Consider the following 72,089-nt stretch of genomic DNA (forward strand, 5'->3'; position numbering starts at 1 on the left):
TTTCCCTTAAGGTCAGGAACACCACAAGGCTGTCCACTATCACCACTGCTATTCAATAGTACTAGAAGTCCTATCCTCAGCAATAAGACAACAAAAAGAAATTAAAGGCATCTGAATCAGCAAAGAAGTCAAACTCTCACTCTTTGCAGATGATATGATACTTTATGTGGAAAACCCAAAAGACTCTACTCCGAAACTACTACAACTCATACAGGAATTCAGGAACGTGTCAGGATAGAAAATCCATCTGCAGAAATCAGTTGCATTTCAATACACTACAGCAAGACAGAAGAAAGAGAAATTAAGGAGTCAATCCCAAAACCATTAGATATGTACGAAGAAACCTAACCAAAAAGGCAAAGAATCTGTACTCAGAAAACTATAAAGTACTCATGAAAGAAATTGAAGAAGACACAAAGAAATGGAAAAATGTTCCATGCTCATGGATTGGAAGAACAAATATTGTGAAAATGTCTATGCTACCTAAAGCAATCTACACGTTTAAAGCAATCCCTATCAAAATACCATCAATTTTTTTCAAGGAAATGGAACAAATAATCCTAAAATTTATATGGAACCAGAAAAGACCTCGAATTGCCAGAGGAATGTTGAAAAAGAAAGCCAAAGTTGGTGGCATCACAATTCCGGGCTTCAAGCTCTATTACAAAGCTGTAATTATCAAGATGGTATGGTACTGGCACAAAAACAGACACATAGATCAATGGAACAGAATAGAGAGCCCAAAAATAGACCCGAAACTCTATGGTAAACTGATCTTTGACAAAGCAGGAAAGAATGTCCAATGGAAAAAAAGACAGTCTCTTCAACAAACGGTGTTGGGAAAATTGGACAGCCACATGCAGAAGAATGAAACTGGACCATTTCCTTACACCACACACAAACATAGACTCAAAATGGATGAAAGACCTCAATGTGAGACAGGAATCCATCAAAATCCTTGTGGAGAACAGAGGCAGTAACCTCTTTGACCTCAACTGCAGCAACTTTTCCCTAGAAACATTGCAAAGGCAAGGGAAGCAAGGGCAAAAATTAACTATTGGGTCTTCATCAAGATCAAAATCTTCTGCACAGCAAAGGAAACAGTCAACAAAACCAGAAGACAATCAACAGAATGGGAGAAGATATTTGTAAATGACATATCAGATAAAGGGTTAGTATCCAAAATCTAGAAAGAACTTATCAAACTCAACACCCAAAGAACAAATAGTCCAATCAGGAAATGGGCAAAAGACATGAACAGATATTTCCTCAAAGAAGACATCCAGATGGCCAACAGACACATGAAAAAGTATTCAACATCACTCGCCATCAGGGAAATACAAATCAAAACCACAATGAGATACCACCTCACACCAGTCAGAATGGCTAAAGTTAACAAGTCAGGAAATGACAGATGTTGGTGAGGATCAGAGAAAGGGGGACCCTCCTACACTGTGGGAATGCAAGCTGGCACAGCCACTCTGGAAAACAGTAGGGAGGTTCCTCAAAAGGTTGAAAAATGAGCTACCCTACAACCCAGCAATTGCACTAATGGTTATTTACCCTAAAGATACAAATGTAGTGATCCGAATGGGGCACCTGCACCCAAATGTTTATAGCAGCAATATCCACAATAGCCAGATTGTGGAAAGAACCTAGATGTCCATCAACAGATGAATGGATAAAGAAGATGTGGTATATATATAATGGAATACTATGCAGCCATCAAAATAAATGAAATCTTAACACTTGCAACGACATGGATGGAACTAGGGGTATCATGCTTAGCAAAATAAGTCAATCAGAGAAAGACAATTATCATATGATTTCTCTGATATGAGGAATTTGAGAGGTAGGGTGAGGAGTTTTTTGGGGGGCAGGGAAGGAAAAAGGAAACAAGATGGGATCAGGAGGGAGACAAACCATAAGAGACTCTTAATCTCACAAAACAAACTGAGGGTTGCTGGGAGGTGGGGAGGGTAGGGAGTGGGTGGTTGAGTTATGGACATTGGGGAGGGTATGTGCTATGGTGAGTGCTGTGAAATGTGTAAGCCTGATGATTCACATACCTGGACCCTTGGGGCAAATAACACATTATATGTTAATAAAAATAATTTTTTATATGGACTCTGAAAAACAACCTGAGGGTTTTGAAGTGTCAGGGGTGGGAGGTTGGGGCAACCTGAGGGTTTTGAAGGGTCAGGGGTGGGAGGTTGGGGAACAGGTGGTGGGTAATAGGGAGGGCACGTTTTGTATGGAGCACTGGGTGTTGTGCAAAAAGAATGAATACTGTTACGCTGAAAAAATAAATAAAATGGGGAAAAAAAAAAAGTTAAAAGCTTGGGGCGCCTGGGTGGCTCAGTGGATTAAGCCACTGCCTTCAGCTCAGGTCATGATCTCAGGGTCCTGGGATCGAGCCCTGCATCGGGCTCTCTGCTCCACGGGGAGCCTGCTCCCTCCTCTCTCTCTGCCTGCCTTTCTGCCTACTTGTGATCTCTCTCTCTGTCAAATAAATAAATAAAATCTTTTAAAAAAAAAAAGTTAAAAGCTTTTCCTCTAGAATCAAGAACTAGACAAAAATGCCCACTCTTGCCACTTCTGTCTTAGCTACAGAAATTAGAACAATAAATAAAACTCATCCAAATCAGAAAAGAAAAAGTAAAATTGTCTCTCTTTGCATATTATATATAAAAAACCCTAAAGTCTCTGCAGAAAAACTGTTAGAAAAGTCGCAAGATATAAAATAAATATGCAAAAATCAGTTGCATTTCTATACACTAACAACAAAATATCAGAAAGAGAAATGAACAGCTCCATTTATAACTGTATCAAAAGTAGTAAAATACTTAGGAATAAATTTAACCAAGGAAGTAAAAGATTTATACTCTGAAAACTATAATATGTTAATGAATGAAATTGAAGAAGACACAAATAAAGAGAAAGATACTCTATGCTCATGGATTCAAAGAATTAATATTAAAATGTCTGCACTATCCAGATTCAATGCAATGCCTATCAAAATTCTGATGGCATTACTCACAAAAATAGAAAAATGATCCTAAAATTTCCATAGAACCAAAAGACCCTGAATAGCCAAAGAAATCTTGAAAAATAAGAACAAAGCTGGAGGTATCATACTCCCTGTTTTCAAATTATATAATAAAACTACAACAATAAAAACAGTACAGTACTGGCATAAAAACAGACACACAGATAAATGAAGAGAAGAGGGGGTCCCCAAAAAACCCACATATATATGGTCAATTTATTTATAACAAAGGAAACATGAATATACAATGGCAAAAGATAGTCCATTAATGATGCTGAGAAAACTGGATAGACACAAGTAAAAGAATGAAACTGGACCATTATCTCACACCATACACACAAATCGGTTCAAACTGGATTAAAGACATTAAAACTCCTAGAAGAAATCAGTGGATACATTCCTTGACATTGACTTTTTGGATCTGACACCCAAAGCAAGGGTAAAAAAAAGCAAGACTAAAGTGGAACTACATCAAACTAAAAAGCTTTTGTATAACAAAGGAAACCACCAACAAAATGAAAACGCAGCTTAATGGGAGAAAATATTTGCTAATCATATATCTGATATGGAGTTAATGACCAAAATACATAAAGAAAAACAACTCAACAACAGAAAAGTCTGATGGAAAAAATGGGCAGAGGATCTGCAATAGCCATTTTTCCAAAGGAGACATACCTATGGCCAACAGCTCAACATCACTAATCATCAGGGAGATGCAAATCAAAACCACAATAAGATATTACTTCCCATTTGTTAGAATGGCTATAACTAAATGACAAGATATAACAAGTGTTGGTAAGGAAGTGGAGAAAAGGGAACCATTATGTACTGTTGGTGGGAATGAAAATTGGTACAACTACTAGGAGAAACAATATAGAAATGTCTCAAAAATTAGAAATAGAACTTCTTTATGATCCCACAATACTTATATACATCTTAGTATATAGTCAAAGGAAATGAAAACAGGATATCAAAGAGATATTCTGCACTTCCACATTCACTGCAGTATTATCCACGATAGCCAATATATGGAAACAACATAAGTGTTCATCAACAGATGAATGGATAACAATATGGTATCTATATAAACTATTATTCAGAATAAACTATTATTCTTTATTATTCAGAAAGAAGGAAATCCTGCTTTTGGGATAACATAAATGGACCTTAGGAAACAAGTCAGAGAAAGACAAACACTGTATGATAGCACTTGTATGTGGAATCTAAGAAAGCTGAACCCTTAAGACAAAGTCTAGAATAGTGGTTACCAGGATCTGAGGAGTGAGGACAATGGGGAGATGCTGGTCAAAGCATACAAATTTCCAGTTATGAGATGAATAAGTTGTGGGGATATAATGCACAGCACGATGACTATAATTAACAATACGGTATTATATACTTGGAAGTTGCTAAGAGAGTAAACTTAAATGTTCTCACTGCAAAAAAAGAAACAGGACTTATGTGATATGATGAAGGTGTTCACTAACAGGTACGGTGGTAATCATTTTTCAATATATTTTAAGTATATTAAATCAACATGTTTTATACCTTAAACTTACACAATGTTATATATCAATAATATCTCAATAAATTTGGGGAAATGGGGGAGAAATACTTGATTAAAATCACTGGCTTTGAAGAAAAAGACAAAAAATTCTTTGGGGCATAGACATAAAGCAAAGTTAATTAAATGGGAAAGAAATTCAAATTGTCAGTACACTTTTCAACAGAATAAAATGGCATAACTGATATGAGGTACTCAAGAAAAGAAAGCATGTCTCAATGATTTTTATATTTGAAAGCCAACAAAACTGTCTTACAAAATTAAATACCACAGTAAACTGTTATCAATATGCAAGAACTCATATTGTTCACATGAACCTTTCCTACCAAATCTAGGGAATTAACTTCAGATAGCATAAAGACTAGAGAAACATTGACATAAGAACTAGTGGTGAATATTAAATACTTATTTAGTTGTAGAATTAAGATTAGATGAAGGTTATGAGAGAATATAGTATACAATGGTTACACAAGTTTAGAGTGTTGATACAGTGCAGCTATACTATATATCTTTTAAGTGAGGAAATGAGGAAAGCATACACAAAAATAATGTAATTGTTTCCAACAATCATATAAGTGGTGGTTGTATTCACATTGTTTTTCTGAGACTACCCTGTATATAATGCAGAATAAAACACAAATAATTATATGATATTATAACATGCCAATATTCTTGAGAACTGGGATTATTCTTGATGAGGAAAATAGATTAAGAAATTATGTCATAATTTCTAAAGCATTAATGAATTTAGGCATTGAGTTTTAAAGTTAGCTAGCAATATGCGTAAGACTGAGTAATATATTAAATATACTATGAGAATATAATCCACAAACCAAGACTGTAAGAAACTATATAGGTCAAATGACTCAATTTTCTCAACAAATAAAATATAAGGGAAAGATAAAAAGAGACAGAGGAGAACTCACAGATTAAGAGAGACTTAAAAGAAAGAACTAAACAATGATGTTTAGGGATGTATACATAGCTGAAAAAACTTAATGAAAGCAAAGAATTCATTACTGTAAAATTTGTAATTATTACTTTTAGGTGGGTACAAAGGAGTTTGTGATTAAGATAAGGCATATATCAGGCATTTGGGGTAGCTGGCAAAATACTGTATCTTGACCTAGGTGGGGGTTACAAGGACATGCAACTTTTTGTAATTCATTAATGTATGTATTGGTTTTATACAGTTTCCAGTCTTTAACACATTAGGCATAAAAAAGACTAAAAATAAACAAAAAATAATTTTTTGGACAGAGATCACAAGAAGGCAGAGAGGCAGGCAGAGAGAGAGAGACTGGAGGAAGCAGGCTCCCTGCTGAGCAGAGAGCCCCATGCGGGGCTTGATCCTGGACCCTGGGATCATGACCTGAGCCAAAGGCAGAGGCTTTAACCCACTGAGTCACCCAGGCGCCCCAACAAAAAAAAAAAAATTAAATGTAAATCATAGTATGTTGCATTCCTTCCTGTAACCCTCCAATGACATTCCATCATATTCACAACGAAACAAAGATTCTTTCCTTCTAATCTTAACTCCTGCCATTCTCAGCCTTTAAAAAGCATTCTAGTCAGGGCACCTGAGTGGCTCAGTCTGTTAAGCTCTTAAGTGTCTGCCTTCAGCTTAGGTCATGACCCCAGGGTCCTGGGATGGAAAACCACAATGGGCTCCCTGCTCAGCGGGGAGTCTGCTTCTCCCTCTCTTTCTGCCCCTCCCCATTCTCCTGTTCTCCTTTGCTTTCTCTTTCAAATAAATAAAATCTTAAAAAAAAAAAAAGCATTCAAATCACTTTGGGGTTTTTTTCTGTTTCTTGACTATGCCAATTTTATTTTACATTAACTCTTCTATCTTGGGACTGCATCATTTCCTTTGTTTAGAGCAATTTCCCCCTGCATTTTTGCATGAAGGCCCCTCTGCTCTGTAGAATCCATTCTCTATTAAATTGAATCATCCTGCTTTTGCTCTTTTTAGTACTTACCATCTGAAATTACCTTGCTTACTTTTTCTCACTGTGTCTTCCATTAGAACAAAAGCTCTTTGAAAGGACTTGTCTGACCTGGTCACTGCTGCAACCCCTGCTCCTAGAATAGTACCTGGCACATAGAAGACACTCAGTGAATTAAATCACTCAAAGAATGAATAATATGGAAAAGAACCAAGGACAAAACCATGGGAAAGGTTTAGGAGACAGGTAAAGGAAGAGAAAGCAGTGAAGAAATCTTCTGAATCAAAGAAAAGAGGTATCCCAGGAACTAGATAGTAAAGTGTCCTGGTCAGTTTGGTTCTTGAATCCTTACATCATTTACTGGTTGTAGTTTAGAACTTGCTACTTGGATCTGATGCTTGATATTCTTCACCTGGTACTGACTGACTTCTGGTGTCCCGCTGCTCCAACTACCTCTTGAACTGAGAAGCTTCCAGCTGCTCCTGGAAAAGCTCATCTAACCCATCACCCTGAGACTCACCCTTGGGACAGCCCTTGGCAGTTTGAATTCCTGCCAGATTCACCTCAGGAATGTGGACTAAATAGAACCAAATTAATTTTATGGTAAATGGCACAGCAACAATTTCTCAAACATCTCCATAATCATTATCACTGAAAGAAATCACCAAGGGTAAAGATCAAAGATAAGAGTTAGAAAAAGAATTGCACACACAGAGAGAAGAACTCAAAGAAAAAACTGGAAGTGACAATTTAACAAAGAAATATTTGCTGAAGAATTAAAAATGCTAAGTATCAAACACAAACTGAAATGGGGAATAGGTAAGATCTGAAGCATCATGTCCACAAACTGTCATAGTTGTCAAATTTCAAACTTAACCAAAAACATGTGCTTCAATAGGAAAGAACCAAGATTCTAAGAAAGAAATCATGGAAAATAATGGCAAAGGATCTGTACAAAATCAAAAACAGAAATGATGAGGAAACATAATATTGTAGAGACATACAACAGAATAATCCATTAGTACATTAATTTGCTCTCTCAGCTAGAAGTATTTTTCCCTCCTCTATTCTAGTGAAATAACCATAAAAACTTTGGAATTTGCTTCTAGGAAACAATCTCAACTCTGACTTCTCTAAAAATCTAAGTCTTCCCTAAGAGGGAGACGTGAGACTAATGCTTTGAGTGAGACAGTGTTAGGCAAACCAGAGGACTGGAGGAGACTTTCTAAAACAAAGGGAAGGGATAAGAATTGAAAGTAGGATTAAACATGGAAGAGAGTTAGCCCCATATGGCGAAAGGACTGCACATGAATTCCAACAAGATGCTTACAGAAGAAAATAAACAAGCACCACAAATAATAATAATAATAATAATAACAATAATAAAGTCCTTTTCAAGAAAATCTGCGGTCACTGTGAGAAGCACTCGATTCATCTCAAAGAAACAATTGACTTAAACCAGAGGACCACCTTCAGAAAAACTATATCAAGTAGCAGAGAAATTCCAGTGACACTGCCAACAACCTTGGATTAACTAATTCCTCCCCATTGTGGTGATAAGACTAACATTCTTGTGTCAACTAAGAGAATGGGGAAGGAGATTCCAGAGGTGAGTGCCATGCCATAGGTGGAGGTTTAAAGCAGATCTGAGTCTTAGTGAAATTAAGGAATGTGACATTCTTGCATGTCAATATTTTGGACTAAAATTCATAACAATCACAGACTTTTAGATAAAAGAAGCTAGAGTTCCTTATGAATACAGCACAAGAGACTGCAGAGTTTTGGGGCACCAACGAGAGTTGGGCATCCAGCTCTCGATTTTGTCTTGGGTCTTCATCTTGGGGTTGTGAGATTGAGCCCCTCAGCAGTTTCCATACTCAGTGTGGAGTCTGCTTAAGATTCTCTCTCTCCCTCTTCTTCTGCCCCCCCCCACATGCTTTCTCTATCTCTCTCTCTCTAAAATAAGTAAATAAAATCTTTTAAAAAGAAGAGAGATGGCAGAATTTTGAAAGAACTAAGAATAAAAGGCAAAAGACAAATGTCCCAGTACAATGAAAAAGAAAGAATAGCAAATAGAAATAAATCATCTGCATTATCATATGCATTAGGGTTCTCCAGAGAAGCAAAACCAATAGGAAATATAGGGTATAAATATATCTAAGTATCTAAATACAGATAATCTATATAAATTTATATATGTATAGAACAATGGAATATTACTCAGCCATCAGAAAGGATAAATACCTATCATTTACATCAACGTGGATGGAACTGGCAGGTATTATGCTCAGTGACATAAGCCAATCAAAAAAAAATAATTATGTGGAATCATATCATGTGGAATATGAGAAATAAGACAGAGGATCACAGAAGGGAGGGAAAATTGAATGGGAAGAAATCAGAGAAGGAGACAAACCATGAGAGACTCGACACTGGGAAACAAACTGAGGGTTGCAGAAGACAGGGTGGATGGGGAGATGGGATAACTGGGTGATGGGCGTTAAGAAGGACACGTGATGTGATGAGCACTGGGTGTTATGCACAACTGACAAATCAATGAACACTACATCTGAAATTAATGATGTGGTATACTTTGGCTAATTAAATTTAAATTAAAAAATAAAAATAAATTTACTTATATATACACAGAGAGAGAGAGAGCACTCTACAGCCAGTAGGCTGAAGACCCAGAAGAGTTTCAGTTCTAGCCCAAAGCAGTTCTGCTGGCAGAATTCATTCTTGTTCTGGAGAGGTCAGTTTTTGTTCAATTAAAGCCTTCAACTGATTGGATGAGACTTACCCATATTTTGGAGGGTAATCTACTTTATTCAAACTCCACTGATTTAAATGTTAATCTCATCCAAAAAATACTTTTACAGAAACATTCAAAAGAATGTCTTACAGGGGCGCCTGGGTGGCTCCGTGGATTAAGCCGCTGCCTTCGGCTCAGGTCATGATCTCAGGGTCCTGGGATCGAGCCCCGCATCACGCTCTCTGCTCCGCGGGGAGCCTGCTTCCTCCTCTCTCTCTGCCTGTGTATCTGCCTACTTGTGATCTCTCTCTCTGTTAAATAAATAAAAAATCTTAAAAAAAAAAAAAAAGAATTACTCTAAGAATGTCTTACAAAATATCTGGGCACCATTGCCCAGTCAAGTTAACACATAAAACTAACCACATATCATATGTCTCCTGAATGCCAGGGCAATTTCCATTTACCTATGTAAGATACCTGAAGCTGTAAATACTTGGGAATCCACTTTAGAGATCACTTGATATGTAAAACAGAGGAATAGATGTTAGATTATTGCAAATATTTTGAAACAATAGGTACATCTATACTTAAGGTTCTAGTGCAAAAATTTAAAGGATGAGAAATAAAAAACTGTCAAATAGTATAAAAGTCTGAAAACTGATTTTTTCCAATTTCTTTTTTATCATTTTATTTTATTTCTTTTCAGTGTTCCAGAATTCATTGTTTATGCACCACACCCAGTGCTCCATGCAATATGTGCCCTCCTTAATACTATCACCAGGCTCACCCAACCCCTCACCTTCCTCCCATCCAAAACCCTCAGTTTGTTTCTCAGAGTCCACAGTCTCTCATCGTTTGTCTCCCCCTCCAGTTTCCCCCAACTCACTTCTCCTCACCATCTCCCAGTGTCCTCCATTGAAAACGATGTATCTTATAAACAGTTTGTGAGAAGTCATTCTATTTTTCCTAAAACTGGGGGAAAGGGGCAATAAAGTAGTCAAGAGACCATAGACTGGAACAATAGATAGAATTCTCTCCCACCTCACTCTTTTTCTTCTTTTTTTTTAAATTTTAATTTATTTATTTTTTCAGCGTAACAGTATTCATTGTTTTTGCACAACACCCAGTGCTCCATGCAAAACGTGCCCTCCCTATTACCCACCACCTGTTCCCCCAACTTCCCACCCCTGACCCTTCAAAACCCTCAGGTTGTTTTTCAGAGTCCATAGTCTCTTATGGTTCGCCTCCCCCTCCAATTTTTTTTTTTATAAACATTTAATGTATTTTTATCCCCAGGGGTACAGGTCTGTGAATCGCCAGGTTTATACATTTCACAGCACTCACGATAGCACATACCCTCCCCAATGTCCATAACCCCCTCCCCCTCTCCCAACCCCACGTCCCCCCAGCAACCCCCAGTTTGTTTTGTGAGATTAAGAGTCATTTATGGTTTTTCTCCCTCCCAATCCCATCTTGTTTCATTTATTCTTCTCCTATCCCCCTAACCCCCCATGTTGCTTCTCCATGTTTGAGGTAGGCTCCATGCCCAGCGTGGAGCTCAAACTCACAAACTCACAACCCTGAGAGCAAGACCTGAACTGAGACCAAGGCCTGGATGCTCAATGGACTGAGCCACTCAGGCACTCTTCTCAGCTCTCCCTTTTTTTTTTTTTTTTTTTTAAAGATTTATTTATTCGACAGATAGATATCATAAGTAGGCAGAGAGGCAGGCAGAGAGAGAGAGAGAGAGAGGAGGAAGCAGGCTCCCAGCCAAGCAGAGAGTCCGATGCGGGGCTCGATCCCGAGACCCTGGGATCATGACCTGAGCTTCTCAGCTCTCTTTTACCCGAAACTAATTTGACCCTCTCTTCTCCTTCTCAACATCTAGGATCTAAGAGTCAGAGGGAACGAAACTAACCCATTGTACTTCACCAACATGGCCCCCAGCTGATATTTGACAAGGGCCTAGAAACATTCTCCGCTAGGTATAATGAGCCAAAGTAGCCTCAGCTAAATCCCTAACAACTTCAGGCCTGGAAACATGGCAAAAATTTGACACATTAAAAAAATACAGTGTGGGGCACCTGGGTGGCTCAGTGGGTTGAGCCTCTGCCTTCGGCTCAGGTCATGATCTCAGGGTCCTGGGATCGAGCCCCACATCACGCTCTCTGCTCAGCGGGGAGCCTGCTTCCCCTCTCTCTCTGTCTGCCTCTCTGCCTACTTGTGATCTGTCTGTCAAATAAATAAAATCTTAAAAAAAAAAAATACAGTGTGACCTTCACTGGCATTATCCTCCATCTGTGTTCTACTGAATAAAAATTGGTAGACTGGCCCTTAGTGTGTTAAATACTGTAAGAAATATCTTCATCAGTTTTGCCTCCACATGGCTTCCTTGAACTGCCAAAAAGTTACACCTTATACTATTGTTCTTTAATTTTTCTTTACTTTTTCAAAGATTTTATTTATTTATTTATTTGAGAGAGAGAGAAAGAGAACATGAGTGGAGGGGAGGGCAGAGGGAGAGGGAGAGAGAGAAGCTAACTCCCCACTAACCAGGAAGCCTGATGCAGGGCTCATCCCAGGACCCTGAGGTCATGACCTAACCTGTAGGTAGGCACTTAACAAACTGAGCCACCCAGGCATCCATATTGTTCTTTAGTTTTTCAACACAGATTTTAGATTTGCTCAAGTAGATCTCCTAATTCTCAGAATGATATGTATGTGTTGAAGATCTTTACCTTCAGAGCATGCAGTATATATACATAAGGTCTCTTCATAATGTTTATCATGGTTAGTGAATCTTTGAATTTAATCAACCTCTTTCCAAACAAGTTGATTTCCAATGTGTCTTTCTTAAGAGATTATCTTTCATTTTCTTTTTCTTTTTTTTGACAGGAAGTTGGATTTATTGGTGGGCATGAGTATGACGGGAAGGGGTAGTGCCAAGGTTCTCATGAGTGCAGAGCCCTCCATTTGTCCAAGGGACCATGGTTAGGGATGTATTTGACCCCACAGCCATCTGGGATAAGCCGCTTTTCAGTCACCATGTCTTCGAATTCATCTGCATTGAACTTAGTAAAGCCCCACTTCTTGGAGATGTGGATCTTCTGGCGGCCAGGGAACTTGAACTTGGCCCTGCGCAGGGCCTCAATCACATGCTCCTTGTTCTGCAGCTTGGTACGGATGGACATGATGACTTGGCCAATGTGCACTCTGGCTACTGTGCCCTGGGGCTTTCCAAAGGCACCCCGCATACCTGTCTGCAGCCTAAATTGGAGATAGACATGAGGTCAGACCCCAGCGTCCACCAAAAGGGCTGTCTCCAAGGTCCCTTAGGGCAACCCATACAATCAACAGGCTGCATACACTACCGAGGAGGCTACTGTTCGCAGCCATGGCACACTGGGCCCCCACAGACGAAGAGCACAGTCGGCTTAATTGGCTGCATCATTTTCTATTCTTACACATAAGTATCTCCCAGAAATAAATTCTAAGTTTCTTTTCATTTCAGTATCCTCATTGTATAATCATTTTACAAAGTTCACGAGCTCTAATTACTTACATAATATGAGGTAGAAAAATTATTTCTATGATACCCCAATAAATAATTTTTCTGAGAGAAAAACTTCTGATCTATGGCCTTGGGCTGCAATGGTACATGCATTTCAGGTTCCACCATATACCTGAAACAGACTGTTGAGAACATCATAGTTCTAGTGTGAGGAGAGCAAACTAAACATGTACACTGAGGAGGCCTTACACTGTAGCCAATTCCCAACTCCACTTTAATTCCCATCACCACCCCCCAAGAAACTGCTCAACCATTCATGATATTTGATACTTAATACCTGAAGTACTTACAAAATATAGTCAATCATTATACTGGTTGCAGGATAAAAGATAACTGGCAAAACTTAGTAGTATGCTGGAAAATTACTTTAACAACATACAACAGCCATGATTTCATCCTTTCGAAATATCTAAGAAATCTGCACTGTTTGCCATCTAGCTGTCATTTAGAGAATTACTAAATTCTCTAAAACCAGAGTTTAAAGTATGTAACACATGATTGTGTATTATAAAGCAAAAGGGAGAAAGTGTTGATATGACACCTGCCTACAAACCTTACTTTGAAAATTTTGGATTCTAGGATTTATGTCCCTGAAGTTATCATAAAATGAGAGCTAACGGCAATTATATAAAATTTACTGACAAGGTATGGGATTCAGTTATTATAAAAGCTCCCAATCCATTTCTAGGCAAGCATTTGCCCACAGCCATTCTAAATAGTGCTTAAGAATTATCTAAACATCTTATTTAATACTGACTATAATTTATTTGTAAGGAGCCACAGTAGAATGGGCAATCGTAATATGCTTCTCACAGATGCACTGAAAGCCAGCTCTCATTTAGACAACATTACATAATCTTGGAGAATGGGGTAAAAAAAAAAAATAGATACTAGCCACCAGGTAAATCTGGTGCACAGAAACCAAAATATTAATTCACTTTCACAAGGTTGACAAGACTAGAATATCCTTTATTTACATACATAAGTAGCATGTGTACTTTTAAGTGTACTTAACTGTAGCTCATCAAAGTAGTATTTTATAGGTAAATTTTATTTCAGGTCCCAACAAAAAACATATAGATAACTTGAGAAAAGCTCAATAAATAAACTTTACATAGTAGGCAAGATGTAGGAAAACCAAAAAGAATAGTATCCTGGGCATCTTAGTTTTATTACCCTTCGGTTTGAAGGGCAAGGGAAGAGAGGGGGTGAAGTGGGCCAGTTTTAAAGAAGTTATCCCTTTATGGGGGCCAACATATTCCCTCCATATTCCTTCTGACATCCTGCTGGGATTCCCTACTGGCCCAAACCAATGGGAAACCAGAGGACAAGGGATTCGTTGATGCCATCCATTTAGGTTAGCTTCCCAGAACGAAAAGCAGAGGGAAAGGGTTAACGAATGGATCTAGAGTGGGAAATGTAAGTTAGCATCGCAGATTTTTTTTAAAGATTTATTTATTCATTTGAGAGAAAGAGAGAGAGAGAGAAAATGAGCAGGAGGGGCAGAGGAAGAGAGACTCTCAAGGAGACTCCATACTCAGTGTGGAGCCTGATGCAGGACTCAATCCCAGGAACCTGAGATCATGACCTGAGCCAAAATCAAGAGTTCAATGCTTAACCAACTGTGGTGCCCCCATAGCTGATTTTTTTTTAATGAGGTAAAGTGAGGCCAGTGTATCCCTTTTGTCTATGGAGGAGCTTCAGGGGGTTTAAGAATTAGTAGAAGTAGGGGGCACCTGAGTGGCACAGCTGTTAAGCAACCAACTCTTGATTTCAGCTCAGCTTATATGATCTCAGGGTTATGAGATTGAGCCCTGTGTCAGGCTTCATTCTGGGCATGGAGCCTGCTTGTGATTCTCTTTATCCCTCTCCCTCTGGCCCTTCCCTTTCCCCCACATTCATTCTCTCTCTCTCTCTCTCTCTCTCTCTCTCTCTTTTAAAAAAAAGAAAAAGAATTAGGAGAAGCAGATTGTCACAGATTACAGTAATGACTGACCCTGGCAAATCACACCTCTGAGTACCCTCACCCTTGTTAACCACCCCCTCATATTGACCCTGGCCGTGGCCATAAGACTTGATATGAACAATGGAACATCAGCATACATGATACAAGCAAAAGTTTAGTAAATGACCTCTTGGAATACGTGAGTAAATTGTTACATCCAGTTTCTATGTGAGTCATATTTCTTGGTGACACTGATACGTGCAAATCATGCAGTGGTTGACATCCTGGGGTTGCAGCTTCTGGAGCACAATCAGCCTCAATTGTGAGCATCAGTCCCCCACAGCTAGCACATCTCACCCAACAGATGATGCACAGATGATCTATAATACCCTTCCTGTGCTGCAGATGAAGGATCCCCATCTCTTCCTGCCAGGAACAGATACAGAAGTGGGGTGCCATTGTTAGGCAGAACAAAGTATGTAACAAATCAGGAATAGGGAAAGATACTCCCAAACAACTTTTTATGTCCAGCACAAGGTAAGAGGCCTCATCTCCATATACAGAAATGTCCCAGGTCCAAGGCACACTGTTATGCAGCCACACAAGGGTCAACAGACTACCTTTCCCTATGGTTCATCCCCCTAACCATTGTTCAGCTGCTTAAACAGCAGATACAGTGCATAAAATCTGGTAGGATCACTGTCTGCCCCCAATTTGGAGATAGAGCTGGATCTAATGGGACTCTTGAACAATCTATATCGATTCAGTTTGCCTGCAGACCCTACCTGTCATTTTTTTTAATTTCTTTTCAGTGTAACAGAATTCATTGTTTATGCACCACACCCAGTGCTCCATGCAATACGTGCCCTCCATAAATCCCACCACCTGGCTCCCCCAACCTCCCACCCCCCACCCCTTCAAAACCCTCAGGTTGTTTTTCAGAGTCCATAGTCTCTCATGGTTCATCTCCCCTTCCAGTTTCCCTCAACTCCCTTCTCCTCTCCATCTCCCCATATTCTCCATGTTATTTGTTGTGCTCCACAAATAAGTGAAACCATATGATAATTGACTCTCTCTGCTTATTTCACTCAGCATAATCTCTTCCAGTCCCGTCCATGTTGCGTTTGGTTGGGTATTCAACCTTTCTGATGGAGGCATACTACTCCATAGTGTATATGGACCACATCTTCCTTACCTATTCGTCCATTGAAGTGCATCTTGGTTCTTTCCACAGTTTGGCAACCATCGCCATTGCTGCTATAACCATTGGGGTAAAGATGGCCCTTCTTTTCACTACATCTGTATCTTTGGGGTAAATGCCCAGTAGTGCAATTGCAGGGTCATAGGGAAGCTCTATTTTTAATTTCTTAAGGAATCTCCACACTGTTCTCCAAAGTGGCTGCACCAACTTGCATTCCCACCAACGGTGTAAGAGGGTTCCCCTTTCTCCACATCCTCTCCAACACATGTTGTTTCCTGTCTTGCTGATTTTGGCCATTCTAACTCCTGTCATTTTGAGACAGCACTTCATCAAGGTCTCTAGAACAAGACCCAGGATGATGATCAAGCCTACCCTTGAGGATGGTCCCTAATTAGGAACCCCGAGTGCCTGAATTAAGCCAGCTAAGGAGTTTTAAAAGAGAAAAATGAGTCACGGGGGGTGGAGACTGCAGGTGTATAGTCAGTAATTAGCCCACCTGGGCATGGATGTTCTTTAGTTTTTACCTGAATTATTGATATATACACAAGAGTTGTTGGCAATAATAAAATGCCTCACTATTCCGCCAACAGATAATCAAGGCTGTTCAGTTATCCATCACTACCTTAGCTAGTGAGTTCAGTGAATCTTGCTGGTTTTGGATAGCTTGGTGGTCTGAGTCATTCTGTAGCCACCAAGCCATCACAATGGGAATATGGGATTAGGGTCTTAACCTCTAATTTAGAGGGCTTCTCTCTATCACATAGCATGTTACCAACAAAGACCATTCTGCTCTGTGGATCAACCCTGTGCTCTCCTTTTTCCCCCCTTTATAATCTCTTGAATTCCCCTTTTGGCCCTGTGGGCATGGACTCACCTTGTTTGTTTTCAATCTGTTTAGCCCAAGTTGTGGGAAACCATTGAAATCAGTTTATTGTTTTCTATCCCAAGCAAGACTTTTCAGTAGAACTTTTCCATTGCTTCCCCCACAGTCAGAGACAAACAGTAGTGATAGCAGGGTCTTCCACTGGGAAGAGCCCTATTGCATGAAGGCCTCCAATGCATCATCCATGTCCCCAGAGGCAGGGTCATATAATCAGGAATCTATGGCTTTTACCTGAAATGCAAGGTTTATGAATGATTTTCCAGGGAGTCTTAGTGTTAGGGAAGTCCTCATAGTCAAGATCTCATTCTCCTTGCAATCTACATCAAGAGTGACACAGACTTGGGGCGCCTGGGTGGCTCAGTGGATTAAGCCGCTGCCTTCGGCTCGGGTCATGATCTCAGGGTCCTGGGATCGAGCCCCGCATCGGGCTCGCTGCTCAGCAGAGAGCCTGCTTCCTCCTCTCTCTCTGCCTGCCTCTCTGCCTGCTTGTGCTCTCTCTCTCTGTCAAATAAATAAATAAAATCTTTAAAAAAAAAAAAGTGACACAGACTTAATCTCTCTGTCCTGTTTGTTGCACTCTTCAGTGTAGCCAAAAAAATGCATTGCAGCAAGGAATCAGTGGTTAGCTTCAACTGCACTACTCAGCCTGAGACATGTGGGTCTACAAGGCCTTCTTATCAAACAGGGGCACCAACCAAGCTGCACGAGACTCTCCTGGCCTCTGCCCATATCTTTCAATTTTTGTATTTTACTCTCTGAAAAGGACCTCATTTCAACAGTTTCATTTTCAGCAATGTCATTGCTGGTTTGCCTTTAATGAAAACAAATCTTACATGGAGGTTTCAAGTGACTTGGATCAAGCAAAGCTTTCAAAAGGCCTTTGATTCCCCTTGAGTGTCGTCTGCAGCTTCTGGCATGTGGGAATTAGAGGACAGTGAGGGTGTGTGAAGGTGACCAGAAGCCAGGTTAATTTCCCAGTTTTTAGAGCCCACCTCTTGCTTTTCTGCCCTTAGCCATCATACTAGTTTATCGTTGTTGACGGGAAATTGTGTACATCTCATCTACATTCCCATTCGGCCGGAGAGAGCCCAGTACTCAGCCAGCCGATCATTACCCCCTTGGATGCCGACATCACCCTGGGATGGCTGGACTGATGAACGCTGTTCATCTGCATCATGTACTAACATTTCTGGTGACCTTGCTCACTGCCCTAAACTGTTGAGCAACTAATACCTGTTGTCAACCACCAGGAAAAGCAATAGCAAGATGTCAGCCTACTGCAGAGCTTGCATTGCCAAGAAAGACATGACTCACATGGACACTGGATGGAACAACACTTTATTCACAGAGAAGAAATCAAGCAAGATCAGCTTCAACAGTGACTGCCAGTCCATCATGGCCAGTGCATCTTGCCCCGAAGATGACACAAGTAGGTGATCTGTACTCAATCAATCTTTTTATGCAGCAGGTGAAAAATGCCCTTCCCTTCCCAACAAGAACAGATAAAGCAATGGGGTTGGCCAGGTGCCAAATGATGCACACGCTTTAAGCAGAAAAAAGAGGTACATACCAAATCCTGAGTAGGGAAAGATAATCCCAGACAAGTCCATATGCCCAGCGCAGGGTGTTAGGACTCTTTATCTCCATGAAAGAAAAATGTTCCAGGCCCGAAGTACACTCATACAGTTCTGGAAGGGTCAGTGGGCTGTGCATGACTACCTTTCCCAACACCTGCCTAAATTTTTAACAAATGAAACAAATGAAGTGTTCTTGGTCCAGTCAAAGACCCCCATCTATATTCTAGAAAGGATTTCCTCTTCTTAAGGATTTTGCTCCTACAACTTTGGTTTTTTTTTTTTTTGGCCTTAAAAAGGAGTCCCGTGACCTATGACCCTCTCTAGCTACTGACCCACTTCTGACTTCTCATCCATTTTCTCCTCAGTCCTCTTTAACTGAGCTTCCATCATCACTCTTTTGCTGAGACCATGTTCTTCGTGTTGCCAAACCCAATGGTCATTTCTGTTATCGTACTCGACCTTTCAGGAGCATTCCAAATGATGTATCGCTCTCCCTCTTCATTTCATTTCTGAGATATCACATTCTCCAGTTTTACACCTAAGAGGTTTCCTTTGCTGGCAATTCTTCTCTACTAGAACTCTAAACTAAGCAGTGCACCAAGGTTCTGCTCTGTCCTGGGCTTTCTCCTCTTTATTTATACTCTTTCCCTGATGATCTCAGTGTCATGCTTTAAATATCTTATTCATGCCAGTGACACTCAAGCCCTGACCTCTCCTCTGAACTTCAGACTCATGTATCAAACTGCTCTTGATGTTTCCACATATGTGAGGCTTTCCCCTAATGTAAGCTCTTTATTTCATGAACTTAACATTTTACTATTTCATAGAGTATTCACAAGATTTTCTTCAATTCACATTTGTCTATTCTGCCATCAAACCTAGAGCTTACTGACTAGTTCAGTTCAGAAACTGGAAAAGAGAACATTATTCTCAGATTCTTTCATTCAAATTTTTGAAGTTTGATTTTTTTTTTGTTTGTTTTGGAATAATTATGCTTACCCTACTTAACGTGGCATACATAGTTCTACCATGATTTTAGCAAAAGTTGTAATAGTGAACTTTATTCTCATGCGTTATCTGCCCAGATCTTTATGTATATTGAAATGTTTTCAAAGGTTGTAATGTTTTCAAAAGTTGTCTACTGTAGGGTATCTGTACACACTGTGGTACCGGCACTAGGCTACTGCATTTGGCACTTTTTTCTCCGCACATTTGTCTGTGCACAAAACTTCAGTCATCCTCTCTATATTTATTTGTCCTTCTCTAGCTCTTTTTTTTTTTTAAAGATTTTATTTATTTGACAGACTGAGATCACAAGCAGGCAGAGAGGCAGGCAGTGGGGGCGGGGAAGCAGGCTCCCTGCTGAGCTGAGAGCCCGATGCAATGTGGGGCAATCCCAGGACCCTGGGATCATGATCATGACCTGAGCTGAAGGCAGAGGCTTTAACCCACCGAGCCACCCAGGCACCCCAGCTCTGACTTTTCTTTGGGCTTCATTTCTTCTTTTTTTAATTTTTTTTTTTTAAGATTTTATTTATTTGAGAGAGAGCGAGCAAGTAAGAAAGAGCCTGGGTGGCTCAGTGGGTTGGGCCGCTGCCTGCGGCTCGGGTCATGATCTCAGGGTCCTGGGATGGAGTCCCGCATCGGGCTCTCTGCTCCGTGGGGAGCCTGCTTTCCCCTCTCTCTCTGCCTGCCTCTCTGTCTACTTGTGGTCTCTCTCTCTGTCAAATAAATAAATAAAATCTTTAAAAAAAAAAAGAAAGAGCATGAGAAGGAGAAGCAGACTCCCTGCGGAGATGGGAGCCTGATAGGGGACTCAGTCCCCAGACACTGGGATCATGACCTGAGCTGAAGGCAGTCACTTCTAGAAACTGATCTTGCAGATCTTCTCACAAGCTCACTATATCTGAAATTCACTTCAGCACTATTTGAAAGTAAAAAATTGGAAACTGAGGAAATAAATTACAATACATCCAACTGAATATTACACAGCTGGAAACAAGAATAAGTTCGTCTAGGGGCACCTGGATGGCTCAGTGGGTTAAAGTCCCTGCCTTCAGCTAGGGTCATGATCCCAGGGTCCTGGGATCCGGGGCCCTGCATCTGGCTCTTGCATCTGGCTCTCTGCTCAGCAGGGAGCCTGCTTCCTCCTCTCTCTCTGCCTGCTTCTCTGCCTACTTGTGATCTCTGGCTATCAAATAAGTAAACAAAATCTTAAAAAAAAAAAAGGAAAAAGTTCGTCTATATGTACTGATACAGAGAGTAATCTAGATTTATTGGGGGGGGGCCCAAGGCAAGTTGCAGAAAAGCATACAGATCTTATCTGCAGATACGAAATATGAAAAATATGTACCTATATTTGTATATGCATAGAAATTTTAAAAATATTAACAGTGGTTACTGTTAACAGTGGGGAGAGTCCCAGTGATATGGAAAGGAACTTTTTGCTTTTTATACCCTTTTGTACTGTTTTAGTTTCTTCACTATGAGCAACATGTAAATATACATTTACATTACAAAATACTGTTAAAAAAGTCTACATAATGTCTAGCTCGGCAAGTAATCACTTCATCACTTGGGTACCTGTTACAGAAATTTGCTTTTCACTATTACCTTTTAATCTGCAGTCTGGTCTTTAATTTTCTAAGTTTTCTAAATTTTCTAAATTTATTTCTAAATTAATTTTCTAAAAGGCCATCATATATATTCTTTCATTCATTTAACAAATCGTTACCGACAACCTACTTTATGCCAGGCCGAACACTGTTCTAAAGCGGAACAATAAAGAATGGACACAAAACGGTATGTTCCTTACACAATAAACAAACCCACACGTAAATAATAAATAGTCATGAGTGCCATGAAGACCTGAATTTTCAGATTCTAGAATGTTCAAATGTCATGTGTGCTTGCATGTGCATATACACGTATTCGCTCACACATGCTAATTAATACAATCATTGCTACTTAATTTTTTTGAGTCATTTGTATATAGTATTCGGGGTAGTTCTCAAATTTTACTTTCTCCTGCACTCATTTTAGCGAACTTAGCACAAAGAAATTAAAAACTGCAAAATTTTTCAGTTGTACGACTTTAAGCAAATTAGCTGCTTTACGGCCTCAGTTTTCTCCTCTGCCAAATGGGGTATTTACCTCTTGGGGGCACAAGGAAACGCGGGGGTGGGATAGGCTCCGGCAGGGCAGGGACGCCCGCACTGGGGCGCATCTGGGCCGCGAGCAGCGCCGCCGGCCGGCGCTCTGGGGAGGCGCGGTATTTTCGCCATGGACTGCAGGAGAAATGCTACGTTTTCAGGCGCTTTTTTCACCCGAGCACTTCCGCACGCCAATTTCTCTCTCCGGGCGTGCGGGGGCCACTGCCCGCCAGCTCTTGCGGCGCCCGCTGGGCGTCAACTCCCTCCCGGCGCCGGCCAGCTAACCAGTCTGATTTCTCGAGAGAGCCGTACGCTGAGGCCGCCCTGCGCTGCAAAATCCCCCGCCCCGAGCCGTCCAATCTGTTCTGGGCAGACTTGGCCTGGAGCGGGCGGTAGTCTCGCCTCCCAACTGCAGCAGTTAGTTTGAATTCTGGCGCCACTCCCGCGCCACGTAGAGACAGACTTGACAGCGACCGCACGCCGCGCGCAGCGGGCGCGCACCGGGGACTGGGCGAGCGTGCGGCGGGCGGGCGACACGCGCACCACGCCCCGGAACCAGCCCCCTAAAGAAAAGAGGCGCGGCGCGCGCTCCCTCTCTCCTCCATCAGGAAACGGCCACGCCCCGTCCTCTCCCACGTCCAATAGACACGAGGGGGCGTGGCGACCTCTGCCTGACTCAGGAGAGGCTATAAAGGGAACTGCTGGAGACGCCGCTCGGTCTTTTACGTCTGGAGTTGGGAAGTGCGGTCTTGGTTGTGAGTAAGTGGGCCTCGCGGGCAAGTACTTGGCGGGCGGTGTTGGCGCGGGCTGACGTTAGCTGCAGCTCTCTGTAGACCGTTGAGCTTGGGGTGCTCTGGGTTCGAAAGTTGCACGTGGGAAACATGCAGCCAGACCGCCACGTGTCCTGCGTGATGGTGGTGGCGGCGGCAGGCTTCGAGCCTAGGCGTACGGAGGCTGGTGCTGATAGCCACGAGCGCTGCGCGCGGCCTAGTTAAGCAAGGGCCGACACCCGGCTGATGGAAGCTGAGCGGCGACGGCGGAAGAACAATCAAATTCCCAGGATTGGGGACAGAGACTTAGTTTTACATTGGGAATAAGAGGTCTTTACTAATTAGACGATTGTTTTTCTTTCTCATCGCAGATCGAAAGATCATTTGAAAATGGGCAGCCCCCGACCTTGTCTGAGATTGAGCTGTACTGTGCCCAGATGGCGCTGTGTGCAAACCAGATTAGTAAAAGAGGCAGGGTTTTGGCATTCTGTGAAAATGCTTCATCTTCAAAATAATTGGTCCGCTGCGGGAATGGTGGGCTCTCAGTGGTGTAAAAGAGCTGTTACCCGGAGATGTTGAGGTAAGTACGATTGAGAGCTTAGTTTTTAAACTGAAGAAGTAAACCTGTTGATAACACAGGAAAAAGTGTATCCTTGAAATTTTCTTAATAGGTGCAGGGGAAATTCCAAAACACGTGAGAGAGTATTTGCTAGGAAATGACTTGGTTGGAACCTGACAGTCTTGACCCAGGTATGTGTTGGGCTAGTACTTGAATTCAGTATGTTTAGTCCATAATGTAGATGAAGTGAAGAAATATTTTTGTCCTCGAACAGCATCCTGGAGATTGATGAACAATAATGGAGCTATAAATGTCGCTGAGGAGCAACCTTGCTTTAAAGTAAGTTGTGTGCTTTACAAAATCTACTACACTATTTCTAGTACAGTACTTCCCATTTAACATTTCCTATGGATTATGGTCTAATCAATGATGAAACCTATCCCGAAGCTGACTACCTGAAGAAAAGCATGTACGGATTCGGCTTCTGAGATAAGACCAATAAGTTTTGTTGTCTGGGTTTTATAAATGAGAAGGTTCTGTTAGATCATAAACCTTGTAGGGAGAAAACTGCTACCTCACAATGAAGTACAATGGATTTTATTGTGGGTTTTTTTTTTCTTTGCCAACAGTGAGGTGTCGCTGTCTGCCCATGGAAAGAGGCCACTTTGCAGTAACCTTCCAAAGGCATAACTCATTTCTGTGAGTAGAGATTTTTTATTTAATAGTTTGTCAGTATTTTGTCCTTGGTCTTAATCTGTGATGATCTTATCCCGAACCTGAATATCTGTTGAGAAAACTTACACGGATCTGGCTTCTGAGATAGACCGTTATGAGGACAAAGATATTTTTAAAAAGAATTCTTTTGGTCTTCTGATGTTAGTAGTCTTGTAAATCTCAAATATTTTTCCTTTTCTAGGGCAAATACCACCAGATTTACTTGTATGAAAAACATAAGGAAAAGCTCTTCATTTTACTGGCATGGGAAGAGAACCTGCAAGTCAAGACAATATATTCATTTTTATTTTTGTAAACAGATTAATCAAATCGACTATCCGTAAGAATTAAGCCTTTTACTTTTGTCACACTGCCCTAGCCACAAGCTGTTAATCAGATTACTTTGTAGATCTAGTTCTATTTTAAATACAGGAATGTGTAGTAAAACTAATTTTTATGGTGAAGTCTTTTTTTTTCCTCCAGTTAACCAGACTTGTAATCAGATTATTCTGAATGCTTTGCCTTTGGTCACCTGTTTGAATTTAAAATGTGTGAATGTAATTAAAGCTGAGTGAAAATTAGAGTATTGTGGGAAAATTGTTGGGGTGTTTTTGGAGAGATGACTTGGTTTGGCAGTATCACTGAATAAGTACAAAACATGTTGGCTTTTTTGTATGGTACTCAATATTACTGGGCTAATGGTGATCAAAATGGAGTGACTGCCTTTTAGGGAGAGAAAAATACAGGTATCAAAAAAAAAATCAGTGATTACTGGCCCTAATGCAATCGTATTTTGAAAGGATGCTCAAGAAGGGAAATGTAGAATGCTGAAAATGAAGAGAGCACGGCATAACAAGGGTAATGGGGGAAGATAAGGGAATTTAAAGTAGTCAAACATTGCACAGAATGTAGACTGTAATATCTGATCTAACCAAGATGGAACCCATGCATGATCATTTTCCGTAAATAGCTGCATAAGTAAGTTGCTCCTAAGCCCATACTTCTGTGCCAGTCAAAATAATAGGATTTTTGTCAGCTTATCATAATGAGCTGTATTTTTCCCTAAAATATTTCCTGGCTTTTAGAGAAAATTCAGTTTTGGCCCTATGTAGCTCAGAAGACACTCATGAGACTGACAAGCATGTTGGGTTATTGTTCAGGCACAGAGTGAATTTACTCAAGTATTAAAATGGTGTACAAAATACACATTGGAAATAGTTTATTGCAGCCAGACTAGAATATAAGGTATTAATGCCACCACATAGAGATTAAGTATTCTGAGTCCCTGCACACTATTAAACTACAGGTTCAATGAATTACAAGTTGTCTGCGGGAAATAAAAACCAGTCTTTGGATAGGAAGTGTAAGGTGTCTGAACTGAGACTAGGGTGTGGTCCCTTTAATGAGGCCTTAAGACTTGAAATCCAGCAATGGGAAAAGCCATTTGGCATAATGGATTACACATGGCATCTTGATGTTACCAGAAGGAATTGGGAAAGCTGTTGCTTTAAGACTATCACTTATTGAAGATCAGTGGTATAATGTATATGATATGGAGTGATTTGGCAAAATAGTTACTACTGAAGTTGTAATTCCTCAATGCTATTCCTAAATTAAAGAGGCTTTGGGTTAGTGACTTTGTTAGTTGCATTTATTTAAAAAACAAATGTGCCTGCATTATATAAACCAGTGTTTCTTTACATTTGGTTTTAATCACCCAAGATCTTAAGTATCTAGATACCTTAGCTACCTAGTTGGCACTTGTTTGCATGCTAAATGTTAGGTGTACATAATATCATTAATTTTTCAGTAAATAATAGAAGTGAGGTCTGCACAAAATTTTCAGGGAACTGTCTGCCCTTTTGTCAAAGCTGGCACACGGGACTTGAAAACAAGTTGTGAAATTTGCCTTGGGAGCACTCTGACCTCTTTTCCTGCAGTTCTGTTATTGCTCCCTTCTCTCAGTTGATCTGGTAATGTCACATTTCTTCAGTTGACAGACTCTGAGTCAAGTTAATGTGTGTATGTATTTATTGTACTGTACTGGGCTCTAATAAGGAGGTCAGAAGTAAAACATTTCCTGTGTCCTCTGTTGGTAGTGGTACAAAATGACAAAAGGCAAGCTATAATAAAAGTACTGTGAGAGAATACCTTAATATCTGAGGCAATTGAACAGTGGGTTTGAATCAAAACCAACCCAGAGATGTGAGGATTAAAAATCTTTAGGTATATAAACTCTTTTTTTTTTTTTTTAAGATTTTATTATTTATTTGACAGAGATCACAAGTAGGCAGAGAGGCAGCAGAGAGAGAGGAGGAAGCAGGCTCCCTGTCAAGCAGAGAGCCCGATGTGGGGCTCGATCCCAGGACCCTGAGATCATGACCCGAGCCAAAGACAGAGGCCTAACCCACTGAACGACCCAGGCGCCCCTAGGTATATAAACTCTTGATGTAAAGATTGCATGCCCCAGGACCTGAGAGTGCTGAATTGGGAATTTGGGTAGCAGTGGGTGGTCAGATATGGGACAAATAGGTGCAAGATGAGGCTGAAGTGTTTTGGGGCAACTGTAAAGCTATGATCATTTGAATTACCTAAAACTTGACTTTTTTTTTCAGTGGGAAGACATATAGCAGAAAATCACATAATTTAGTCAATTTGATTCTGCAGAGTCCACACTTGAACAAATCAGGACCAAAAAGGTACAATTTAGTGATGTTAAGCTTAGAACTTTAACATATAATTAACATCAGCTTCCATTAAAATGGAAAACTTCTAGATTCAGATGTTTTTCATTCACACAATGGAGGTTTTGACTGTTAAGAGTCTACTAGCCTTATCCTTTGTGAATGCTAACACACCAGGTATACCTTTATATTAACAAATAGGTAACTACTAGTTACAAATAGTGACCTTAAGTTACCTGGATAAGGGACTTAATCTTTCTGAGCATATGTGTGACTTAATAGAGAACTTAATGAAGACTTAAAGACTTAAGGAATAAAGGAATATAGCTATAATAGACTGGGATCTGCATGGTAAGTACTGATTTCAGGTTTTGAAAGAGCAGTCTACATGTGTGTGGCGTTAGCCAGTAGGAATTCTTTTCTATGCTTTCCATCATGCTTCCAGGATATCTTCAAATATGGTAGGCTCAGACCTACTATTTGGTGCTTTCTAAAACTAGTTCTGTTGCCAGAAATAGAATATCCAGTGCACCTGGCTGCCCAGTCAAGTATCCTCTGAAGTGATTATGCACCTTATAAATCCTTACTGTTTGCTCAACCCATAGGAAATCTTGTGCTTGGGCTCAGATTTTTAACACCACTTGCCCAGTTAGAATCTTTAGTTGAATTCCAGCCTGCTAGGATAGTCTGCCTATCTTTTGCTAGTGCCTCTTTCCCATGTTTCCTCCCAAAAGCTTGATTCAGGATACTCCAAGCATGGTGTTTAGTATTCATAATTGCCTAACTGAATATTGCCACTGCCTCTAGTCTCATTCCACCTCACTCATTCTATGTATTTGGATATGTACAGAGATCAGATCAAAGCACAGGTTTGCCCTGCAGTTCTGGAAGCTTTGTGGACCATCTTAGGGTGGAAGAGAGGGTGTCTTTACAAAATGAAAACCAGACTTCTCTGTTTCATTCTCATAAATCCTGGTCTCTTCCCTTTACCACTAGCACTTCACTAAAGTCCTGGCATGCCATGTGGCTGAGTTATAACAGGAAATAAGGATTTAATCTCACACAATCCCAAATTGAGTGTAGTATAATCTAACCTATTTGGGAACTTTATTTTAGTTATGCTTACTCAGTTGGTTCTAGTTCTTTTCAAGAGTGTTAATAATAGAAAAAGCATTTAAGAATACTCAATTTATCATTTGATTAAAATAAGATTTAAAATACAGTGCATTACTTCAGTGAGGTCAGTTAACTTTAGACCTACCTACCATTGCCTCCTAACATTGATAGAACAAATTGTACAGTTTTAAATATACAGTTTGGCAAGTTTTTCCATTGATACACACTCATGAAATAGTTATAATCAAAATAATGACCATCTATTTCTCTCAAAAGTATTATCTTGCAGAGGCTTGATTTTGAACATGTAAGATTTGAGATGGAATCTAATATCCAAATGAAATTCTGAGTTAGAGAAGTTTGGAGTTCAAGAAGAGTTCGAGCTGGAGAAATAAAATTGGAGTCATCAGCATGTGGATGGTATATTTAAAGCAGTAAGATTAGATGAGATCACCAAGGAGTGACTATAAAGAGAAAAGAAGTGGTCCAAGAGTTGAGTCCTGGAACATTCCAAGAGTAGGGAATTCCAGGATTAGTTAAAATCCTGGAGGTTATTTTGTGCCAAGGGACAAAAATTGGGAAGTAGGAATCTGGTAAGTGCAACTGCCATATCAGGAACAGAAACAAGATGAAAAGTAAAGGAGTTCTGAATGGAAAGCAAGGATGAAAGCTAGCAAATAATTGCTTGGGCTATAGGACTGGAGAGAGCCTTGATTTAATGCAGAGCCTTAGCATGGAAATTGAATGAGTTAGTATCTGAGAACAGCTTGGTCAAGTTCCAGGAAAGAATGAGATAAGGAATCTAGGAAGTATGCTAGGGTGTTCATCAGACAGTTTCTTTTAGAGAGGTGGAGTTAGCTACAGACAGGTTTGTTTTATTGTGCAAAAGGGCCTGCTGAGGCTGAAAACTACCAATTTTAATAGTTAATCAGCATAATTCTTATTCTGTGGGGCTTATCTGCCTGGGAGAAGAAAGCAGAGCAGTTAATCCAAAGTTAGGAGTAAACTGGCCAGAAGGAGCAAAATAATGACAAGCCAAGGGCATTGAGGAATGTGGATAAAACTTAAAATTATTAACCTTGTGATCCAGGCTGATTAGTGGGGAAAAAGTGAGGGTCCCAAGTAAGACAAAGATCAGACATACCATGGAAAGCTGCTGATGAAAACTAGGTAAAATAAGGTCCTCTCCACTGAAACTACAAAATGACCCATAGCATGTTGTATTCTGATTATTGGTTTATTGCTTTCTGGCCCTAGAATGTGAAGTCTTTACAAGAATCTGTACCCTTTAATCTCTTAAATTCTAAGACAATGTAATGGCTCCTATAAAAAATAATCTAGAATCCAGTTTGTATATTTAGGGCAATTATGATGTGATTTAACTTCTCCAAGAGGGATAAAAGAAAATGAGAAAAGTTAGAAGATGTTAAGGACAAATATATGTATCCCCCAAAATTCTTATGTTGAAGCCCTAATCTCCTAGGGTGGCTATATTTGGAGATAGAGCCTCAAAAGACTAAATAAGCTCATAAGGGGAAGGCTCTGATCCAGGAGGAAGACTGTCCTTATTAAAAAACAAAAATAAAAAAAACACCAGAGAGCTCATTCTCTCCCTCTCCCCAGCATACCCACAAAGAAGAGGTCACATGAGCACATAATGGGATAGTGACCACGCACAAGCCAAGATAAGAAGCCTCAGAATGTTGGTCTTCAGCCTCCAGAACTGAGAAAACTTCAGTTCTATTGTTTAAGCCACCCAGTCTGTGATATTTTGTTATGGTAGCTCTAACAGACGAAGAAGCAAAGGATAAATAGCCACTGCTATAATTTTGGGAGTTTATATTTAGCTAAAGAATTATGAGTAATAGCTATGAAAAAAGCCCATGCAATGTAATCTCTCTGGTTTTATATATTTTCCCTTTAGGTTTCTATTTACTAAATTGGAACTAAATCTAAAATATGCTTTTTTATTGAATATTAACAAACAAAGCTGCTTCTCCATTTATTTCATCAAGTTCAGTTTTTTGAGAAATAGATAATTTTTCAATAAAAATTATCACTAAAGAGGGATGCCTGACTGGCTCGGTTGGTAGAGCTTGCAACTCTTAATCTTGGGGTCATGAGTTCAAGCTCCACATTGGGCATAGAGCTCCCTTAAAAAATAAATACTACCAGAGAAACCAAAGATTGAAATGAAACACTTTCAGAGAGAAAATGAATGTTGTCTGAAGTCATATGCTTCACAGGAAAAACTTTTTTTGACATAAGTGAGATTACTTCTTTCATAATCACTTCATGTAACAAAAAATGGTTTAGACTTACTAAATATTTCACAGTCTAAAATTTTGTTTTTTCAAAATATGGTTAAAATGTCTCTGCTATGTAGAACAACCTATACATTCAGTGCAATCCCTATCAAAATATCAACTTTTTTCACAGAGCTGGAACAAATAATCCTAAAATTTGTATGGAACTGAAAAGACCCCAAAAAGCCAAAGAAATGTTGAAAAAGAAAACCAAAGCTGGTGAGATCACAAGTCTGGACTTCAAGCTCTATTACAAAGCTATGATCATCAAAACAGTATGGTACTAGCACAAAAAAACAGACACATATCACTGGAACAGAATAGAGTACCCAGAAATGGACCGTCAACTCTATGGTCAACTAATCTTTGACAAAACAAAAGAATATCTAACAGATAAAAAGACAGTCTCTTCAAAAAATGGTGCTGGGAAAATTGGACAGCCAACATGTGGGAGAATGAAACTGGACAATTTCCTTATACCATACACAAAAAATAGACTCAAAATGGATGAAAGACCTAAATGTGAGACAGGAATCCATCAAAATCCTAGAGGACAACACAGGCAGCAATCTCTTGTAATTCTGGCCACAGCAACTTCTTGCTAGACACATTTTCAAAGGCAAGGGAAACAAAGGCAAACATGAACTATTGGGACTTAAATAAGAAAAAAGCTCTTTGCACAGCAAAGGAAACAGTCAACAAAACCGAAAGACAACCGAAAGAATAGGAGAAGATAATTTGCAAATGTCTAACCAGATAAAGGCTAGTATCCAAAATCTACAAAGAAGTTATCAAAACACCCAAAGAACAAATAGTCCAATCAAGAAATGGGCAAAAGACATGAACAGATATTTCTCTAATGAAGACATCCATACAGCCAACAGACACAAGAAAAAATGTTCCACATCTCTTGACATCAGGGAAATACAAATCAAAACCACAATGAGATACCACCTCACACCAGTCAGAATGGCTAAAATTAACAAGTCAGGAAATGACAGACGCTGGCGAGGATGTGGAGAAAGGGGAACCCTCCTACACTGTTGGTAGGAATACAAGCTGGTGCAGCCACTCTGGAAAACAGCATAAAGTTTCCTCGGAAAATTAAAAATGGAACTACTCTATGACCCAGTAATTGCACTATTGGGTGTTTACCCCAATACAAAGGTAGTGATGAAAGGGGCACCTGCACCCCAGTGTTTATAGCAGCAATGTCCACAATAGCCAAATTATGGAAAGAGCCCAGATATACATCAATAGATGAATGGATAAAGAAGATACTGTTTGTATGTGTGTATGGAACATACATATATATGGAATACTACTCAGCCATCAAAAAAAATGAAATCTTACCATTTGCAGTAACATTGGTGGAACTAGATGGTATTACGGTAAATGAAATAAGTCAATCAGAGAAGGAGAATTACATGGCCTCAGTGATGTGTGGTATTTAAGAAAACGGACTCCTGGGTGGCTCAGTGGATTAAAGCCTCTGCCTTAAGCTCAGGTCGTGATCCCAGGGTCCTAGGATTGAGCCCCATATCAGGCTTTTTGCTCAGCGGGAAGCCTGCTTCCTCCTCTCTCCCTGCCTGCTTCTCTACCTACTTGTGATCTCTGACTGTCAAAGTCTTAAAAAAAAAGAAAACAGGATTTTCGGGGAAGAAGAAAAAATAAAATAAGATGAATTCAGAGAGGGAGACTAACCATGGGAGAGTCTTAATCATAGAAAACAAACAGGGTTGCTGGAAGGAAAATGGGTGCGGGTATGGGGTAACTGGGTGATGGGCATTAAGGAAGGTACGTGATGTAATGAGCACTGTGTATTATAAGACTGATGAATCACTGACCTCTACCTCTGAAACTAATGATACCTAAATGTTAATTAATTGAATTGAAATTTAAGCTTGAAAATTTAAAAAATAATCCCCCCAAAAATAAAATTTCCTTTTTCTCTATGAACGTTAGGATTGCAGTAAGTTTTAAAAGTTATTTTTTGTAACCGACAGGTCATACCTATCATAATTTTGTTCCCTATTTAATGAAAAACAGTATAAAATAATGACACTTTCACTTTTAATTTTTCATTGTACTTTGACATATATCATCTCAGTTTCTCTTACAGAAACCCTGGAAGGTAGATAAAGGAGGCATTATTTGGTATTCATATATTTTATATGTGATAAACTAAGATTAAAATATTTAAAATATAGGCTGTTTAAGGTCTAGATCACTAGAAGGAATGATTTCATCATCTGTATTTTGCACATAAAAATACTGTTGTTTTTTTTTATTTTGGGTGGGACATTTAAGAAAAACACTGACAGACTAGGAGGCATCCAAAGAAGGAAGACCAAGGCTCTGTAAACAATTCATTCTGGAAAACATTTTAAGGACTTGGAAATATTTAACCTGAAGGAATTAATTTCAAGGAAAAATATGGCTAATTTTAGATATTTGAAGGTATATCAGGTGAAATAACAGTATATTAATAATAATCCCATGTGGTAGTACTGCTATTAAGCCATTTTACAGATGAGGTAGTTGAACCTTAGAAAAGTAACCTAGTGAAAGTCACAAAGGTAGTGGAGGAATTGGCATTTAAAATCTGGTAATCTAAGTCCAAAGATGCTGTTCTTACCCTGCTAAATACCTCCCCCAAAAGGGTAGTTAACTTAAGTGTTTCTCTAGAAAGCACAAAGGAGATTAATGAAATAAATAAAAAGAGGCAAACTGAACCTAAAAATGAAGTTCCTTATATGAGAATATACAGCCTCCAAATCATAGTCTCCTGTCCATGTGAGTTGGAGAAAGGGAGCTGGCCCTAATCAGCTTTAAAGACTCTTTCAAGTCTAAGTCCAGATTCTTAACTTGCCCAGGGTAACCCAACTAGTTAATGACCAAAATGACAACCAACATCCTCTATCCCTTTCTCAGCCCAGTGTTCAGCCCACTAAGTACAGTGCCCCAGTTTTTCCCCCCAGTGGTAATGTAAATTCCCTCAAAATTCACTAATCTGTGAAAATGGGTAAAATCACATTAAATCGTACCTGCTCACTGCCCTTCTGTTAACACAGGAACTCTAGCCCCTACAAAATTCCTTCAGAGAGTCCCCATTAGAGTATCTCACATATATTCACAAATAGGCCTCCTGATGCCCTTTCTGATATTCTGCCTATTACTATGACCCTTCCATTGGGTACCCCCACATATCCAGTGCCTCCCACAAAGCATCAAAGTCTCCTTTCTTGCTGATATTCATAGTCCAGAGGGGTATTGTGTTCTCATATCCTCCTCTTGGTACTATGCCTCATAAAATAGAAATCTGTGCAGTTCCTATTGTCGGCCTTTTGTCATAGACATTTTTCCATGAAGGGCACCTGGCTAGCTCAGTCTGTAGAGCATGCAACTCTTGATCTCCTTGGGGCCAATAATTAAAGCCCCATGTTCGGAGTAGAGTCTACTTAATAAAATACAAAATAAAAATGTATCATACATGCTTTCCCATAGCACTGAGACCTGGTACCTATAGTCAGACTTGGGTTTAGTACTTTCTTATCCTTCTCCTCCGCCCCATGTCTGATCTCTTCCTAGCAGACTCCTACCCTGCAATTCAACCTAAGATCCAGGAAGGCTCACCCTCATTAGTCCAGACAAATCTGAATCTCAGATTAGGCTTAACCTTGCTATCTCAATAGTAGCCTGAAATCCACTTTTTTTAAGGTTGTTTTTTTTTTCCTTAAAGTAAACTCTCTACACAATGTGGGGCTCAGATTTACAGTCCTGAGATCAAGAGTCACACACTCCACCAACTGAGCCAGCCAGATGCCCCAAGTAACTTTAATCAACTACTTTTATACAAAAAATGTTGCTAATAGTTAATAATTTAACTACATTAGAAGAACATGGGTATTAAGCATACTAAACTTCTCTGGGGTAACAGTGAGGTGTATTCTTTGGGGCACATCTCAATTCTCATCTTCTATTTATATTACTGTTGGAGACTCTCAGCTTATATTGCATTTCTTTTTTCAAAAATGAATGCACAGGGGAGCCTGGGTGGCTCAGTAGGTCAAGCATCTAACTCAATTTCAGCTCAGGTCATGATCTCAGGGTTGTGAGATCAAGCCTGTGTCAGGCTAGCATGGAGCCTGCTTAAGAGTCTCTCTCTCCTTCTTACTCTCCGCCCCTCTCCCACCTTGCTTTCTCTTTCTCTCTCTCTCTCTCTCTCTCTCTCTCTCTCAAAAAAAAAAAAAAAAAAAAAAGAATACACAAACATTGCTCAAAGCCAGAAATGGTCAGGCTACTTTTGAAATTCATGCACTTGTCTCTACATTCTACATACCTGGATATAGCTCAGTTTCTTGATGGATGTTGTTTGCTTTAAATTGTATCTGTTCCTCTGAGATTGAACTTGATAGGTTAGGCATGTGATGACTCAGAAATATGCTAAAATGTATCCATTTGTTCATTGAGTAAGTAAGTAGTAAATAGCTAATATGTGCAGGTACTGTCTGTCCTAAGTACTAAAGATATAGCAGTAAACCAAACAACCAAAATCCCTGCCCTTGTGGAGCTTATATTTTAGGAGAAGGGGAGGAATACTAAATAAATACATACATTATGAAGTATATAGGAAAATGAGAAACGGTATGAGAAAAATAGAACACAAGACATTGGGAGTGGGTTTGGGAGGCAAATAGTGTTGTGATTTTAAATATAGTTGACAGAATAGACTTCCATGAGATTAAGCAAAGACATACAGAAGATGAGGGATTGAGCTATACACATATCTGGGAAAAGCACATTCCCATGGCAGCAGCCCAAAGACTGAAACATGCGTAGTAAAGAATAGAAGAAACAGGCCACGCAAATCATGTAGGGCCTTATGGGTCATTAAAAGGATTTTATTCTGAGTAAAATGGGAAGCATTGCAACAAACAAACAACAACAACAACAAAAAAAACCACACACACACAGAAACTAGAAGTGTGATTCATATGCATCAAAACTTGTGAACCCTGCCCCCTAGGGCCCCTTTTGTGGTCTCTGCCATTTACCATTGAAAGAAAACAGGGCTTATTGAATAAATGACTGATTACAGATCTGAGGCAAGAAATGTACAAGATGAACCTTGTGTACCTTGTTAGAGCAGAGAGCAAGAAAGCTACCAAAGACAGCTAGGATTGTGTTAAAAGAACTCAGTAGCTAACCTGGAGCATCTCCTACCACACTAAGATGTAAATTTAGACAATTACCAAGGATAAGAACTACAATAGTTTGACATACATAAAATTTGTTCAAATCTGAATTCATAATGATACCTAAACAAAACAAAACTGATCTTGATGCTCTTTGAGGATGTTGGTGAACCAACTCACCAATTTCAGAACTGGAAAATAAAGGGACTTTTTAACACCAATTGTAGTAACGGATAACCAAATAAAAGGTAAGTTTCTCTTTATTACTGTATCCTATTTAATAACTGAAAAAGATTAACGTAATTAGAAGACCACCATTTTGCAAACATCTAACAAATTACTGTATTTAAGCAATGATCATTAATGGCCGCTAACATTAAGAAAAAGAGGAGCAACCTTAGTATAAGTAGTTGATTGGAAATTCTGGGGGCATGTCAATAATATACAGATACTTTATGATCCACTCTCCACAGGAAGTATGCTTTAAATAATTTTTCCATTAAATGTGATATATTTATCCTAAGATATTAGCACTCTCCATTCTTTGCAATAATGTCACACATCTGCAAGATGTCTGATCAGTCTCCCCAGAAAGAGTTCCTTGAATGAGTCTAAAGTTGTTGTTTTTTTTTAAGATATTACTTTTTTATTTGACAGACAGGAAGAGGGGGAACATAAGTGGGGGTAGTGGGAGAAGGAAAAGCCGGTTTCCTGCTGAGCAGGAAGCCCAATGCGGGCTCCATCCCAGGATCCTGGGATCATGACCTGAGCCGACGGCAGATGCTTAACGACTGAGCCAACCAGGTCCCCCTCCTGGAATAAATCTAACAAAACTCTAGAAAACTGATTATTAACATGAATAGCATAGCATGAGATTTATCACTTCAGTTTCAGCTGCATCTTGGAGAGGTGTGTTTGTTACAGACACTTTAAACTCTCTGTCATCTCGTGATATCACTCCTGCCCATATTCTTGTTTTCCACCTTAATAAAGAGCCATATCTTACACACATCTCAGAAGGTAAAATATGCTCAATACCATATTAATGTTTATTCTAGATTTATGGTTCATAGGTGATTCATATTATAGTGCCCCAAATTTCTTCGAACATTCTTCTTAATATAGAATACATACAACCTCTTAGATCCAATGATACCCAAGTATAAGAAACTGTCTCCTATGCAATTTCCTGTTTGCCATTTACTGGGAATTTAAATTATTTATCAATTTTTCACAAACATAAAGAATGATCTGCAGAACATAATCTTCCAAAGTTAGTAAAATATACATTTTCAACTTTAGGCATGTAAATATATCTAATTTCCTAAAGGCTATATTTTCATTTTTCTTATTTAACTATTAAAACTTATAAAAAGAAAAAAATTATAAAAAGATATCTTATAAAAGTGTAAAAAGGAGGAAGATATTAAAAGTAAAATTAAAATATCTCATGATTCCACAAGTTAAAGATAACCACTATAAAAAATGTTTTATTTCTGTACGCAGATATAAATTTTAGTAAACATTTGAATTCTACTGTCCATGGTTGGTTATCCCGATTTTTTTTACTTAATATTCTTTTTATTTTAAAGATTTTATTTATTTATTTGACAGAAAGATCACAAGTAGGCATAGAGGCAGGCAGAGAGAGAGGAGGAAGCAGGCTCTCTGCTTAGCAGAGAGCCAGATGCCAGGCTCGATCCCAGGATCCTGAGATCATGACCTGAGCCTAAGGCAGAGCTTAACGCACTGAGCCACCCAGGGGCCCCTTTGCTTAATATTCTATAATGACAATCTTCAGTGCCTGTAGAAATTCTTCTACTTGTTCTCATCGACAACATCCAGAACATTACATTTTTTTTAAGATTTTTATTGATTTAAAATCCAATGCTCTTCAAAACTTTGAAGGAAGCAAGATTTTAAGAGAGAAGAGCAGGAGGTTCTCAACCTAACTTCCAAAGACAAGAACCACCTTGATACTCTTAGGTATCCGTTTTATCCCAAGAACAACAGCTATATGGGGTGTCTGGGTGGCTTAGTCTTTGGGTGTCTACCTTCAGCTCAGGTCATGATTCCAGGGTCCTGGGAGGAGGCTTCCTCAGCGGGGAGCCTGCTTATCCCTCTCCCTCTGCCCCTCCCCCCTGCTTGGGCACACTCTCTCTCCCAGATATATAGAAATCTAAAAAAAAAAAAAAAAAAAAAAAGATTTTATTTATTTATTTGAAAGAGAGTGAGCGAGAGAGACAACACAAGCCAGGGGAAATGCAGAGGGAGAAACAGAGTCCCACTGAGCAGTGAGCATGATGGGGGCCTCTATCCCAGGAACCTGGGATCATGACCTGAGCTACAGGCAGACGCTTAACCAACTGAACCATCCAGGCTTTCCAGAACATTTCATTTTTACAGATATTCAATAACTAACGAATTCCCTAAGTAACACTGAAAGTTTTTATTGCTTTGAATTTTGTCATGATGACCAATTTTATAGCAATAGATATTCCAAACGATAATGCTACAATGGGTATCCTTGGGTGGTGGGTTTATATTACCATCCATGAATTTTTTAAAAGAATTTGTTTATTTATTTGACAGAGAGAGGGAGCACAAGGAGAAGGAGCAGCAAATGGAGAGGGAGAAGTAGCCTCCCCGCTGAGTAGGGAGCCTGATGTGGGGCTCGATCTTGGGGTTCCAGGATCATGACCTGAGCTGAAGGAAGACACTTAACCAACTGAGCCACCCAGGTATCATCTCCACCTGTGAATTAAAATGCCTCTGGAGGGCGCCTGGGTGGCTCAGTGGGTTAAGCCGCTGCCTTCGGCTCAGGTCATGATCTCAGGGTCCTGGGATCGAGTCCCGCATCGGGCTCTCTGCTCAGCAGGGCGCCTGCTTCCCTTCCTCTCTCTCTGCCTACTTGTGATCTCTCTCTGTCAAACAAATAAATAAAATCTTTAAAATAAAATAAAATAAAAATAAAAAAATAAAATAAAATGTCTCTGGTAATGTATCTTCTCACATCCATTTGCCTTTCTAGTCCATACTGCACCCCACTGGTACCCTCTATCCCAGTCTTTTCCCCTGCCCAGTCTACAGGAGTAAGAAACTACCTAACACGCTTAACCATGTATATCCTTCCAGTTCCTTGCCCTAAGTAAAATCTACTCCTTCCTTGAGGGCACCACCTCCTTTTGCATCCTCTTTTTTTTAAGGAATCTCCACACCCAACATGGGGCTCGAATTCAGGACCCCAAAATTAAAGGCCAAATGCTTTACCACCTGAGCCAGCTAGTTGCCTCTCTTTGCAGGCTTCTTAAGCTTTTTCCCTCAGGTGAGAAAGTTGAGGTCAGTATCTTCCTTGCATCCTACTGCCACTTCTTGACAATTATTCTTTCATCTTTATGTACACCCTTGACTAGGGGAAAAAAAAAGATTTTACTGATTTTGGCAGTGCCAGGGGTGGTGGGGGAGAGGGAGAAAGAGTCCTAAGCAAACTCTGCACTGAGCAAGGAGCCCAAGGCGAGGCTGGATCCCAGGACCCTGAGATCATGACCTGAGCCCAAACCAATTCAGTCACTCAACCAACTGTGCCACCCAGGCGCCCCTCCTTCCCTGATTTTTTTCATGTTCATTCCACCTGATCTGCCACCCTTTGAACTGCCTTAACGCAGTTCTTTTCCAACTGTCTAATTACTGCCTTTTACTCATTTTGATGAGTTCAGGACCAGGTTTGCTGTGCTATTCTTCATCATCCATTTCCAATGTCCACACATCAATGTCCAAACAATTTGGCTTCTCAGTTCTTTGACTTCTTCCATTTTCTGACCTCCACACCCAGCATTCATACCTGGGATCCTCTGGCCTTCAAGGAGCCATGATGATTCAAGGGATCTATGAACGTGGGCAGGGAAAAATCTGTATCTTTATTTTCATTTAGCATTTACTGAAATGTAGCATTTCCTTCGATCATAAACGGTAGACAATAAACCACTGAATTACTAGCAGTAGCTATGGCTTTTTCACCATAGAAAACACAGCTATTTTTATATACATTGCATTACTGTTACTTTCACATACAGATACTTAAGAATTTTAGGTATGCTTATTTCTACCTAGAATTTATGGTTCTTTTTAAGCCTGCCACTAGAGCTTGTTGTTTAATGCAAAGAAGCACATTATCTTAGTCCATTCAGGCTGCTATAACAAAATACCACATACTAGATAGCTTATTAACAACAAAAATTTATTTCTCACAGATACAGAGGCTGGAAGTCCAAGATCAGGATGCCACCATGGTTGGGTGACTCTCTTCTGGGTCACAGCTTCTCAATGTATCCTCACATGGTAAGAGTGAGGGAGCTCTTTGGGGTCTCTTTTAGAAGAGCACTCATTCCATTCATGGGGGCTCCACCTTTATGACCTAATCATCTCACCAAATCTCAACCTCCTAACACTATCATGTTGGTGTTAGGATTATGACATGTGGGTTCTGGGGGAACACAAACATTCAGGTCATGGCACACATACATTGTTGTACCATACGTTTAGTTTGTTTAAAGATTTTTATAACGTGGTGCCTGGGTGGCTTGGTCATTAAGTGTCTGCCTTCGGCTCAGGTCATGATCCCCGGATTCCGGGACCATTTGATCAACCAACTGATCCTCCCAGGGGCCCCACAAACATAGGCAGTCTTGATTCAATGTTTGTTGAATGAACGAATGTGATTTGTGGATCTGGAGGAGGAATTTGCTTTAGACCAGAGGAGAGATACCATTCGATTGTACTAAGAGGGAAGGAAAAACTGTGGCTACATGTGATGGCTGGCATAAGGAAATTGTGTCAGCTGAAGTCTTTAAAATTCTCCATGAAGAAGGAGGCAAAAATCTCTCCTGAGGTGAAGAAAAGGTTGAGGTAGGGGGAGGGAGGAATTAAGAGGTGTGGAACAGGGGCACCTGCGTGGCTCAGTTGGTTAAGCGTCTACCTTCTGCTCGGGTCATGATCCCAGCATCCTGGAATCAAGCCCCACATCTGGTTCCTTGCTCAGTGGGGGGCCTGCTTCTCTCTCTCCTTCTGCCTGCTGCTCTCCCTGCTTGTGCTTGCTTGCTCTCTCTCCTCTCTCTCTCTAATAAATAAATAAAATCTTAAAAAAAAAAAGAGGTGTGGAACAGAAAGGAAGTCTGAAATGGGGAAGAAATCTAACAGGGGAAAGGAGGACTGCCTAGAAGGATTGAGGAGCTGCTTCAACAGATGAATGGATAAAGAAGGTGTGGTCCATATATATAAAATGGAATATTACTCAGCTACCAGAAAGGATGAATACCCACCATTTGCATCAACATGGATGGAACTGGAGGGGATTATGTTAAGTGAAGTAGGTCAAGCAGAGAAAGACAATCGCTATATGGTTTCACTCATATGTGGAACATAGGAATAGCACGGAAGACATTAGGAAAAGGAAGGGAAAACTGAAGGGGGGAAAAGCAGAGGGGGGGAAGAACCTTGAGAGACTATGGATTCTGAGAAACAATCTGAGGGTTTCAGAAGGGAGGGGGTGGGGAAGATGGGGTAACCAGGTGATGGGTATTAAGGAGGGCACCTGTTGTAATGAGCACTGGGTGCTATATGCAAATAGTCAATCATAGAACACTATATTAAAAAAAGACGAATATAACACATTAAAATAATGAAGTGAAAAAAATGAAAAAGGAAAACAGTATATCCATAATAACTCAGAAATAAAATTCTATGAAGCATGATTTGATGTAATTAAAAAGAAAACTTTTGCCCTATTTCCACTTACTTCAAGGCAATTTCAGATAAGAATCTGAATTTAAGTATGATTTATGGGTATTGTTACTCGTATCTGGAAAAGTATGCAAACCTAGAAGTGTTTTGACAGCGCTCATGACTTTATAAAAAATCTAGACCCTTCTAATTTCTCAAAAAGAGGACCATGGAAAGTGTTTACTTAAATTATGTGAAGGACAGATTTAATGGTTTTGTTAAAAAAAATATTGTCATAATAAAGTCAAAATCCTTAATCATTAAAAAAAAAAAAGCAGCATTGAGGGGCTGGTTGAGGGTAGAGCCCATCAATGTATAGTGGCATAAATCTGCCCTGCTGTGTGACTTCTGTACCAAGGCAAATGGCTGGGGCAAATAGCTGGGGTTTTGCCAGGAAGTAGCCAAGGAAAGACAACAGGGGTAAGGCAATTGGGAACACTGGCACAAGAGGACCACTGAAAAGTCTTGCAATTGGGCTAGAAGGGAAGGGAAGTTAAGCACAAGTACCGTATATTTGATATACCGTATTTCCTCCTTATCCACAGTCACTTTCCGTGGGTTCAGTTACAGCGCCTACATCATTTGCTTCACTTCATCTCATCACGTAGGCATTGTATCATCTCATGTCATAATGAGAAGGGTACAATAGGTATCTTACGGTACAATAGGTATCTTACAAAAGAGAACATGTTCACATAACTTTTAATACAGTATTGTTAAAATTGTCCTATTTTGTTATTAGTTATTGTTTTTATTTTATTTTATTTTAAAAAAAGACTTCCTATGTTTGTTGTAAGTTATATCCCTCCCCCCGGCAAAAAAGACCTGTTGAAGTCCTAAATCTCAGTGCCTCAGAATATGGCCTCATTTGGAAATAGGGTCACTGCAGATGTAATTAGTTTAGATGGGGTGAACCCCCAATCTAATATGACTAGTGTCCTCATAAGATGGTCACATGAAAGCAGAGACACAGAGGGAATGTCATGTTGCAATGAAGGCAGAAATTAGAGTTCTGCAGCTGCAAGCCAAGGAAAGCCAAAGATTGTCTGCATGCTACCAGTAGTTACCAAGAGGCAAGCAAGGTTCCAGAGGAAGCATAACACTGCTAAAACCTTGATTTCAGAGTTGTAGCCTCCAGAGCTGTGAGACAATAAATTTCTTTAGTTTTGAGCCACCCAGCTTGTGGCACTTTGTTACATCAGCCCTAGGAAATAAATATACTGTTGTGGCACAAAATAGTAAACACAGCAATGATCCCTGGCCTGTTTGTGGAGCTTATCTGCTCTCTTTAGAAACTGGATATAAACATGATCTCTTTTTTCTCTTCTATATTCAATTTCTTCCTCTCTCCTGGCTCCTCCCAACTTTAGGTATTCAGTATCTCTCTCTCTTTTTTTAAAGATCTATTAATTTATTTGAGAGAAAGGGAGAAAGAGAGCAGGGAAAGGAGTAGAAGGGGAGGGAGAGAATCTTCAGCAGACTATGGGCTGAGTGCAGAGCCCACTGCAAGGCTGGATCTCAAGATCCTGAGATCATGACCTAAGCCAAAACCAAGAGTCAGATGCTTAACCAACTGAGCCACCCAGGTGCCCCAAAATATCCAGCATCTCTTTACATAGAAATTAAAATATCCCTGGACTTCACATTCCTTTCTAACTAGCAAGTTATCTCTTATTCATATTTTATAGCCACATTTCTTGAAATAGTCATCTCCACTTTTCTTTATATACGGATCTCCTACTCACACTTAAGTCCTTTGTATTCTCACCTTTGTCCTCTACTGAATTTTCCTCTGCCAAGGTCCCCAGATGAACTTGTCCCTAAAGCCAGTGGAACCTTGCTTGATATCTCAGCAGCATTCGGACCATGCTGACTACTTCTTCCTGCAATGCTCTTTTCATTTGGTGTCTGTAAAGCTAATCTCTCTTATAGTTGCTCCTTCTCAGACTGTTTTGAAGACATTTCTTCCCCATATATGTTGGTGTTTTTTAAGATACTAGGCTGGGTCCTTTTCTTACTTTGCACACTCTCCCTAAGTGACCTCTTTTATTTCCCTGGCTTTAGTCACAATCTATATGTGGAGGATTTCCAAATCAATAGCTCTAGTTTGTATCTCTTTCCAGAGTTTCATATCTGAATATTCTATTGTCTATGAACATCACTACCATGGGATACGTGTACCTCAAATGGAACACTTTTAAGTTCCTTCCCATCCCTCCATTTCAGTTCTTCCTCTAACATTCCCAGAAAATGACATTTCCATTCTTTCCATTGCCAAAGCCATTCTTGGACTTGTTCCTAACTCCCCTCTCCCTTATCCCTCTACAGCCCAGCAATCTACACATACTACTGGCCTGGCAGTCCAAATATTTCATGAAGCCACCTGCTTTTCCCCAATTTCAAGGGCACTCCTTTAGTACCAACCACTATTCTCTTTCATCTCAATTACTACACCACCCTCTTTATTGCTCTCTGAGCCAGTTTCAGGGGCAGATGACTTCTGCAATCATGGAGAGCCCTCACTTGAAAGAGCCCCTCACTTGGTTTTATGTTCTGAGGTTGCCATCTTGGAATACTTAATATTTTTATCTTTGAACTTATATTTTGTAAGTGAGGTCCAATAGGAGTCCAATAGAGCATATGTGTGGGCAGAGGAGATAAAGGCAATATGTATGTCAGTCATTTCTTGCCATTCTATTTCTTTTTTTTTTTTAAGATTTTATTTATTTATTTGACAGACAGAGATCACAAGTAGGCAGAGAGGCAGGCAGAGAGAGAGGAGGAAGCAGGCCCCCTGCTAAGCAGAGAGCCTGATGTGGGGCTCAATCCCAGGACTCTGGGATCATGACCTGAGCCGAAGGCAGTGGCTTTAACCCACTGAGCCACCCAGGCGCCCCTCTATTTCTTTTTTAAAAAAAGATTTTATTTATTTATTTGACAGAGAGAGACAGAGTGAGAGAGGGAACACAAGCAGGGGGAGCGGGAGAGGGAGAAGGAAGCTTCCCGCTGAGCAAGGAGCCTGATGTGGGGCTCTATCCAAGGACCCTGGGATCATGACCTGAGTTGAAGGCCGACACTGATTGAGCACCCAGGCACCCCCCATTCTATTTCTATTTAGTGGCCACAGTGCCTCATGAGCACAGAATTCCACTGGACCCACCATGTGTGCTAGTTCAATGAGGCTTACATGAGTACAAGGCAAGAGTGTTAAGTCTATGTCAGCAAAAGAAAACCACGGTTTCCACTGGGAAATCAGAACTTGTCTTGAAGGCAAAAAGAAGGCAATTGCATTCTAAGGAACATCAATGACCAAGTACCCTATGATGCCCTTTTTAAAAATTCACGTTATGTCCCCGTGTTAAATAAAAACTTATGCTGCAAATGGAATAGAAAGAAAGGGAAGGGGAGAATCCATATTTACTTTTCCTTTCAGACTCTCCCTACTCAAGAGTATTCCAAAAAGAAAGTATTGGTAGAATATGCACCTATCAATAAGTGAAAGGAAATAGTTGAGTTGATTTGTACAGTGTTTCCACTGTTCTGAAAGAACAAAATACATAAGCATGTACCAGTTATGAAATACAAATTATATAATTTCCATGATTCTTCATATGATTTAATGGTTCTTATATTTGCATCTAGAGCTGCCTTTACACAATATAAAGATGAATGGTAAAATTTATGCTAATAATTTAAATTTTTAAATTTTTTTATATTTAGAATGTTAGATAACAAACAGAATACATTATGACAAGTGAGGGGAAAGACTGCAGAAGAATGAAAAAGCTTTATATTTTAGTACCTTTAAGGCCATATTTTTCCCATTTTTTTCAACAAGAAGCTCTACATATGTATTTTGCACTAGAGAGCAAATTATGTAACCAGCTTAGGTTGCCGCTCACCAATCCATCCTATAGCAAGACTGAACTAAATTGCAAGTATTAAGTCATTTTCTTTTTTTTTTCAAAGATTTTATTTATTTATTTGACAGAGATCACAAGTAGGCGAAGAGGAAGACAGAGAGAGAGAGGAGGAAGCAGGCTCCCCACTGAGCAGAGTGCAATACATGGCTCCATCCCAGGACCCTGGGATCACAATCCGAGCCAAAGGCAGATGCTTAATGACTGAGCTATGAAGGCACCCCCACATTTTACTTTTTTAAGTAATCTCTATACCCAAAATGGGGCTTGAACTCGTAACCCAAGATCAAAAGTCACATGCTGTACCCACGAAGCCAGCCAGGTACCCTCTTTGAGATTCTCCATTTTTGCAAGCTTTCATGTGATGCCCATGATGCTTGTCCATGGACCACATTTTGAATAGCAAGTCTTTAGAGGACACTGCTCGTGGGGGTCCTCAGGCAATGCCACTTTCATACAAAAACCCCATTTGGGTTCAGATACCCAGGACCATAGAATTCCCTGTCCAAACAGTTCTGAATCCTCTTTCTAATTGTTTGCTGGGAGAAAGGGAATGGTGAATAAAAGTAAAACAAGTGGGTCAAGATGTCAACATGTATATGAACAAGGCCCTTTTTGGTACAGGATGACTTGGAAGTAGAAATAGAAGGGGACTATGCTTGAAGTCATATCCCAACACTGAACTCTGAGTCCAAGAATTTTGAATTTGAACTTGGTCTTCTAGGTCATTATGAAATTATATGTGTCAAGTTACAAGAATAGAACACACTTATTTAATAGTCAATTAGATTGATCTACAACGTTAAGATGTGGGCCTCTATTTGTACTCTTACCCTAAGCTTTGCAAATGTTAGGGGCAAGTCTGTGGAACTTCATCCACTGTGAGGAAGGGGCATCTTATTTGGATGAAGACACTTTCCACTGCCCTTTTTACTGCCAGGCCTAGAGTCTCTAAGTTGCAACTGCCCAGAAAGGATGCCTATTTCTAATTCACACAGGGTCTCAGAGGAGGCAGATAGCACTTTTTTTAAGTAAAATTTAACATGAAATAGAAAATATAGGAGTGTTTTGCACATAGTAAAAATATTGTCATGAAATATGGTTCATATATACATATCTATGGAATTTATAAATTGGTGGCATTATGAACTCTATCTTTTTCTTTGAGTCATGGTCAAAAAAGTGTGAACGCTTCAGTTCCAGATGGTAAAGGCCTTCATAATCTGGTTATAGATTATAGATTATCTCTCCACAATCATAACTTACAATCTAAATTAATTTTAATTAATTAATTAATTAATTTTCCTTCTCCAGACCTGCCTTCTGCCTATCTAAGCACTTTGCATTCTAACTGCAATGAGCTTTTCTCCACTTCTAGAAGGCATGTTTCTTAACCCAGCACTTGCATGTTTTCCTCCAGCCTGGAACCTTCTTTCTCTAGGTCTTCACTTAGATAACACCCCTTCAGCCTTGAGGATTCAGACATCACCTCCTTGGGAAGCCTTCTCTGACCCCTATGTTCAGGTAAGTCACTCTTCCTAAGGACTGTAACAGCATCCTTTCCCAGCATTGAATTCATCACCTTGTTGTAAAATCGCTCAGCTGACTTTTGGTCTTATGTGGGAAGGGTCCATGACTGTTTTGTTTATCTGTACCTCTGTTCTTGAGCACGGAATCTGGCATATAGGAAGTGCTCAGCAAATAATGTTGCACTGAATTAAAAACACATTTTCTATTTTCTTTTTTTTTTTTTTTAAGTAATCTCTATACCCAAATGGGACTCAAACTCATGTCCCCGAGACCAAGAGTCAGATTACCAACTGAGCCAGCCAGATGGCCCACATATTTTCTATCTTCTATGTAAAACATATTATACTATTATATGTGCTTCACATTGTACTTAAATGTTTTCAAGGTCTATGATTATTTTCTAAAGATAAAGCCCGAGAAGCAAAATTATTACTGGATCAAGGAATATTATCATTTTAAAATCCTTGACATATATTGGTAACTTCATTTCCAGAGGGTTATTATTCCAAATCTATTAAGGGACTATTGACAATTTCTGCAATATTCAGTCAATCTCATTTAGAGTATATATATATATATATATATGTATATATCTATCTTTTTCTCTCCATTTATACAAGTCTTATTTTTATAATCACTGAATATAATTTTATAATTTTCCTGATATATGATCTTCATAATCTTTTTTTCTTTTCTTTCTTTCTTTCTTTCTTTTTTTTTTTCCTTTTTTTTTTACAGAGAGAGGGGGGTGGGGAGAGGGACAAAGGAAGAGGGAGAGAGAATCTTAAGCAGGCTTCACAGTCAGCACCAAGCCTGACATGGGGCTTGATCTCACCATCCTGAGATCATGACCTGAGCCGAAATCAAAAGTCGGACACTTAACCACCTGAACGGCCCAGGCCCCCCTGACCTTCTTATCCTTTTAAAGGTGACTAAGCATTGAAATATATTGCGTATGTATATGTGTGTGAATATGAACACACACATATGTGTAAAACCATCATTATTGTGAATCCAAAGTCTTCTCCACCATATTTTTATTACCAGGAATTTCTGGCATACAGTCAATCTAATAGAGCTGGTGATTGCTTTCTTATCTCGCTACTGTATTGATCTTTCAATTATAAATGTACATAATCTTATCATATGTAAATGATAATATATGTATTTTTTCTCTTTTCCATAGTTATGCTTCTTACTTGTTTATGTTAATTGCTAGAATTTCCAGGGGTGCCTGGGTGGCTCAGTCATCTGAGTGTGTGCCTTTGGCTCAGGTCGTATCCCAGGGTCCTGGGATGGAGTCCTATGTCAGACTTCCTGCTCAGCAGGGAGCCTGTTTCTCCCTCTCCTCCCCATTGGTATTCTCTGTCACTATCTCTGTCTTGCTCTTTCTCTCTCTCAAATAAATAAATAAATAAAATCTTTTTAAAAAATTGCTGTAATTTTCAGAACTTGTTAGGTAATAAGGTAATAAGGGCAGTTCCCCTTTGTATTCTTTGCTTTAATGGAAACACTAGTATTTCAGTATTAAGTGTGATATTACCTGTATTTCATGAAAATATTCTTTATTATTTTAAGGAAGTTTTATTCACTTTCTAGTTTACTGTAATTAAGACCCAAAAATAGAGGAACCTGGCTGGCTCAGTTGGTAGAGCAAGCAACTATTGATCTTGGGGTTGTGAGTTTGAGCCCCACATTGGTTTAGAGATTTTTTTTAAAGATTTTATTTTCAATTTTATCACTATTTCCAAACATATGGCCAGGCATTAAGAAGTAGTACATAGGGGCGCCTGGGTGGCTCAGTGGATTAGGCTGCTGCCTTTAGCTCAGGTCATGATCTCAGGGTCCTGGGATCGAGCCCCGCATCCGGCTCTCTGCTCTGCAGGGAGCCTACTTCCTCCTCTCTCTCTCTGCCTGCCTCTCTGCCTACTTGTGATCTCTCTCTCTGTCAAATAAATAAAATAAAATCTTAAAAAAAAAAGAAGTAGTACGTAAAATATTCATGATTTTTAAAAAGATTTTTAATTTTTTTAAAATTTTTATTTATATATTTGACAGAGACAGAGAGACACAGCGAGAGAGGGAACACAAGCATGGGGTGGGGTAGTGGGAGAAGAAGCAGGCTTTCCGTGGAGCAGGGAGCCCAACACGGGGCTAGATGCAAGGACCCTGGGGCTCAACCAAGGACCCTAGGATCATGACCTGAGCCAAAGGCAGATGCTTGATGTCTGAGCCACCCAGGCACCCCTAAAGATTTTTTTTTTTTTAAATAATCTCTATGCCCATTGTGGGGCTTGATCTTACAACCAATCCCAAGATCAAGAGTCAAAACACCTACCAGCTGAGCCAGCCAGGCACCCCAAAATAGACATGATTAAAAAAATAAACTTGTACCAGTCATTGTATTATAATTCTTAATTTTCTGAATTGTGTTTTCACCTCTTTCCTCAATCAAACTGCTGCCTTTTGTCTACATTACTGGTTCTTTAGAAGGAAAAATAATTTTGGGGTATATAAATCAATTACATTCTTTTCTTACTTTTCAATTTTTTTTCTGTTTTTCCTCATTTTTCCTTTTAAAATTTTACCCTATGTTATTTCATAGTTCTGTATTTCTGATTCGAATGTTATGTGTAGTTCATTTATTTTCATTCTATATTTTTCCAAAGGGTAAAATATTTGAGATCATAAATTTGCCTGTAATTGCAGCTTTGGCTGCAGTCTGTACCTTTTGCTACAAAGACTACACCGAAATTTAGCTTTGGTTTTGGGATTAGGCTAAAATCTGCTATTAGACTATTACATTTCAGCTTTAGCCTGTGGAAGACTGACTTGTCAAAAGAAGACTGACTTCAAAAGAATCATGAATTCAAAAGAATTCAAGGTGTTTCTGAACTTGTGTGTAACCAATGACCAGCAGTCATATATATTACCATGATCTTTAATCAGATTAAGTACACTAGTAATGTGAACAAGGCTTGTCATTTGGATATTTTTTAATTTCTGAATATAAGACAAGGATTTTAGATATTCCTTTAGTAAAATACCACATGCTTTATGTGTTGAAATTCTATCAGTCAGTTGAAGGAAGTATAACAGTATGTTTATTATTGTAAGAGTATAACAATACAATGATTAATGATGATTGTGAGAAATTGATAAAGGTGTCCAAAAATATACATATTAAGTGAAAAAGGATGTTATATTAGTAAAATTATGTATATCATATGAAACTATTATTGTCAAATATATAAATATAATATTATTATTATCTGGAGTGATAAAGTCATCACTTCTCTGCCTTTTGGCTAAGACCAAGTGTAGAGAGATAAAAATCAGAAGATTGTATTTTTGTATAGTAATCATCCCTGGCAGTGAAGTTCTAGGACTTACTTCTACTTTATATATTTATTATATATTTATATGATGGTTGAAGTTTTATTAAAAGCATACATTATTTTTTATAAGAAAAGACAATAAATATATTTAAAATACATACAAAGCTGGAGATATACAAGTTACTTGTCTGATAAACTATGTGATGATCTTTCTTTTCTTGGAAGATTCTGTGACCCAGTTACCTAGGACTTTTAAATCCCCATACTTTTCTTGCTGGTCTTTCAACCACTTCACAAATCATTATGCATATACAAGGAGAGAAAAACTAGTCAATTATGTCACATTTTATCAGCTATGATGAAGAAATAGACAAAGCGATGCAATTGATTCATGTAAATTGTTCAGTTTTATTTTTTTTAAAGATTTTATTTATTTATTTAACAAACAGAGATCACAAGTAGGCAGAGAGGCAGGCAGAGAGAGGAAGGGAAGCAGGCTCCCTGCTGAGCAGAGAGCCTGATGTGGGGCTCAATCCCAGGATCCCAGGACCATGACCTGAGCCGGAGGCAGAGGCCCTAACCCACTGAGCCACCCAGGTGCCCCAATTGTTCAGTTTTAAATGGTATGTTCAAATTGGGTCCTTTTGTGCTTGATTGAGGAACTCAATTTCGCCAAATAGATTGTTATTTTAATACATGGGAGAGGGGTGAGCATTGGGGCGGGGACTGAGGAATCTGAGACTCAGTGATGGAATGATTGTCCAGTTAGGAGTCACAGGAATTGGACCTGGAGGGACAATAGAACCCAGGAGGCTAAAGGGACTCTGTGTCTCTTCTCTTTCTGTGTGTGGCCTTTCTTTTTCAGAATATCTTTCCCTATGTCTGAATTTTTGCTCTATTTTCCTCCTGCTTCCCATTGGCCTAGTCCCTCTCTCTACAATTTACATCAATTTTCTTCACACTTATCTTCTCAGAAGCCTTACTCCTTTGTTCAGCTCCTCTCTCTCCTGCATCTTCAACCTTTTGTTGTTGTTGTTGGATTTTATCCACAGGTATATAAATGTGCTTCTCCCATCTTAAAAACCCAAACAAGCAAACCAAACAAGGCAAACAACAAAACAACAACAACAACAAACCCTGTATCGAACTCAAATCTTCCTTAAGCAACCATGCATCTTTCTGGGCCCTTTCTCGAAGGTCTTGAAAGAGCAGTCCAGATACCCTGCCTCCACCTCCCTCTCACTAGCTCCTTGCTGGCTCTTGCCCTTTATGTTGTTAATGAAATTGCTCTGCTTAAGATCCAATTTCTGTTCCAGTCTTACCCTAAACTCTTAACCACATTGATTCAACATAACTGACTCCTTCCACTTCCTTAAATACCCTCCTCTCTTTCTGAAACCTCACACTCTTGTTTTTCCTTCTACCATTCTGGCCATTTCATCTCATACTTCCCTTACAGGCTGCTCTGTCTTATTCTCTATAAATTGGGCTTTACCAGGACTTAATGCTTAGATTTCCTGTCCTCATTCTCTTCCTACTCTTCTATCTCAGTGATTGTATGCATTAACATGGCTTTAAACACCTTTTTTAAAGATTTTATTTTTTTATTTTAGAGGGAGAGAGAGCACCACTCAAGTGGGGAAAGGAGTGGAGGGAGAGGGGGAGATTATCTCTAGCACATTTCTCACAGAGCACAGAGCCCAACTCTGTGGATCCCAGGACCCTGCGATCATGACCAGGCAGAAACAAAGAGTCGGTTGATTAACAGACTGCAACTCCCAGGGGCCCCTAAATATTTTTATAACAAGATAATTGGAAATGCAAGTAGATTGTTCTAGATTAATGATATCTGGTAGAACTTTCTGTAGTGATGGAAATGTTCTGTATCTGCTATCCAAAATCATACTCGCTAGCCACTGGTGGCTACTGAACACTTGATAGGAAGCTAGTGTGACTAGGAACTAAATTTTAGATTTTATTCAGTTTAATTAATTTAAGGTGAATAGCCATATGTGGCTAGTGGCTTTGGATTGGACAAATTAAAAAGAAAATTCTAGATTAAATCTAGAATTCTAGATTAAATCTAATTCTAGATTAAAAAGAAAACAGGCAGCACCTGGGTGGCTCAGTGGGTTAAAGCCTCTGCCTTTGGCTCAGGTCATGATCCTAGGGTCCTGAGATCAAGCCCCACGTTGGGCTCACTGCTCAGCAGGGAGCCTGCTTCCCTTCCTCTCTCTCTCTGCCTGCCTCTCTGCCTACTTGTGATCTGTCTCTGTCAAATAAATAAATAAATCTTTAAAAATAAATAAATAAGGGGCGCCTGGGTGGCTCAGTGGATTAAGCCGCTGCCTTCGGCTCAGGTCATGATCTCAGGGTCCTGGGATGGAGCCCCGCATCGGGCTCTCTGCTCCGCAGGGAGCCTGCTTCCTCCTCTCTCTCTGCCTGCCTCTCTGCCTACTTGTGATCTCTCTGTCAAATAAATAAATAAAATCTTTAAAAAAAAATGTTTAAAAATAAATAAATAAAAGTAAACAAAGAGGGGTGCCTGGCTGGTTCAATTGATAGAGCATATGACTCTTGATAGCAGGGTGTGAGTTCAAACCTCATGTTGGGTGTAGATATTACTTTAAACATTAAATACTATTAAATTATAGTAATAAAAATTTGTCTGAATTTGGTTAAATGTAGTGAAAAACAGATATAATGGTGCTGTGTGGTTTCAGCTTAGTCTCTGCCTCTCTTGGTCTGCGTCTAGATCTTCTTCTCAACTGTTAATCCTGCTAACCAACAGTAACTCCAGGCCTGCCACCAGCCACAGAACAGCCTTCCCTATAGCTCTTTACTAGTTCTCCTTCTTGGTCCCAGATTCTCCTACAAGGTCTCCCTTATTCACCCAGGTTTCAGGAGGGCTGGTTAGTGAGTCAGCTGTCATTCTCCAACTTTCCCTTTTGAACCATTGATTTCTTAGCTTTTCTCATCATATTAATTCTTATTCCTATAATAAATTCATTTTTTAATATTTGTCGTGGTTCTGCTTTGCTGATTCCTGACACACTCCTGAAATCTTATTCTCTCAGAATTCCTCAACTCAAAAATAGCATCAACATCCATCTTAACTCCCTACTTTCAGTCCCCTACTGAGTCCTTGGCAAACTTAGGTACAAAATATATTGTTGAATATGCCCTCCTCTTTTCTATTTCCTCTGCAATACTCTTGTCCAAGTAACTTCATCTTTTACCTGGTTCCATCTCCATCATCAACCCCCAATATGAATTCTGTTTCTAAATACTAATTTTAAATTTGTGAAAAATTTCATTGGCTTCCCATTGCACTTACTCACACAGTTCTGTGTAATTTGGCTCCACTCCTGACAACTTCTCCAAACTCATCTTGAGCCACTATCTCCTTTACCAAATATACTCCAGCCACAGTAGCTTCCTTTCAGTAAAGGCCAAGCTCTTTCTCCTCTCAGTGTTTTCACATACACTGTTCATTCTGCTTGAAATGTTCCTCCAGCTCTCCTTTATTCTTCACGTTCCATGATTTACTCTTTTGGGTCTTAGTTTATACATCACTTCCTTTGAAAGGCCTTCCTTGACCAGCCTAAGTAGGTCCTGCCTATTCTGTAACACTATATTATGTTAATTTCTTCTTTGAATTTATCAGATTTTATAAATGTTTTGTTTGCTTGTTTGTTTATTTTCCTCACTTAGCTGTGGTTTTCGTGAAGGCAAGAGGGATTTTCTACTTTATTCACCCAGAACTTAATTTGGTGCCTGACACATAATTGGTACTCAGAATGTGTTTGTGGAACGATGAATGTAGTGAGTGGATTCCTCCAGCTTCTTATTTATCGTTTCTGTTTCCTTATAATCTTAGTTTGACATGATCTCCCATAGCCCAGCTCTAAATCCTTCCTCACAACACTGACTCTCTGGTTTTTCTTTAAGAACAGTCTGGTGCCTGATGCTGGTTTAGCAAATTCTAGGAAGACAAGGATGAGTGGTGTTACAGAGTAAAACTCTGACAGCCTAGGCTGCTCCCTTAGCAGGGACTTTGGGTAAGGTTACCTTTGAAAAGAGCTTTGAGACACAGCATGATGGACATGTTCAATATGAGACTTACCACTGTATTTTCCTCTTTTGTGCCATCATTCATCATGAAAATCTGAACAACCAAAGATTGCTTGTAGTCTGGGACTCCATTCAAAACAGAGTGGGAATACTTTGATAAAACCGTTGTGGTTTATGTGTACTAATTCTTTCTCTTTTTAGTCACTTGTATAAATTCTGTGGCTTCTTATAATTTAATTCATCACTTTTCATTATAAAATTTAAATGCCAACAGCTAAAATGAGATTGTAATTTTTAAAAGTTATTTTTCTTAATTTAAGTTATCTCTATGCCCAACGTGGGGCTCAAACTCACAATCCTGAGATCGAGAGTCACATGTTCTTCTGATTGAGCCAGCAAGGTGCCCCTGAGATTGGACTTCCAATTAAAAAAAAATAAATAAGCAAATATAAGAAAGCTAAAAGCAATAGAAAGAATGTCTAGAATTCCAAGTATATTTAAAACATTGACATTTTTAATTAATGGAGTTTACTTTTAAGAGCATTTTTAGGTTTAAGGAAAATGAGCAGAAAAAAAAGTTTCCATATACTCCCTCCCCCAGTCCTCTTCTACCCCAGTGTTAACATTGTGTGATAATTGGTACATTTGTTACCATTGACAAACCAATATTGATACATTATTATTAACTAAAGTCCACAGTTAACATTAGTGTTCACCTTTTATGCAGTACATTGTATGAGTTTTGACAAATGTATAATGACCTGTATTAACCATTATAGTGTCATATAGAATAGTTTCACTGCCCTAAAAATTCCTTATGTTCCACCTAGTTATCTATCTCTCCTTCCTTCTGAACTCTTTACAACCACTGACCTTTTTCTATAGCTTTGCCTTTTCCAGAATGGCATATAGTTTCTAGCCCTTTCAGATTGGTTTCTTTCACTTAGCAACAAACATTTAAGAACTTTCCATGTCTTTTCATGGCTTGGTAGCTCATTTCTGTACAGCACAGAATAATTTTCCATTATATAAACACCAAAGTTTATTTTTCCATTCATTTATTGAAGGACATCTTGATTGCTTCCAAGTTTTGATAATATGAATGTAGTTGCTGTAAATATCATGTGCATTTTTGGAGGAACCTGGGGATTCAGTTGGTTAAGCATCCAACTCTTGATTTCGGCTCAGGTCGTGATCTCAGGGTTGTGAGCCTGCGTTGGGCTCCATGCTGAGCTCCATGTTGGGTATGGAGTCTGCTTGGGGTTCTCTCTCTCCCTCTCCCTCTGCCCCTCCTCCCTTAAACCAAACCAAACCAAACCAAACATCATATGTGCTTTTTGTTGTTGTTTTGGTGTTTCTGTTTTATTTTGTTTTTGGTGTGGACTTAAGTTATCAACTCACTTGAGTAAATATCAAGGAATGCAACTGCTGAATCGTATGGTAGGGGTATGTTTAATTTTGTGAGAAACTTCCAGACTGTCCTCCAATGTGGCTATACCATTCTGCATTCCCACTATCAATGATTAGAACTTCCTGTTACCCAGAGCACCTGTGGTGGCCAGTTGGTTGAGCTTCTGACTCTTAATTTCAGCTCAGGTCATGAACTTGGGGTCCTGGGATCAAGTGCTATGTCAGGCTCCACACTTACCAGGGCGTCTGTTTCTCTTCCTCTCCTTCTGTCCTCTCCCTGTTTGCACTCTCTCTCTCCCTCTCTGTCTCTCTCTTTCTCAAATAAACATATCTTTAAAAAAAAGAAATAAAGTTCCTGTTGCCCTACATCCTTGCCACCATGTACTGTCTGTATTTTGGATTTTGGCTATAGTAAGTGTGTCATAGTATTTCACTATTTTAATTTGTAATTCCCTAATGATATGTGATATTGACTTATCTTTTCATACGTTTATTTGCCACATGTATACCTTTTTTTTTTTTTAAGATTTTACTTATTTGACAGAGAGAGAGAGACAGCGAAAGAGGAAATACAAGCAGGGGGACTGGGAGAGGGAGAGGCAGGCTTCCCACAGAGCAGAGAGCCTAATGCAGAGCTCTGGTGGTCCCCATCTGTGTATCTTCTTTGGTGAGGTATCTATTCAGGTCTTTTGCTCATCTTTTACTTGGGTTTTTGCTTATTGTTGAGTTTTAAGAGTTCTTTGTATATTTGGGGTTTTTTTTTAAAAGATTTTTAAATTTTTAATTAATTACTTAGTTTTTGAGTAATCTCTACACTCAACATGGGGCTTGAACTCACAACCCCAAGATCAAGAGTCACATGCTCCCCTGACTAAGCCAGACAGGCGCTCCAGAGATCTTTGTATATTTTGGATATTAGTCCTTTAGGAGATATGTGCTTTGCAAAGATTTTCTCCCAATCTGTAGATTTCCTTTTCATTCTCTTAGCAGAGTCTTTGCAAAGCAGATGTTTTAAATTTTAACACACCAGCCTTTTAATTACCATAAAGATGTCAGAGATGTTGTAGAAAACTTTCTCTTTTTTTTTTTTTTTTAAAGATTTTATTTATTTATTTGACAGACAGAGATCACAAGTAGGCAGAGAGGCAGGCAGAGAGAGAGAGGGGAAGCAGGCTCCCCGCTTAGCAGAGAGCCCGATGTGGGGCTCGATCCCAGGACCCTGAGACCATGACCTGAGCCGAAGGCAGAGGCTTAACCCACTGAGCCACCCAGGCGCCCCTCTTTTTTTTAAATTAAAAAAAATCCAAATTTTTAAAAGAGGAAAATACTCCACTTCTTTCTCTTTTTCCAAAAAACGATCTTGATTACTAGGAAGATGGAATTGAATAACTTCCAGTCTCTCTTCACTCTAGGTTTTTGTTATTCTGTGGAAAGAATGATGGTGTATTGTGGCTTTTTCCCATATTAATTCTAGGGTCCCCCTCCATTACCACAGTAATATACAGTAATTGAAGAAAGTTTAGGAAACATCGAAACGAAGAAAATATGATTTTTTTCTAAACAGTGTAGCACTAAGTGCAAGAATTTTGGATGACAAAAAATTCAGACAGGTGTGCCTATATGCCTGCCTTTCATTAACTGCAATGAAATTAACCGTTTCACTACTTCGTGGATTAAAAGACAGTAATGAGGTACATAAATAATTAACTTTAATTTTTTTAATTTTTAAAATTTAATTTATTTTTAAAAATATGGGATGCTTCAAGAATTTGCATGTCATCCTTGCACAGGGGCCATGCCAATCTTCTCTGTATCATTCCAATTTTAGTATATGTACTGCCGAAGTGAGCACAATAATTAACTTTTTTAAAACACATATTTAGGGGCACCTGGGTGGCTCAGTTGATTCAGTGTCTGACTATTGATTTCAGGTCATGACCTCAGGGTCATGAAATGGAGCCCCATGTTGGACTCCATGCTAGTCATGGGCCTCCTTAGGATTCTCTCTCCCTTTCTCTCTGCCCCTCACCCTGCCCCTCCCAAATAAAATAAATAAACTAAAATAAAAATAAAATATATATTGTAACAAGTATCACAAGTGTATGAAGTAAAAAGTGATGATCTCCCACCACACCATCCTTCTCTATAATTATTTTCTATAGAAACAAAAATCTTTATATCTATGCTTACCTGGTTATACACATACATACAGACCTGCAAGCTTCATGAGTCAGGGATCTATGTCTATCTTGATGTACATCATTCTAAGTCTAGTGCATACCATGGATCTTAGTACACAGAAGGTGCTAAATTGAATGAATAAATGTCACATGTACATTGTTCTGTAGGTGGCTTTTTTTTTTAATTTAAGAATGTAACCTGAATATGCTTCCATGTTAGGGCATTGATAGCTACTTTATTATTTTCAATGGCTCCAGAATAATCCACTATGTGAATGCATTATAATTTATTCAATCAGTACCCTATTACTGGATGTTTAGGTTATATATATATATGTGTGTGTGTATATATATATCTTAATTTACTTATTTATTTGAGAGAGAGAGAATGAAAGAGAGAATGAGTAGGGAGAGCAGCAGGGAGGGGAGCAGACTCCCCACTGAACAGGGAGCCCGATGTGGGGCTCAGTCCCAGGCGGCTGAGATTATGACCTGAGCTGAAGGCAGAAGCTTAATGACTGAGTCACTCAGGCACCCCTAGGTTATGTATATTTTCATGCACACACACCCACATATGCACACTTCTGTACAGCATTACAAACAATACTGGAGTAAACATGATAGCCAAATTATTTTGTATAAAAGTTCTATCAATTTTTTTTTTAAGATTTTATTTATTTATTTGATAGAGATCACAGATAGACAGAGAGGCAGGCAGAGAGAGAGGAGGAAGCAGGCTTCCCGCTGAGCAGAGAGCCTGATGTGGGGCTCGATTCCAGAACCCTGGGATCACGACCCGAGCCGAAGGCAGAGGCTTTACCCACTGAGCCACCCAGGCACCCCTCAATTTGTCTTCTTACTAATATTAAATGTGTGTTGAGTTCCCCACATTTATGTGAGGGATGATACCGAAATTGGATATTACCAATCTTTGTTGTTGTTGATATTTCTTTTGTTTGGAAAAAGGGGCTTTATAAGGGAAAACTGTAGTCTATTTTACTTTAAAGTGAAGTTGGGATTCAGGGGCGCCTGGGTGGCTCAGTGGGTTAAGCCGCTACCTTTGGCTCAGGTCATGATCTCAGGGTCCTGGGATCGAGTCCCGCATCGGGCTCTCTGCTCAGCAGGGGCCTGCTTCCCTCTCTCTCTCTGCCTGCCTCTCTGTCTGCTTGTGATCTCTCTCTGTCAAATAAATAAACTCTTAAAAAAAAAAAAGTGAAGTTGGGATTCAAATGGGGAAGATCCTAAATGGCAAATAGGACATTTGAATATTAGTTTTTTAAGATTTTATTTATTTGACAGATCACAAGTAGGCAGAGAGGCAGGCAGAGAGAGAGGGAGAAGCAGGCTCCCTGCTTAGCAGAGAGCACAATGTGGGGCTCGATCCCAGGGCCCTGAGATCATGACCTGAGCTGAAGGCAGTGGCTTAACCCACTGAGCTACCCAGGCACCCCAGGACATTTGAATATTTTTAAAGTAATGAAAGAGAAAGGATTTGAGAATTTTTTTATACATTATAAAATGTTTGAGCTGGAAGAGATCTTAACAATTATGTTTCAATGAATTTATTTTATAGATGGGAAATAGAAATTCTAAGAAGTAAAATGATTTATTTAACCACACACTATCCATTTAAAGCAGATCTGATATTAGAACAAGGTTGTTTGGGTCTCAGCCTGTTATTCTCCAGTTTTATTCAGCAAATATTTAGTAACCATCTTGTACTAAGTACTAAAGAAGATTCAGCGAGTAAGAACAGATACTTACTGAGCACGTTCTTGTGCCAGATCTTTCAGATATATTTTAATCTAGCCCAGTGTATACCCCATACTAAATCAATCTACTATGTTCTTTTTTCTTTTATTGTATGTTTGTTTTTTTTGTTTTGTTTTGTTTTGCTTGTTTGTTTTTTGGTATTAGTAAGTATACCTATGTTTCAATAATGGTAGTAATTCTTAGAGCCAAGCCTCGAATAAGTTCTGTAGATCAGCAGGAAAATGATACTATTGTTTTTACTCAAAAAGGTGTCAAATGGAGAGCATGGCTGATTGCTTTTTTCTCAAGTCTGTTTAGAGTATCAGGCACTTCTCTGTGTAGGCCCTCAGTGTGCACAAACCTGAGAAATGCTGGAATTGAGAGAAAGCTGGCTGAAGTTGGAAGAGTGGCTGAAATGTGGCTGGGGAGACCCATCTGATAGATAGATAGAGGACTTTGTTGATTTAGCTTAGGATTTTTGCTTTTGTTCTAAGGAAATGGGAAACTACTGAAGGGTTTTAAGTGGATGCTCCACAGCGTCTTATTTGCAATTAAAAGAGAAGGAAGGGGAAGACTTTTGGGTTTTAAATGCATTAGGAAAGCTGCAAGGTGAATGAGTCAGGAGACTATATAGCATTAGTCTAGGAGGTAGTTGATGGCAACTTGTTCCCTAGCTACAATATATAGAGAAGTGGAGTTACACTGGGGACACAGAATTGACAAGATTTTGGTGAATTAATATGGCACGGAGAGGGAGAAGTTAGCGTCTTGTATTATTCTTTAGCTCACAGCGAATGCTCCTGGATGCAAGCGGGTAATGTTCATTGGAATGGGAACTCTGGAGATAGAAGATTGGGAGGAAGATCATGGGGTCAGTTTTTAAATGTTGTGAAGGGCCTGAAAATCCACATAAAGACCTAGGGGGTGATTAGACAAAGGAATTAGAGGTCAGAGAAGTGCTAGAGGTTTTAATTTGGGAGTCTTGGGTACATGGTAGAAGACTTGCCTAGGTAGAGGCGCTTCTTCTTCTTCTTCTTCTTCTTCTTCTTTTTTTTAAAGGAACTTGATCGCCAGGAAGATCTAAAAAAGTGTTGGATGGGGGCGCCTGGGTGGCTCAGTGGGTTAAAGCCTCTGCCTTCGGCTCAGGTTATGATTTCAGGGTCCTGGATGGATCTGGATCTCTGCTCAGCAGGGAGCCTGCTTCCCTACCTCTCTCTCAGCGTGCCTCTCTGCCTACTTGTGATCTCTGTCAAATGAATAAATAAAATCTTTAAAAAAAAAAAGCGTTGGATGGTTCAGATCCATAATTTTCATTTTTTAATTCATAGGATTACCCTATTTTTATTTTTGTAAACATTTGGGTTGTTTTTCATTTTTAACATTATCTACCTTTGGATTACGAACTAAAATCCTTGTTGCTGAATTAGCTGAATACCATAGCAGATACATGTTTAATAAATAGTAAGGCATTGTTAGGCGGTGGAAATGTTAGATCTACTGCTGAACAGATTGGCTAGATAGTACTTTGGTTAAGTATTTCACATTTTGATCCAGCTACCTCCGGAAAATAATCTGACATTTTAGGTGCTTAAGCACTTTCAAGAGCACTCATCGAACTTTTCCTCGAACCACTGGTTTGTTGTCACATCACAGAGCTTATTTCGGGAACCAGTGAGCTCTTAAAAATAAGCTTGTTTTTAACCAAAAGGACACTCTTCTATTACAGCCGAATTGGATAAAATTAGTATCTAAACCGCGATTGAAATTCTAATGTCTTTGTCTTGTCTTTGTTATACCTAGTAAATGGCTACAAATGAAATGTCACTTCACATAAGATTTAGTTGCCAAGGTTTTTAAAAGAGAAACACAGATATGTTCTTCACAGTTGCCCTAACCACGCAGCTTTTGTGCTGCTTCAAGTTGCTCAAACTGTGCTCTGAGGAAGCCCTTAAACTGCTTAAAAGGCCAGAGACTGAAACAGACTATTGCACAACTCTTCACCACCGGGCGGTTTCGCTTCCAAATCTGGCTTTCGTATCATCCCACGGCCGGAGTCGCTTCTGGCTCCACTAGAGCCAGCCCGGTTCCCCTCAAATGCAGCCAGGGTTTCCTCGTCCGAGCCATGGGCGCCCCTCCCTCCGCCCAAGGTTTTCGCGAAAGTGAAGCCGCGTGGGCGCGGGGCCCTCGGAGGTCCCATTGTCCGGCCGGGGAGACTTGCTTTTCCCAGAGTGACTCCCGCACTCAGGTCCCACCGTCTAGGTTAACCAAAGGTCTACAGGTCTCCGCGCCACTCCCCTCCCCCCGCCGCCCCATTGTCTGCCTCGCCCCGCCCCGGGGGACACGTGCGCCTGCAGCTTCCCGAGCGAGAAGAGCGCGGGGCGGCGGCGGCGTGGACACAGCCGGGAACGGCTCCGCGGCCGCGGCGCCGGGGGCGGGGGCCCGGCGCGCACGGACCGGTGGGTGCCCTCCGGGAGCTGCAGTAGCGTTCCGCGCCCCCCGCCCCGCCGGCCCGGGACGGGGCGGGGGATAGGACGGACGGGAGCTCGGTGGGGGTGGCGTGCGCGTGGTGCTGCGGTGGGGGTGGGGTGGGGTGGGGCGGGGTGGGGAGATGCCTGTCTCCTGACAAAGGAGAACGAGTGGGACACGCTGAGCCGGCCCGCCCCGCACGGAGGAGAGCGGGAGGGGGAGTGCCGGGAGGGGAAGGGGCGGGCCTTTCATTCACTGTCGGCCCCTCTATCGCCGCCGGAGCGGAAGGGCGGGGTCTCGTGCCCCCCTCCCCCGGGAGGTGAGGAGCAAGGGAGGTGGCGGGGCGTGGGGGCGGAGCCCGCGGGCGCGCGTCCCGAGGCGTAGACTACGTCGTCACGTCAGCGCGGGAGAGAGAAAGAGAGGAGCCGACTCGGCTGGGACTGGGGGGACAGGGTCGAGAGAGCGAGCGAGGGAGGGTGTGAGCGAGCGTTCGAGCGAGGAGGGGAAAGGCGGCCACTCGTGTCTGAGCGGCCGCGGACGGCACTGGGAGTGGTGGGGGAAAGGAGTAGGGAGGGGAGAAAGAAAGGCCGAGAAAGGAGCCGGACGGAGGCTGGCGGTTGTGGTAGGGGGAGAAGGAGGAGCTGGAGGAGGGCAGGGGCAGAGGGAGTGAGTGAGAGAAGCGGACGCGCGAGGGAGGGGAGGGAAGGGGGGGGGGGGGTCACGCGGGCGCGCGCGCGCGCACCGGGAGCGCGCTCGGAGGCGAGTGGAACTGGATCGGGTTTGCTGCCAGCGGCGTGAGCTTCGGCCGCCATTTTACAACAGCTCCACTCGCGCCGGACACAGGGAGCAGCGAGCACGCGTTTCCCGCAACCCGATCTCCTCGGACAGGATCCTTCCGCCGCAGCCCAACGGGGAGGTAACGACCGCTTGGACCCGGGTCTGGGAGGGGAGCACCGTGACATTGTGTTGTGAACTGGAGGAGGGAGGTGTGGGGAGAAACCGGCTTTTCTGGAAAATGGATTCCAAGGGGGAGAGGAGCACGTTGACTAGGGCTGCTTGAGAGTAGGCCGCGGCCCGCGCCGCCACTTCCTCCTCTTCTCCATGTGCTGCCGCCGTTCGGGCTTTGTCTGCGGCGCTCCAGGGAGGAGGCGGCCCCTTGGCCCGCGCGGACCGCGAGCGGCGGCGGAGTTGGTGCTGTCGTGGCCGTCGTCGCGGCGCGGGAGTGGGCGGAGAGGAGCGGGTCCCGTCCCGCAGCCGCGCGGCAAGCTTGGGTGGTGCTCGCGGTCCGGCGGGCGTTAGGCAGTTCGCGGAACGCCCTCACTCTGCCGGGTTGCCGGCCTTGGGCCGGGGATGGGACAGCTGGCCCCGCGTCGCAGTCAGTGCACGGACGGGCGAGGGGTGGGGGCTTGCACCACGCGCCGCGGCTCACGTCTCGGCTGGGCGGGCGGGCGACGGGGGGTCGCCGGCGCCCGGAGCGGAGAGAGCCATGTGTCACGGCGGAGACGGCGGCGCTGTGGGGGGGGGGGGGGGCGGGGAGAGCCTGTGGCCTGGCGCCACCGCGGCCTCGGTGTGAAGGGGCGAGGTTGTCCTGCTGCTGCCTTCTGGGGGCTCCGATCTTGGCTTCAGGTTGACGTTGGGAGCCGGTGATGGTCGTCTTGGCCTGGGACTCGGTGGGTTTCCGTTGAAGGAAGTTGTAGGACATTTGAAGGCGCAGAGCACGTGTTTCTAATGGGCTCCTGGTGGCCGCAGCGGTGAGGCTGCCGCTATGGGTGCGGAGTCGGGGGCGGGCTTTGGGGTGCGGGGGTGAAGGGTGGAGAAATTGGGTGGTAGAAAGGTAGCTTGTGTGAGCGCTTTGTTCTTCGCTGGCTGTTGTTACTGATCTATAAGCGGCAGGCGGGAAAAGCGCGCACTTTGGGGGTTTACCTTGGAGAGAGAAAAGCCCAGCTTTGCTTTCTCCACACATCTCATTTTCTGTTCAGGCACAGCTGCATGTGGCACGCTGGCTGGTCCTCGTGCTGATTGGGCTCCATTTGTAATATGGTTTTTCCTAGGGAGTGTTAGCAGGTGAGTCAGGGGTGGTGCTAAGGAAAAACATAGTGAATCTGTCCTCCTGTGCCCCACGCTCCAAATCTGGCTTGTCAGGCGATAGTGACTGTAAGGCTTCTTTAAAGGGAGGAGCAGGTTGGCTGGTGTAGAAATTGGTAGAGAAAGTAAAGATTGGGGCTCTTAATTTCTTCTACCCTTTTTGAAGATCCTAGTTTAATTTTGCTTATTGCGTTTGAACAGATCTCTGGAAACATGGCTACAGAACATGTTAATGGAAATGGTACTGAAGAGCCCATGGATACTACTTCTGCAGTTATCCATTCAGAAAATTTTCAGACATTGCTTGATGCTGGTTTACCACAGAAAGTTGCTGAAAAACTAGATGAAATTTACGTTGCAGGTAAGAACTAACACTTGCAAAATTATATTATGAAATTTTTCTATTGGATTTCTGGCTTTGAGCTAAAATAGCAACTTTTTGTGGTTTCCAATAAGTGTGGGAACTAGAGTTTTGCTCTGTCGTGATAGTTGTGAACTAGAGGTTAAGGTGTATAGAGGGAGGGAAGAAGGAAGGATTAGGAGGTAAAGACTGGCTGGCCAGATGGATAAGTATATGATGGTAGCAACAGCTGCAAATTGTTGGGAACAGGCCATGTGACTTTTTGGGGTATTTTTATAGTAGGATTCTTGTTAAAGAACTTGGTAACTGTAGACTTGCAGTCTGTCTTGGTGTGGCTGTTGCTTTTTCTAGTGGTATTTGAAATTGAGTAGAGGTTCAGTTGTCATGCTTGGTGCTTTGTTGGTTGATTTTAGGATTTGTAAGCCTATATATTTATTGTAGAAATACTTATCCTTAAGAACTAAGTGACTTAGACACAGAACATGATGTAAAAGAAGTTGATTCATTATTGCAAGTGTGGTTGAGAGGCCTTATTTAGTTGAGAGTGCAGTTCAGGATGACTAAAGTATGTGTGTTTCTCATTATATAGATAAGGGATATGGGAGAATTCTTAGTTGGCAAGCATGTACCTGTATTGGCAATCATGGTCTCTTTTAAAAAAAAAAAAGTTTCCAAAAATATTAAAGTTGACAACTAATTAAGTTTTCTCTTCTCCAGGGCTGGTTGCACATAGTGATTTAGATGAAAGAGCTATCGAAGCTTTAAAAGAATTCAATGAAGACGGTGCATTGGCAGTTCTTCAGCAGTTTAAAGACAGTGATCTCTCTCATGTTCAGGTAATGCTAATTTCAGTGTAAATAAAATAAACATGAGTAATTTTGATATAGTTTGTTTCATTTGATTAGATATAGATAAGACAATAGTTAAATCTGTTTGGAAAATTCTTTTGTAGAACAAAAGTGCCTTTTTATGTGGAGTCATGAAGACTTACAGGCAGAGAGAAAAACAAGGGACCAAAGTAGCGGATTCTAGCAAAGGACCAGATGAGGCAAAAATTAAGGTATGCCTTTAAAAGCTTTTTTTTTTTAAGAATTGCCTTCAGTTTTAAAGTTCTTTTAACTCTTTTCTAGCTTTGCTGAATACTTCTTGGATGTGAAATGGGTGTGTTTCTTCAAGATGTTGAGAGTTAATAATCATGAGATTATTTGTTAAATCTTTTATAATTACTATTTTTTGAAAAGTTTCCTGCCTTTAGTTATTTCTGTTTCTACAACAACTCACTTTTAAGTTTCTCTTGTTACTGAGCTATGGTTTAAATCAGTGCTATTGGTATTCTAAAGAAAACACTTAAATATGTCTGCCATATTTTTAAATGTTTTCTGAAAAGCTGCAAGCCCAAATTAGTGACAGTGGAACAAAAATGGGAGGGCATCAGATCACTCCATACTGGAGGGGAGTGTACATTTAATGGTTGACTGTTTTTCTTAGAATTCTCAAACCCCAAGTTAAATGGTTTTAGAATTTTTAATACTGTCTTCTTTCTCTTCTATTACTGTTGATTTTAAGGTGAATTTGTTCCTTTCTAAAGACAGCTTTTATCAATAAAACAGATTAGTGTGGAAATGTAAATGAAGAAACAGGCTGGGAGTGGAAGTTCTTTTTTTTTTAATTAAGGTCACGTAGAACAGTGAGTGGACTCAAATGCAACTGGGTTTTCATCTTTGTTTTGGTTTTTAGTTCATAATGATCATAGTAGTTTAATCTGGTGCTCTTAATATAGTGTACTAGTGCTCTTGAACCAAGGGTTATGGTTTAAGTCAGTTATTAATGGTGCTAAGTGATGTTTTAATGGTATGGGAGGAGGGAAACTTGGAATAAGGAGTTAACTATTAATGTCATCCATAAATTTGAGGCTTTCACAGGTCTGTGAGTGAAGTGTGTTTGAATTATAAATCTAACTTTCTCCGTAGAAATGGAGTATAGTTGTCCCCATTGTAATATAATGTAATGTCAGTTCTAATTAAATTTCCTTTTAGGAGTTACGATTATTAAAATTTTATTTAAAATGTAAAGTTTAGTTTACGTGACTTTTTGTTCTATTTTTGGGAGAGAGTGGCTTAATAGCTTTAGTGTGATTTAAATTACAGCAAGAAGAGACAGTGATATTTTTTATAGGATTTTTGTATAGGATGTTTGAGATAAGTTTTCTTTTACTTTGGAATTGATACAAAAGGTATTATTCGGGTCATAATAAAGATTGAAGTTAAAAGCAAGATGAAGGTGAAAGGAAAAGGGATTACATATGGGAAAAAGGGAATATGAGCCATTTAATGAATTCATCTATGTTATAGTAATATAGTAGATTGCGGTTTATTTTTGTTACTAAATGTTGCATCCTTCAGTAAACATTTGGGTGTAATAGAAAAAGACTGCTGAAAATACTGTAGCGGTTTGTGGGAGTTTAGACATAGAATTTTTTTATTGTAGTATTTTTTTTTCACAGATATTTAATATTCTTCAGGTAGATGTATAAAATCTGTCTCATCATTCTCATTTCCAGAGACTGAGGTGACCCCAAGTCATTTAACAGCATTTTGATAAAATTGGTCATTATGTTTGGTGTCAGCTTGTTTTTATTTCAGAATTTATCAGCTAATTACTAGATTTTATTCTTTAGAAAGGGGTTTTGTGCTTCGTGGTTGAGGTGGCGGAAGAGAATAATTCTTGTTTTTTTTCTTAGGCTAGCAGTGGACCACTTCTAACACTTTTTGCCTATAGTAAGGGGTAAGAGAAACTAACACTCTGATTAGTAAATAGGAGTTGTGTAAATTTTAACAGTTTGCTTTTAGGGAGATAAAAATGTAGAAGTCATTTCGCATTGTTGCAGTTATATAGTTTTCAAGTCATTTTGGCTCTCCTTTATTCGGAATGAACCATGTTGTCCGTGAAGTATGGCACTTGAATGTCAGCTGCATTAAGGAGGTGGTTTTTCATGTAACTCCTAAGTTTCTGGACTTAGTTTGGGGAGTATAATTTGTTCAAAGGTTGGTGAAATGCCCAGAATGGCAGTGTGTACTAGAAGTGTGGGGTATAGGGAATTTATTGAGTTGGAAATCCAGACTTGGGAAGAGGAAACTTACCCAGTTCCTTCTCTGGGAGAGTTAAACTCAACCAAATTAGGGGCAGTAACTTTTTTAGGAGATATTAGCAGAGTAGATATAGGCCCTGTCTAAAAAGTTGTTGATGGGTCAGTATTAGTTTTGTGATGTTCAATAAACACTAAATAATTGAAGATCAGAAAATAATTTGATTAGGGTCCTGAAATTTTCACTAAAAATTAGAGCTACTGCAGGGTACATTAAAGGAGAAATTCTGAAACCAGATACCAGAAACCTGTTTTATAGGGATTGTTGCCAAGGTAAATGGAAAGATTTGAACAAGATTGATTTTCAGCTGTGAAATGCATGGGTGTGGTCTCGTGAATTAAATGTACTAATGACTTTTGAACTTTTCAAGGCACTCTTGGAAAGGACAGGCTACACACTTGATGTGACCACTGGACAGAGGAAGTATGGGGGACCACCTCCAGATTCCGTTTATTCAGGTCAGCAGCCTTCTGTTGGCACTGAGGTAAAGAAACTAAAAACTTGTACCTTTTGTAGTAAATGCACAAGTGTCTGGTTTCCTAAAGAAACTCTCCATGGTTTTTACTTTATGTTTAATTTACAGATATTTGTGGGGAAGATCCCAAGAGATCTGTTTGAGGATGAACTTGTTCCATTATTTGAGAAAGCTGGACCGATATGGGATCTTCGTCTAATGATGGATCCACTCACTGGTCTCAATAGAGGTTATGCGTTTGTCACTTTTTGTACAAAAGAAGCAGCTCAGGAGGCTGTTAAACTGGTAAGTTTTTTCCCCTAAAGTCTCCACATTCACTCTCTTTAATTAAAGCCAAGTTTTTTCTTACTGTGCATAAGAGTTAACCAAATGGTTTTGGAAGCGCTAATAAGGCACTTCTTTTACATTCTTTGTGTACTCACTGTAGCAGTATTCTTTGCATGTATGGTTGATTGAACCGAGGATCTATAAAGTAATGGGTCAGAATTCTTGAGTTATGGGTTCTTTGAAACATCTGGCTTAGTGATGGCTTTTTAATGGGAATGTTAAAACATTTCAGAAAGTAAGTATATAGGGTAGGGCTCCTTTATATTCCAACTGTACCTGGGCCATCCCTTTTTCTAAAATATATCACAAATACCTTATGATGATGAATTTCTAGTTAATGAAATAAAGGGTTTTGTAGTGAGTTGAATATTTGATCTCAGTATACCAAATGGAAGGCGTGGGGACCTAGTAATTTTCCCAGCTTTTAAAAAAGATTGTTGATGATTCAAATTATAGTTTATATAATTCATCTTTAAACTAGGTTTATTAAGTTTTGTGACTCAGACGATTTCTACATTTTATAATTGAAGATGTCGAAGGTCAACCCAAGAAATGTACCAGAAAATACAACCGGGGAGGAACTTTTGTAAATGGTTCACTAAGGTCGTTATTTTTTAAATTTGCCTTGTCTGGCTTACATATTTTATGGGTAATTCTAAGTAAACTTAATATCCCTGGATTAATTTCTCCTAAATTTTATTTCTTTCCTCACATTCAGATGTTTCACATTTTAAGGCATACCATAAATAGAAGAACCGACTATGTTTTGCTTTTTATATTGCTTGAATCTCTCAATTGGTGTGTATAACTGATATGTAAAGACTTTACTTTAGAAAAGTGGTACTTGAGAGATTACAGTGTCTTTTAAAAAAGAAAGGGATTAAGTGATTTCTTTTTAAGTCTTGTGTGATTTTTCCCTCCTTTAAAGAATGCTTCCTATTTCAGAGCAGGTATAGTTACAGCTAACCATTCAGTGGTAATCTTTGGGTGTCAAAATTTTAAGTTTTAAGTAGTTCAGGTAAAATTAAGGACTTTTTTTAGAGTTCTGAAAAGAGTTTTGAATCATCCAATTTAATTTATAAAAGAATATTAACATTTTTGCCAGGTAGTAATAAAGTAGTAGTAAGTTTTAATACAGAAATGTAGAATGATTGAGAAGACAAATAACTTGCTACAACCAACAGGTACAGAATTTAACGTTTTTAGTTCCATTTTATTTATTTGGTATTACATAAAGTTTTTATTTTGTTTAATAAGTATGGTTATTTGGTGTATAAGTGGTGATTTTTGTGTTTGTTAATATTTTTAAAGGAATCATTAAACCAACATTTGTAGCACGCTTAATTCTTGCTGCCAAATAGAGTAATTATGGTAGGTCCTCACTAGAGTTTATTTCTAGACGATTTCTAAAATCCTTCAAAAAATGCATCATTAGAGGAAGATAATATATAATCTAATTTTTTTTAAGTTTTTTATTTTTTTAAAGATTTTATTTATTTGACAGAGATCACAAGTATGCAGAGAGGCAGGCAGAGAGAGAGGAGGAAGCAGGCTCCCTGCAGAGCAGAGAGCCCCATGCGGGGCTTGATCCCAGCACCCCCGGGACCATGACCGTGACCTGAGCCGAAGGCAGAGTCTTTAACTCACTTAGCCACCCAGGCGCCCCTCTATAATCTAAATTCTAACATGATTTTTAGTGCCATTAAAAACTCATTATGAAATATTTTCAGTTTGGGCGGTTGCCTTGGCTTAACAAATAAAGATTGTCCAACACTGCATTGCTCTTTAGTTAAGTTTTTAAACTGTAATGCAGAAAATTCCATAGGTAACCAAACAGCCATTTTGATTCATCTAGGAACTAATTCTTTTTTTTTTTTTTTAAATTTTATTTATTTATTTGACAGACAGATCACAAGTAGGCAGAGAGGCAGGCAGAGAGAGGAGGAAGCAGGCTCCCTGCTGAGCAGAGAGCCCGATGTGGTGCTCCATCCCAGGACTCTGGGATCATGACCTGAGCTGAAAGCAGAGGCTTTAACCCACTGAGCCACCCAGGTGCCCTAGGAACTAATTCTTGTCCTTTCTTACACTTTTTTCTGGGTTTGTGATTTGAGCCCTTATCTGGGAGCATGTTTATTTACTGCCTGAAGAATTAGGAGGATTTGCATTTTGGTGCCTTTTGAAAGATATTTTTAGTGGTAGTGTTGTATATCCACTGGGATGAATTGGATGTATCATCATTGCTTTTTTTAAAAGGATGCTTTACTGTGGTAGGATTTTGGTGATAACAGATTTGGGAGATTTGCCTTAATGTAACAGTGAGGACTAGACTTTTGAGGAAATGAAACATTCTAGAGAAACACAGAATTAAAGTTAATTAGGATGTTTTTTGCTATTTTGTATTTATTGTGGAAATGAGTACTCTTCTAAATGTGTTCCTTAAAGGAGCATATTTTGAAAATTAATCCTGCATGTAGCATATCATGAGAGTTTACTTGAATTATACCTCTGTGTAAAGTGAATTTTTATATGAGCTATTGGAATGGTTATTCTAGTTGTAGATGATCATATGTTGAAAAAAAAATGCCTATTTGGCATTATTTATAGATCAGACAGGATTGAAGCACAATTTCTTTTTGCTTTCCTGTACTTTGAGTGTCTTGAGGAATACCTTAGGTCAAGATAGCTTATGTATTGGGGTGCCTGACTGGCTCAGTAATTAGAGTATGTAACTCTTGATTTCAGGGTCATGAGTTCAAGCCCCATGTTGGCCATAGAGTTTACCTATTTTTTTTCTTTAAAGATTTTATTTATTTATATGACAGAGAGACAGCAAGAGAGGGAACAGAAGCAGGGGGAAGGAGAGGGAGAAGCAGGGAGCCTGATGTGGGGCTTGATCCCAGGACACTAGGATCGTGACCCAAGCCAAAGGGCAGACACTTAAACTGAGCCACCCAGGCGCCCCCATAGAGCTTACTTAAAATGTATAGATACTTTTATGGTTTTGATCTTACTTTTTGGTATGATTCAATAATGGTTTTCCCCATCTAGGCTCAAAATTATGGATTTTGGGACGCCTGGCTGGCTTAGTTGGTAGAGCATGTAATTTGATCACAGGGTCATGAGTTTGAGCCCTGTGTTAGGGGTAGAGTTTACTAAAATATATATATATATGTTGTGGGTTTTAAATTTTTATATATGTTTTGTCTGAATTACTTGTGAAGTGGATTGGTGCTAACAGCTGAAAAAGAGGCAAGAACTTAGAAGCAGCTGTGAACTTTTTAAATGACATGATTTTCAGCCAATATTTGCTTTGTATTTTGCGGAATAAAAATGTTTTTCCTAAATGATGATGATCTAAAGAGGAAGCAAAATCTAAACCTGTGAAAGGTAAATAAATAGTTACCTATTGAGTGCTTGTTAAGACACAGGAGCTGTGCTAGGGTGCTGCATTACTACCTTTAAATACTACCTCAATTTATTTTTGAAAGTAATTGAGTTTATTCTGCAGAAGAGTAAATAGCTTGGGAGACTTACTGGATGCTCTATAGCTTTAGTGTGATGCCAGGTTTGTTTAGTTTAAGTTCTTATCTTTGGCTAGACAGAACAGTTTAAGTCATCAATACATGTCATGTCATCAGGTAGCCTGATTCTTTTAAATTATGTAGTGGTTTAGGTAGTGTTAAAAGGAGTACAGGAAATAAGTCCTGTTTCTACTGCCAAATTTTTTTGGCATCTACCTTCATTGCTACCACCTTAGTCTTAAGGTACCATTTGAAGAACCCTCTTAGCTATTCATTGCTTTCGACTGTCCCTTTAGTCTTACCATAGGTTAGATCAGAACATTCCCATGTTGAAAACTTTAATAATGGCTTCCAAAAAGGCCCTATCTGATCAAGTTTCTCCCTACCTTTTCCTTTTTTTACACTTCCATCCATACTTTGTCTTTTTGTCCCCCACATAAAGGATGACCATTTCCATCTCAAGACTACCTTCTGGTTGTTTTTTTTTTTACTACCTTCTGGTTGTTTTTTTTTTTTTTTTCTTTCCCCAAGGCTCTTCCAGTTACCATGGCTGCTGTCTTACCAAGGAGGTCTTAAGGGCCTTTTCTGACTTGAGCAGCTTACCATCCAGTTGCCCCATGACAGTGTCCTGAACACAATAAAATAGAATGTTCAGATGTATTTAAAATTGTTTCTTGGTTTTGTAAATTATTTGGTTATTCCTCCTTCAGGATATAAGCTTTTTTTTTCCCCTGTACTA

At 39.9% G+C, this 72,089-nt stretch overlaps 2 protein-coding genes, 1 long non-coding RNA gene and 4 other non-coding genes across 12 annotated transcripts in view; 4 read left to right on the forward strand and 3 right to left on the reverse strand.

The window, feature by feature from the left end:
- Window positions 1-12,211: 12,211 nt before the first annotated feature.
- Window positions 12,212-12,586, reverse strand: LOC123942312 (60S ribosomal protein L10-like). Its single transcript, XM_046006185.1, has one exon. The coding sequence runs from the start codon at window positions 12,563-12,565 to the stop codon at window positions 12,263-12,265; it is 303 nt and encodes a 100-aa protein (XP_045862141.1). The 5' UTR covers window positions 12,566-12,586; the 3' UTR covers window positions 12,212-12,262.
- Window positions 12,587-12,625: 39 nt separating this feature from the next.
- On the reverse strand, window positions 12,626-12,759 carry LOC123942920. Its single transcript, XR_006818543.1, has one exon. It is a non-coding gene; the product is annotated as a small nucleolar RNA SNORA70 (small nucleolar RNA).
- Window positions 12,760-22,316: 9,557 nt separating this feature from the next.
- On the forward strand, window positions 22,317-24,246 carry LOC123941274. 2 transcript variants are annotated; one of them, XR_006818248.1, is made up of 6 exons: window positions 22,317-22,399; window positions 22,782-22,990; window positions 23,082-23,160; window positions 23,244-23,308; window positions 23,599-23,668; window positions 23,886-24,241. It is a non-coding gene; the product is annotated as an uncharacterized LOC123941274 (long non-coding RNA). The 2 variants fall into 2 exon arrangements; XR_006818249.1 differs by having other exon boundaries at window positions 22,359-22,395; window positions 23,886-24,246.
- Window positions 23,391-23,460, forward strand: LOC123942929. Its single transcript, XR_006818551.1, has one exon. It is a non-coding gene; the product is annotated as a small nucleolar RNA SNORD50 (small nucleolar RNA).
- LOC123942928 lies at window positions 23,721-23,790 on the forward strand. Its single transcript, XR_006818550.1, has one exon. It is a non-coding gene; the product is annotated as a small nucleolar RNA SNORD50 (small nucleolar RNA).
- Window positions 24,247-56,782: 32,536 nt separating the features above from the next.
- On the reverse strand, window positions 56,783-56,889 carry LOC123942851. The gene has a single exon (XR_006818488.1). It is a non-coding gene; the product is annotated as a U6 spliceosomal RNA (small nuclear RNA).
- A 4,418-nt stretch (window positions 56,890-61,307) lies between these two features.
- Window positions 61,308-72,089, forward strand: part of LOC123941614 (synaptotagmin binding cytoplasmic RNA interacting protein) — a 31,819-nt gene continuing 21,037 nt past the window's right edge. The window contains exons 1-6 of one of the 5 annotated variants that reach the window (XM_046004977.1): window positions 61,308-61,425; window positions 63,722-63,881; window positions 64,599-64,717; window positions 64,834-64,941; window positions 67,398-67,511; window positions 67,611-67,787. In XM_046004977.1, coding sequence (XP_045860933.1) covers window positions 63,734-63,881; window positions 64,599-64,717; window positions 64,834-64,941; window positions 67,398-67,511; window positions 67,611-67,787 — 666 coding nt within the window. In that variant the 5' untranslated portion in view covers window positions 61,308-61,425; window positions 63,722-63,733. Of the gene's footprint in view, window positions 61,426-61,898; window positions 62,352-63,721; window positions 63,882-64,598; window positions 64,718-64,833; window positions 64,942-67,397; window positions 67,512-67,610; window positions 67,788-72,089 lie in introns of those variants that run through there. The other 4 variants (XM_046004972.1, XM_046004974.1, XM_046004973.1 and 1 more) reach the window with 4 other exon arrangements.

This window comes from Meles meles, chromosome 5 (assembly GCF_922984935.1).
Source record: "Meles meles chromosome 5, mMelMel3.1 paternal haplotype, whole genome shotgun sequence".
Lineage (NCBI taxonomy): Eukaryota > Metazoa > Chordata > Mammalia > Carnivora > Mustelidae > Meles > Meles meles.

Coding starts and splice junctions, on each gene's coding strand:
- LOC123942312 (XM_046006185.1), bottom strand. CDS start 12,565: ATGCGGGGTGCCTTTGGAAAGCCCCAGGGCACAGTAGCCAGAGTGCAC.